Source organism: Amaranthus tricolor, chromosome 16 (assembly GCF_026212465.1).
Source record: "Amaranthus tricolor cultivar Red isolate AtriRed21 chromosome 16, ASM2621246v1, whole genome shotgun sequence".
NCBI classification, from domain to species: Eukaryota; Viridiplantae; Streptophyta; class Magnoliopsida; order Caryophyllales; family Amaranthaceae; genus Amaranthus; species Amaranthus tricolor.
Window position 1 is genome coordinate 22241828 of NC_080062.1, and position 72089 is coordinate 22313916.

The 72089-nt window shown below is 33.4% G+C and overlaps 2 protein-coding genes across 2 annotated transcripts; both read left to right on the plus strand.

The window, feature by feature from the left end:
* Positions 1-7093: 7093 nt before the first annotated feature.
* On the plus strand, positions 7094-7783 carry LOC130802642 (uncharacterized). Its single transcript, XM_057666651.1, has one exon. The coding sequence runs from the start codon at positions 7094-7096 to the stop codon at positions 7781-7783; it is 690 nt and encodes a 229-aa protein (XP_057522634.1).
* Positions 7784-9786: 2003 nt separating this feature from the next.
* LOC130802705 (agamous-like MADS-box protein AGL11) lies at positions 9787-23016 on the plus strand. The gene is made up of 8 exons (XM_057666741.1): positions 9787-9870; positions 10581-10783; positions 14468-14543; positions 16634-16695; positions 18710-18809; positions 18933-18974; positions 19418-19459; positions 22643-23016. Exons 2-8 carry the CDS (start codon positions 10599-10601, stop codon positions 22805-22807), a joined length of 672 nt encoding a protein of 223 aa, XP_057522724.1. The 5' UTR covers positions 9787-9870; positions 10581-10598; the 3' UTR covers positions 22808-23016.
* The last annotated feature ends 49073 nt before the right edge of the window (positions 23017-72089 follow it).

Below are 72089 nucleotides of genomic sequence, written 5' to 3' on the forward strand. Positions count from 1 at the left end.
AATCTACTTTGCACATCGATCCTAAAAGTATTTAAGTATGAGATGTGATCTTTACTTAACTTAAGGTCTTTCTCAATTTGGAGACACTTAGCTGTTTTTTCTTCCAACTTCTCTTGTGTTTCCAAAAATAATTTAATTAATTTATCTTTACTTAATCTGAATAGATGTTTAGGAGAAGAACTAAAAGACATTAGCTCTCTTTCCTTAGTCTCTTCATGAGATGCCATGAGACACAGATTTGCAATTTCTTCCTCTACTGGAACTTCAGTTTCAGCTTCGCTTTTGGTGTCGCCCCAAGCTGCGATCATTGCTTTACGAAAATTTGTTCTGAAGTTTCCCTTCTTTGGCATTCTTCCAGCTTCCCTTGTTTTCCCTTTGCCCTTCTCATTCTTCCATTGAGGGAAATCCTTGATGAAGTGATCAGTACTTCCACATTTGTGGCATTCAAAATTTGTCTTCAAGTTAGCAGTTCCTCTTTCCTTATTATTTCTTTGGTTTCTATATCTGCTGTTCCTGAAGAATTTTTTGAATTTACGTGCCAACATAGCAGCTTCCTCTTCACCAGCTTCTGATTCTTCACTATTATCCGCTGCTAGAGCCAGTCCTTTATTACGGGAACTGTCAGCTGTTCCCAAATGCAATTCATGAGTCATAAGGGAACCAGCCAACTCTTCCAAATTAAACTTGGTGAAATCTTTCGATTCCTGAATGGCTGTGACCTTAGCTCTCCAGCGTTCGTCTTGAGGAAGACTCTTAAGTACTTTCCTGACTTGTTCATCAACGGGAATGATCTTACCAAGAGAGACTAATTCGTTCGTGATATTTGTGAACCTGGTGAACATCTCTTGAATGTTCTCCCTAGGTTCCATAACAAACCTTTCATATTTGGACATTAGGAGGTCAATCTTGGAGCGCTTTACTTCACTTGTACCTTCATGGGTAACTTCCAGCAGGTCCCAAATCTGCTTTGCCGTTTTACACCCCATGATACGATTATGTTCATTTGGCCCGAGACCACAGTGAAGTAGCTTGATCGCAAGAGCGTTCATCTCCATCTTTTGAAAGTCTTATTTTTCATACTCCGTGATTGGTTTTGGAATTGATTCATTGTTGGAGTTGATGGTCGTCACTTCAAAATCTCCTATTTCAATTACTCTCCATACTTGGTAATTTTCGGCCTTTATAAAAATTTCCATCCTATTTTTCCAGTAGGTATAGAATTTCCCATCGAACATAGGTGGCCTTTGCGTAGAGTACCCTTCTTCCATGCGTTCGTTCATCTTCAACATCTTGCCAGGTAACATGATACTGCTCTCAGGGTTTCCTGATTAAATGAGGAATAGGGCTCTGATACCAATTGTTGAAATACACGAAGATGGTCAAATGCAACAAGAGGGGGGGGGGGGGGGGGGTGAATTGTTGTGTATCTAACTTTACTTGGTTTTTCTTCTAATTTGCGGAATTTTAACAAACAAAATAAAGCTTAAACGTAAAAAGCAAAAGATAAAAAGGAGACAAAGATTTTACGTAGAAACCTTCTTGGCCTAATAAGAAGGAAAACCACGACCCCCCGGGATTTCAAAATTCTCACTATGTTTTAGGCAATTAAATACAATTACATAAAACAGTTTGCTTCACTCGAAGCTTCTCTACTCTAGGCCTAATTCTCTTTCTCTATTCTCCCTTTCTCTTTCTCTATTCTCACGATTCTCTTTTCAATTCCCTTAGACTTTTTCGTAAGTCTAATTACAACAAAACACTCATTAACCCTTACAAGGCCAATTCTCAAGAGATTAAAAATCAAAATAATTACTTAAGAAAAATATAATAAATTAATTGGCATTTAAAAACAGAAAATATTTTTCTTAAATGATCTCCCTTTAATGGACACTCTTGGATGGATTTCGGTTTGAGCAAAGTTCCTCCTATTTATAGTGGGAACAGACAGCAGTTACCTCAGACACACCTCCCACTATCATCCACGTTCTCAAAACAAAGATAGTGGAATTGCCAAAAGAATAAATGACCGGCTGTCGTTTGCACAGAGAGAAAATCAGTTTCCTTAAGCTAAAAATAGCATAGGAGCTAAAAAGAACAAGATCCTAAAAAATAGGATAACTTGTTTTAGCCGTCCAAATTTAAAAGGAGACTTATTCAAAATGAAGAATAAGTCTTCTCCACATTTTAGGCGGTTTAAAAAACTTTTTGCCAATTAATAAATTAATTTAATTAAGAAACTAATTAAACTTTTAATCTTTTACATTAACTAAAAACAAAAAATATAATTTTCGTAACTTCTAGTCAATGTCTTCTCCAGACCTGTATCGTGGGGAACAGCGTACTGTCTCCATCTACAACTTTCGTCAGAATGTTTACTCTAGGAACAGTAAGCTGACTTCTAAAGCAATTGTCCAACTTCTTGGATATTCAAGACACGTACAGCTTTCACGAACCAAGTCATAGGCTTCATCAACGATTAACACAATCGGATATTCACCTACAAAACAATCTCTAAAATATGTTTGTTTATCTAAAAGTGAAGTTATCATCAAAACCTTAAGAGCCAACAGACTTAAATAGGCCAAGATTTGCAAAATTATTTATTATTTTAATTTCCTTCATGGGAAAGTAAATAAAGTTATAATTGCTCCAAGACTTTGTTTTTCTTCTTGGTTTTATCCTTAAGATAAAACTAAGTTAATATTTTGGCATCTAGCTTAGCTTGCCGCCAATTCCAGATTCTTTTTACATTTGTTTTTAATTTTATAAATTAATATAGGAAATAAAAAGATTAAGTTATTGTAGGTAACTTAGCTAGACTTAATAATTAGGTAATTTATTTTAAGAGCAATAAATTATATATAAAAGAAAATCGAGAACTTAAGAACAATTGGAATAAAATTCGAAACGACATTAAAAGAAAATAATATAACGAAACGATTATTGAATTTGTCAAAATAGTTAAGATTAAGAAAAAGGGTTTGTTACAGCACTGGGCTAACGACAGGACCTGTTGGTCGCCAGGTTTCGGAGAAAGAGGCGAGGGCTTGGCGATGGGATAAGTTGGTCGCCATTTTCTAAGACATCAACCGATGAACACGTGTTGTCGCCCTTTTTTTCGTGAAAATGGCAACGGACAAGCGTCTAATTTCATTTAGCATCCACCAATATGGCATCCGCACCTTAGGCGTCGCCAAAGCCAATTATTCCCCTTTAGCGATCAAATGGCGATGAAATGGGTCGTCGCCATATTCGTATTTATTTGTAGTGTTGGTCGTATCTTCCTTTATAGGAATGTGTTGTCGTTTTCCATCCATTTGAAAACTCTAATCATAATTTCTATGAGTGGGATACAATGAATACAATGATGGTAATGATGATCTAGTATCTTAAATCTTCATTGTACAATTTCTATATATTTAATTGAAGAATAATTTACAAATATAGATTTTAAGTTTAGGATGTTTGCGAATTACAATTTCTATGTATTATTTGACCAAAATTGGGAGAGGGGGCACCCTTGGAAAGGGCAAACAAGTAAACTGAATGTAGAGCTGTTCAAATGTGACTCGACCTGAATATCCGAATCGAAACCGAAATTAAACTGACCCAGAAATGTGTTCCTTTTTTTGGTTTATCGAACTGACATTACCCAAATCGAAGTTGTACCCGAACCGGTTGACAACCGAAAATGGAAAAAGTGAACCCGAGCTGCGGCTGATTTTTTAACTGGCATATAATCGTTAACCGAGACCAAACTCGATCCGGCTAAAACCGACTTTACCCGAACGAATTTTTAATCAAACTGTTGTAAACTTAAAGCAATTTTTAATATAGAAGTATGATCGACTCATATTCAATCATCTTATTAGATAACACAAATTCTTGTGAGAGACGATCTGTTTGAGAGATAATCTCTAATTGGGCTGACTCAAAAAGGAAAATAAAGTGTAAGTTTTTCGGTAGGCATTAAGTATATTATAAGTAGGCATTTTGAATATTGTAAGTACTAAAGTACTTAGTCTGTGGGCGTTAAGTATATTGTAAGTAGGCATTAAAGATATTGTAAGTAAGCATTTAAGATGTGGTAAGGATACGGTAAGTAGGCTAGTAGGCTAAGTTTCTCGGTAGGCATTAAAAATATGAAAAATTACCCTGAAAAATACGAACTTTCGCTGATTTCCCAATAATAATACGAACTTTCAATTAACCATGAATAATACGAACTTTGATACATATTTCCCGCTGGCATACCAATTTACCTGTTACCGGTAAACTTACTCATTCTTTTTAAAATCTTTTTTTTTGCTGATGAAACTAAGTAAGGAAACAGAAGCACTGATGAAACTAAGTAAGGAAACAGAAGCAGAGCAGTCATCTTCCTCACGCAGCGAAATGGTTCTTCAATCATCTTCCTCAAGCTCGTGATTTCCATTGATTCTTCTTCCTCTCGTTCTCACGCATCAACTACAAAGATATCATCTCATTCATGGTTAGTTAATTCTTCTCAATTGCAATATAAATCCCTATATTTTGTTTTAATCCCAAAAATTAGGGCTTGTATCCATTAGGCGAAAATGAATGAAATTATGTGTCCATTTACTCGAAAATGGATGGATGTTTGTTTCTATTTTGTTAATCCATACATGATTATTGTTTGATGTTGATTAAAAACGTTTATGCCTTTGAAAATGGATGTAATTTACTGTTTTTATCCATTTAGCCGAAAATGGATGAAATTCTCTATCCATTTACTCGAAAATGGATGTCCATACATGATTATTGTTTGATGTTGATTAAAAACGTTATGCCTTTGAAAATGGATGTAATTTTGTGTTTTTTGCTTGTTTCTAGGCTAATTTGAATGATTCAATTACTTTGAAGTTTTGGTATGATGGGGTATTAAAACAAGGAGTTGTGGGCTTGGAGTATGTGTATGGTATTTGTAAAACCATCTCTGTAGACCTAGATAAGATGTCATTTTTTGAGTTAGAAGGAATTGTAAAGGAGGATCTTGGGGTAAAACATGGGTTTTGTCTTTGGTATCAATTACCTAATGCTGTTAGCTTTTTGGAAGGGTTAAAAAGAGTTACCGATGATATTTGTGTTGGGAAAATGACTGAAATAGTTGTTGAAAATAGAGCGTTATCTGTGTATGTAGTTCATGATAAGGATAATGAGATGTTGGTTCTAGAAATATCAAAAAGTGGTACTAAAGGTAGTGAAGTTTTGTCGACTTTTGGGAATAGGAAAAAGTTGACCCCTAAGAGAGCATCTAAGGCAAAACAATCCCTTAGTGAAAGTTGCATACCTCTTGAATAAGATTTTTCTGAAGATGAGCCACATTTTGGTAATAGTGTTGAGGTAAGTGATGAAGATGCATCTGAGGAGGATGATTCTGATTATGAGCTATCGTATGAGGATGAAGATGAGGATGAAATTTCGGAGGAGCTTGTGCATAGTCAAGAATTCTCATTGTTATTCGAAGAAGTAGAGCAAGTGGGTGATTCTGTTTGAAATTGGGTGAGTGTAGTAACACACAGGGTTTATCAGAGTATGAAAATAGTAATGATGAAGATGAGGATGCTACTACCGATTTTAGGAAGTTCAAATGGATTCTTGGGCAAGTTTTTAGCACCCCAGTTGAATTAAGGAGGCGGTAAGGAAATATGTAATTCATCAGGGAAGGAATGTAAAATTTTATTTGAGTGACAAGTCTAAATTGAATAAGCTTGGTGTAAGGTGTGTTGATGGTTGTCCCTTTAAGCTTTACGCCAGTTGGGATTAAAAACGAGCTTCCTTTATTGTCAAGAAAGTTAATGGTGATCACATTTGTCAAAGAAACATGAATTTTAATCATCAATTCAAAGCTTCTTGGTGTGCAGATCAGTTACTTGATTTATTCAAGTCAAGGCCACACATTCCTTCTGCAGACTTAGTTGATATTGTTAGGAAACAATTTTGAATTATCATTAGTAGGGGCTTTGCGTACAAGCTGCACATAGGAGGTTACATGGATCCATGAAACAACATTATCAGAAGCTTATGAGCTATATTGGGGTTTTAGAACGAAGTAACTCTAATAGCCACTTCGTTGTTGTTACCAATCCAAGCACAAATCCACCCACATTTTAGAGGTTTTTTGTTTCCTTTGAAGGGGTTAAAGATAGTTGGGTTGGTGGGTGCAAGAAAATATTGTGCATTGATGGTTGTTTTCTAAAAACATTCTTGGGAGGAATGCTATTAAGTGTAGTTGGGAGAGACCCTAACAAGCAAATGTATCCATTGGCGTGGGCTGTTGTTGAGGGTGAAAACAATGAATCATGGCAATGGCTCATTTCTGAATTGAAGAAGTGTGTGCCTCATGATAATGGTAAAGACTGGATAGCAATATCAGATGAACACCAGGTATACACCCTTCCCTACTGATTTAGCTATTTTGTATTTAGTATACTGTGTTGGATTTAGCTGGATGTTTGATGTTGTGCATAGTCATAGATTGAAATTACCTACATTTGGCATTCTGAATTAACCTTCAAATTGATCAACCCACTGTATTCTGCGTTCTGCATTCTCAATACACACTGCATTCTCATGAAAATGATGTACATGTTGCATTCTCAATTGATTAGTACACACTGCAGAAATCAGAAACTCACTACATTCAACATTGAGGGCTGATTTTGTTCTTTTTTACACTACATTCTCAGATGTACATGCTGCATTCTCAATTGATAAGTACACACTGCATTCTCAGAAATCAGCACACACTGCACAACCCCAAACATTGTGATTCTGTTCGTTTTTATTTTCTGGTTGGGTTTTTTGTTTGGTAGGCTGATTTTACACATGATGAGGCCATTTCATATTCATGCTTGAACCTACATATGATATTAGCATAAGACACTTATCTTTTGTACTGAGCATTTTGAGGGCAGTCCAGCTTGAGCTTCCAAAAGCAGAACATAGGCATTGTGCTAAGCACATCTACGCAAATTAGAACAAGTCATTCAAAGGAGAAGAGTTGAAATTACTGTTTTAGAGATGTGTCAAAGCATACAACTTGGCTGATTTTGAGGAATCAATTACGGAGATGGAGGATGTTAATCCGGTTGCTGTTGATGCCTTTAGGAAATGTGGTACATACTTGTTTTGCAGATCTTTTGTCAAACTAGATGGAAAGTGTGATGTTATTTTGAGCAATATGGTAGAAACTTTTAACAATTACATCATGAATGCTAGATCCCATCATTTAATAGATATGCTTGAAGATATTAGAACAATGCTAATGAAGAGGATGGCTAGCAAAAAGGAAGAGGCATCGAAGAAGTGGAAGGGTTTGTTATATCCCAAAGTACAAAAAGCGTTAGATTCAAAGAAGCAAGAAGCGGCTAAGTGCACTGTCATTCCTTCAACATCAACTCGTTTCCAAGTAGCCTATTGTATGGATGTTTTAGAGGTTGAAATTGAAAATAGAACTTGTACTTGCAAGAAATGGGATTTAAGAGGGATTCCATGTTGTCATGCAGTGGCATCTATTTTTTACTTGCACAAAGAGGTTGAGTCATACGTTGATCAGTGCTACACTAGAGAGGCTTATTTGAGAGCCTATGAAGGATACATCAATCCTTGTATTGGCGAGAGGCATTGGCCTGAAATTGACAAACCGATCGATCCTCCTCCAATAAAGATTGGTCCTGGTAGACCACGAAAAAACAGAATCAAGGATCCGCATGAAGATCCTAAAAAACAGGAAAGCTCTCAAGACACGGGGTTCAAATGACATGTGGCGTTTGCAATACGGTTGGACATAACAAAAGGAAATGTCCGGAAAAGGGTAAAGCGGTTGAGCAACCACCTTTATTGAAAAGAAGTAGAGGACGACCGAAAAAGATTGTTGATGTCGCAACCAACAAACCAGAGTTATTCCATTACAACGTGTCTACACAACTGAGTTCTTTAGGTAAAGGCAACAGGACAATTAGAACAGGGGAAGGGAGAAGAGGGGGTAGGACTGGTAGTGCAAGCGGAAGGAGTGGTGTCAGTACTGCCAAAAGGAGAAAGCCTAAGAAGAACCCTAGTGAAAGAATATCAACCCAAGCATCGACAACAAAGAATTGGTGTTGTAATAATAAGTGTCATTTTGCTGCTCTTTTGGAAAACATTACTTTTTTGTATGTATTAAGTTAGCATTATGGTATAATCTATGGCTTAGAACATTGCTATAAGATGTATGGATTGACACTATAATTCTTGAATCGAAGAAACTTTGTTACACTTTTTCATTACATTGGATTTTCAATACATAAAATTCCATTACATGATCAAATTCTTATACTTAGCTTAACATAAATAAGAACAATACAAATAAAACCCATGATGCAACAAGTACAAAACTTAACGCTTTTTGTGCGTTTACATATTCAACAACTTTCAATTTCAACATAGCTTCACTTTCTTTCAACTTCGCATTCTTAGCCTTCAATTTCCTTATTTCGTCAATCAACATAGCTTTGTCTTCTTCCAAACAAGAAGAAATTTCACTTGTATACTCTACATCTTTTTCCCACTTAAAAAATTTGCAATCTTGTGCCAACATTTCAAACCAAATCATGAAACCCTAATTGATAAAGAAAAATTCAAAAATAACATAAAACAAAATAAAGCTATTGAAAAAAATAAACTTACTGGCCAAAATGCACATCCATAAAACCTCTCACCAACCCTTATTCCTATTTTGACTACTTGTAATTTAGCATGAACACCATGTTTACATAAAGGAATTCCTTTTGCAATTGATGTTCTAGATTGAGATGAGGACGAAGGAGAATACATGTTAAATATCAAATTATTTTAGAGATTAAAATGAAAATGGAAAAAAAAAATTTAGATGTTAGAAGAAGTAATTAAATTGGAAGACGAGAGTGAGCAAATGAGGAAGATGAGCAAATGGAAAAAAAGCTGTCTAAATACCCCTTAAGATGACGCTGCAAATGAGGAAGAAATGGAGAATTTATCGTTTCTCCAGGTACAGAACCTGTCAGGTATGCCAGCGGGAAATATGTATCAAAGTTTGTATTATTCATGGTTAATTGAAAGTTCGTATTATTGTTGGGAAATCAGTGAAAGTTCGTATTATTCAGGGTAATTTTTCCTTAAAAATATTATAAGTAGGTATTTTAAAAACTTTTTTGGTGGGCATTAAGTATATTATAAGTATAACTACTTCTAATCAAATTAAATGATAAATGATATAACTTTAATTTGAATTTACGGTCAAACAAATAAAAGTAACAAAATAATAATTAGTAATTGATTTGCAATTTCACTATTTTGCTTTAAATAAAGGAAATCTTATCATTAATTAAAAATGACGACCCAAACCCAATCTGTACCCGGTAAAACAGAACCGATGCTAACTCGACAGCTTGAATAACCGATTTTCAACTAAACCGTGACTAACCGACCCGAGCGTGACCCGACGCAACGTGTATCCGAAATACAACCTAATCGAATGACATCCGTCCGAAACCGACCCGATCACCCGAATGAACACTTTTGACTAAGTGAAAGATGGCAAAAGTTGGAAAACAATTCACCAAGAAAGCAATTTTGCACAGGTTCTTAATCTCTACGTCACCTTGCATGCATTTAGTAAAAGGAAAAAGAAATCCGACGTCGTTTTCGTTGGTCTCTCTCAGTCTCACTGCCCTACTTCCCTGTTGCCTGTTGGGTTCAACACATTTAAAGAAACTTTCTTCATCAATCTTTGGAATCCGCGTTTTCCTTTTCTTTCTCTTCCCCTTTATTTTTCACTTCTTTAACCTCAAACTTTCTTCATCTCTAGTCTGTCTCTACTCTCTACCTAAGGTTCGTATTTTTATTTAATTTTATTTTTTCAAATTTGTCTTTTTATTTTATTTGGGATACATCATATACTATATCACTATATATATGAATATCTGTAATTTCTATGTTAGATCTGATAATAATTAATTAGTATGTAATATGTATAATTGTTCATAAATATCCTATGTCAGTTTTGGTCATATACTTCTATCTAAGAGTTAACAAGAGTACTGTACTGATTATTACACAGATCATTGAATTATTTTGTTTACATATATATATATATATATATATATATATATATATATATATATATATATATATATATATATATATATATATATATATATATAATATTTATTTTCTGTAAACTTATCAAAAAAAGAGTTAATTTCTGTCATACGTTTAACGGTAATTTGGGTATCACAAAAGTAGATCTAGTGATCTATCTATCTCTTGCTGCCAAAAAAAAAAAAGAAAAAAAATTCATGCTTAACATCAATGAATAATTTAATAAGGTTAAAAATTTAGGTTTTTACATATCATTTTCATTTTGTTGTCATTATTTGCTACCAAAAATAGTAGGGTTTTTAAGACTCTTCCTGTAGAAATGAATTTTGTCAAAAAGGAAAAATGAAATTGAAAACCCTTTTGATGTTGAAATGTCTAATATCTGTTTAAAAATGGGATGTTGGTATTAATAGTAATTATTGTTAATATGATTTGTGCAGTGTGAGTGTGATTTATAAATGGGAAGGGGAAAGATAGAGATTAAGAGGATAGAAAACACAACAAACAGGCAGGTCACGTTTTGCAAGAGAAGGAATGGATTGTTGAAGAAAGCTTATGAATTATCTGTGCTTTGTGAAGCTGATATTGCTCTCATCGTCTTTTCCAGCCGCGGCCGTGTTTATGAATTCTCCAATAATAACAAGTACCACTACTTTTTTCTTCATTCTCTTTTTATTTCCCTCTTTTTTCTATTCATATTGCCCTTTAAAATTTTCTTATTTTTTGATTCTCTTTTTTATTTATTTAATTGGAGTATTACCATAAATTTATTTTGGTTAAACATGTCAAAATTATTGTTTGTTAAATATTTTGATTTTATTATATGATTTTACAAACCATAAAAAGAGAAGCGAACAAGATCGAAATGCTAGTATGATCATATAGTTCTAATCAAAAAAAAAAATTGTGAATGGTTAGATCATGATACAAGCTATTAAAGATCCTACCATCTTTCAATTCAATCCAAAAATTAAGTCCCATTTCTAATTAATTTTTAGTATTCATCATCTTTCACTAATTTATATCATTTACATAGGTATACTTGAAATATTGTATAATTTTAATTAAAGAACTTTTTTTTAGTTGATATGTAATCGTAGACTAGTTGAATGTGTTTCTCTTTATTCCTGAAAAATAAAGCTTAAAAAAATATATTTCAATTTTATCATATATAAATTAAATTTTGGATCACTATTTTCTGGATGATATACTGATAATCGAACTCAAGCAGGATCCTGATAGTGATATTCTAACATGTAAACCAAGTATTCTATCTCTTATCATCCTAGGTTCCCTTTTTAATTCAATTTTTTTTTTTTGTTTTTAATGCTTTTTTGTTTTTTTTTTTTTTTTTTTTTTTTTTTGTTTTTTAGTTTTGTAAGTGTATTCTCTATTATGAGATTTTTCCCATTATTGTCGTTTTTTGTTTTATATTGGGGTTGAATTACAAGGTTTTTTCCTTTTGGTTTTTAGGATCACAAGTATTTCCATCTAATATAACAGAATTGCGCCACGCCTTGAATCTTCACTCTACCTCCAAATTAGCTAGTGGTTAGTGTTTAACCCTCCATTCTTGACATTTTAACGGACTTAAGGAAAATTACAAGTTATGGGTCCTAATATAAAAATAAACTTCACACACTACAAGATAAGTCCAAAAAATAAATGTTAAAGGGGTTGGAAAACTATAATTCAGTCTTAGAAATATATAATTGAAAATTTTGTGGGGAGCGAACTAGTAAAATAGATTGTAAGAAAAGACCTTGAAAGAAGGCTGCGGGGGCCGAGTCGAGCTTCTGTCGGCCCCCGACGTGACTTGGTCTTTGATATCATTTACCTTATTTTCTATTCTGAGGAGCTCTACTTATTTATTGCATCATTTTCTTATTTGAAAATTTATTATTTTAAACTCATCAATGCATTTCAATTCTTCTTTAATATTATCTATACATTTAATTCTCATATTTATTTATGAACACTCCATTTGCAAATGATACATGATTCATGGGAGAGAATAGTATAATCTTACCAAGCATACATAAACTAATATTTAGCACAATTATAATATAAGTTCCATGTTACATATCTTCACTTACAAAAGTACTAATGACACTAGCTATAGGATATAAAATCATTTTTGGTCTTATTCTTATAAGCATCTTAATCATTGATACAACTTAATTCTAAAAAAGGTTTTTTTGATAATTAATAATTTTTTTAGATTTCATCTACATTGTAAATATTTAAGGAAAAAAATTCAAATTAATGAAATAAAGATAAGTATAGGTTCAAATGAAGTAATTGAAATAATTGTAAAAGAAGTAGAACGAAAGTAAAGTAATAAAGATGAATAAATTAGAGAAAGATTTCCCTCATTTGGACGGAAAGCATTCCCCCACCCTCGCCTAAGGTAAATTTATATCCAATATGAGGGAACTATTTGTTATTTCATCAATTTTTTATTACTTTCTAACCAAGTCTTCCATCTCTTAATAATCAACTTCCTTTAATATTCTATCTTACTAACTTTATTTTTTCCCACTTTTATTTTATTTACCCCTTAAATATTTACACTTAATCCAAGCAAGCCCTTAGTTTTCGTTGTTAGTGTAATAAAATTAGTATTATCTCTTTCTATTCTCATATTTCTTTTTATCATTGATTGATATAAACTTTTAATTAGTTGATCTCATTACAAAGATAAAACTTCCGTTTTTCATATGTATGGCTCACTACAACAAATTTAACTTTTTGCGACATTGGATTTTGTGGCATTAAAAAAATGCCACTAATTTATATTTTTAGTGTAATAATTATTGGCTTTTATTTTAAGTTCCACTATAAATTGATTTAGCGACACTTTATTTGGTCTTTATTAACATATGTAATTGTACTATGGTCTATAGTGACATTTTTGACAAATGTCACTAGATCCTATATTGCAAAAAGTTTTTGTGTGATTTTTTATAATGCTGCTAAAGGGTTTAAATGCCACTAAATCATCTATATATACTATTAGAAATTTAAAATAACGACATTAAAATTAAATTTTGCTAATTATATCCCACAAAAAGTAAATTATGTTGTAATGGCTATTATTATTTTTTTCCCACTTTTATTTTAATTACCTTGGCATTTCATCTCCTTAATAGTCTAAAAAAAGAAATGAGAAAATGTCTAGATGTTTGACAAAATATTGCTTGTTGGATTCAATAGTAATTATGAATAAGTAATTCACAACAAACATCAAAATCAATTGGTCAAATCGTTGATAAAATATGCTAGTCAAATTATTTACTTTAAGTAGTTATCAATCGTTTGTCAAAGATTCCTATATTCTATATTTAAATTTAATCAATTCTTTAGGTTGTGAGAAACCGCTTTCACAAGAAAATGTTACGACCCACTAGACAACCCGGTGATTATCTAAACTTAGCATTTTATCAATGGAACATTGTCAAAAATAAATAAACATTTGCTCGATTTTTGTATTGTTTATTTTCAAATAAACTTATCTATTTCGTATAATTGATAAAAATGAACCAAATTATTGTATATAGATAATGACTTATCAACCAAATTATTGTATATAGATAATGACTTGGCTTAAAAAGAAGGTTTGAAAAAGGCTATAAAAAATAGATGAATTTATTTTTAGCAAATCTACCTAAGAGGTTTGTTTAATTATAAATAAATAGTACGTGAATTTATTTTCAGTAGATGGTTGATTTATTTGAGACATTTTTTTAATTAATGTCCAATATACATGTATTTGATCTAAAGGAGTTATTTTGGTTTAAAATGATAATTTTGAGAAATAAAACCCCAAAACTAATAAACTATATTCTATTAAAAAAAAAAAAAAAGAGATAAAATAGAGGAAAAGGAATCATGACTCAAAAATCAAAATTGAGTAATAAGAATTAATAGAATGAGAATTGAAATGAAGTGAGAGTGTGAGACTGTGCACTGAAAATGGAAGAAAATGATTATCCAAATCTTGAAGCAAGGCAATGAGTGTGTTTGGAATTGTTAGGTTTAAAATTTTCCATTTATATGCAAGTATTGCTGCGTACTCCTACTGTTACTGTAATACTACTCATTTGTTTCTTCCATTTCTTTGGTTTTGCTGAATCATATTACATCTTATATTATCTATTTTCCTTTTCTAGCTTACATTTTTCTCTCACCAATCTCCATTACATTTTGTGATTTTACAGATAGAAATATTCACTTTTTGTCATGATGATTAATAATAATTGAGATGTTTAATTTATTAGTTATAAACCTGTTTTTCAACAAATTAAACTGTGTTGTGGTTGTGCAGCATACGATCGACTATTGAGAGGTACAAGAAAGCTTACACTGATGGTGAAAACTCTGCTACCGAAATCAACGCCCAAGTAAATTCTTTATTACTCAACTCATGATCTAATGTCATAAACTTTTTCAATAGTGAGAACAGTTTTAAAATAGTCATAATATTGAAAATTTAACAATTCAGACAAGTTCTAAAGAGAGCCAAATAAACAAGATTTAGTGTAATTTATAAGTAAATTAATCAAATTATCAAGAATTTATCTTATTTAATAACCATGAACTTTTGAAACTTATATTATGCCTAGGGATGGATAAAAACATTGGAATCAACACACATTTCAACAATTAATTTTGTTGTATAATGATCATAACAACTAGTTATTACAAATTGTGAAGTATAAGTAGCACACACTAAACCTTAGAAATAAAGGTATAGGGAAAAACTAGAAACCTCGTAGTGTGGTATATTGTTGTGGTATATGACGTCATCACCTATGTACAACAACTTCATAAAATGAATTCATGTACATGTTAACATTAGTCATTTCTAGACACTTGTAATACTTTTTAAAACATAGAGCATACATTTAGTTGTTAAGTTAAATTGATGTCAATTAGATTTTCTAGCAAATTTCATGAATTTCAGATAATTTAATTTAGGTACAAAAGCTAACTAATTGTTAATATTTTAGTATCTAGTTTTAAAAAACGAAGTCATTCTCTTTTCACTCTAAAAAAATATTACTTTTTACATCACAATTATTATAAATGAAATCCATAAATAAAAGAGAACAAAGTGTGTGCACTTGGAATTTATTTTAACACCATCGTTCACAAAGATATCATTTATAGTAGTATAGCAACCGTTGGATTGTGAAAATATTTGGTCTGCGTGTTGGTGCTAAGCCGTGACAATTAGTCACATAATTACCCTTGTGAGCCCACCCACGGGAATCGTTTCCACAAACCCATAGGTAATGAACGTTGGCTTGAATACACGTTTGATGAGGTTCATTCTTTTCCAAAGCCATATAGTATTAGTAGAATTGCGCTCTATACATTATATGCAACTCCACAACCCCTTCTTTCAAATGATGTGATATCTTTATCACATGTGAAGTATTTCCATCGCTCCCATTCATATGTGAGCCAAATCACATCCAAGAAGCAGTTTCGGCTCAGATACCATGTTAGACCGTGATCATTCGCACATAATCACTTTGTGGGTCCATTCATGTGGATACCCATGAGTCACCTTTGGGCTCGGGCAAACAAACCCACTTGTAACGAGCGTTGATTAGCATACATACTTGATGAGGTTTTCTCTTTCCCAAAACCACATGGTATTAAAAGGATACCCACCAACCATTAAATACAAATCCACAATCCACTATTTTAGTAATCAATGTGGATTCTTCCTCGCATGCAAAGTAATTCAATTAGTAGGGACACAAAAACACTAATTTTGAATAGTTAGAACTTTATTTGGAGATTTTGTTTGGCTATGGTCGTGGCAGATCAAAACTAGAATTTCAACTTGAATTGACACTAAACCTCTTACATACCAACACTAAACATCTTACATACTCACACTAACACTATATTTGGGTAGAAAAAAATAAAGGAAAAGAAAAGAAAGGAATTTAAACGGATGATGAATATTTTGTTTGGATAAAAAAAAAAGAAAAGAGAATTAGAGGGAAAATATTGATAAATTTTGTTAAGAATACAAATCTCCTAAGGTGGAAATATTTGGAGAGAAAACACTAATTTTCCTTCCTTTTATCTTCCTTTCCCTTGTAAACAAATAGTATGTACTCTCTCTTCTTATCCCACCCCTTCCTTTTGTTCCCTTCCCCTCTCCTTCCTTTCTTTTCTCTCTTAATTTACTTTTCAAACATAGTGTAGATATTTAACCTGAACTGGCAGATTAATAAAATTGAACTCATAACTTCTATACAACATGCCTGAAGAGATCATCAACTCAACAAAAATCTATGTTTTTTTTAAGGATAACATTACAGAACTTTTAAATCTCAGCTACTAGAAAAAATTGCGTTATCAAAACTTTATGTTGTAATTTTCCCTAAAGGTGATGGTTTAATTTGTAGTGATAATTTATCAAACAGTCTAATCCTGAACATTATGTCGTTTCCTTGTGTGGTGTATGAAGTTTTACCAGCACGAATCTGCAAAGTTAAAGCAGCAAATACAAATGATGCAGAACTCCAACAGGTAAAATAATTTTATCACTTAAAGAATTCTGATTTTGACTTCAACCAAAAATATGTATTGTCACCGTACATATTTTTATAAGTTATTATGTTGGAGAATAAAATAGAAATGAGTTGAATGATTTAGGTTGTATTTCTATGATTGATTTCGGTGATAAATTATCTTGTTTAGTGGATCATTTCTTGTTGAATACGACAAGTTTGAAAACCTTATTAATTGATTTGCTTACATATACTTTCTCGGTTTTCATAGGTTCTTCTCAAATAAAATTTATAAATTTTAGTGTCTAATTTTGGCTTTGATTTCTTATTGATCTATAAGAAAAAATATATTCATACGAAATCTTATTAGATTATTCTCAATATATACTTTCTAAATATCAACTTGTTAGAAATTTTAAAAACTTACTTAAAATTATTTGGTTTTAAAATCTGTATTAAGATTGTGAAAAAGTGAATAGAAAAAACATTTAAAAACAAATAGAGTATATACTTTTAATAATATAATAAATTAAACAGCATTGAAGCCAGGAAATCAAAGATAGGCCGCCTAAATAGTCGATACACTTACAATATAATAATAGTCAAATGATAAATATACTAGCGATATAGTTAAATGAAATAAGTTGAATTTCTAAGCTTTTTAAATGGAAAATTTTTATATACAAGACAAAGTCTATAGAATATAAGAGAATATTACTTTCTCCGTTTCCTGTAAAGAATTTTTTACGAAAATTAATAAAAAATAAAATCTTTTTATAGGAAGTAAAAATATTACTTTTTTTTTGAATAATAAAGATGTATAATACTCCTTTGATTCCTTAAAGATGTTTCTACACACAATGTACATGTGACTTAAAAAAATATATTTTAGATGGTCGATATATTAATTTATTAGATAATAAATTTAATGGAGGAAAAATAGGAATCATAAACATTAAACAAATATTAAAAGAAAGTCAAAGAAAAAATGGAGAACACAACTATTAGAAATAATTTTATAATACTATTAGGAAACATGTGGAGATCATAAGCAATATAAAATATTAAAATCAAGTTAGTGGAAGATATGTGATGATTATAAGCACTATTAGAATTTTAAAATGAGGAAGAATAAAATTACTTTTGTCCAAAATTTGTAATTAAAATAAAAATATTATTTAGGAAACAACTAATGGAACACATCAAAATAGTAAATATAAACAACATCAAGAAACTTGGGCAAAATCATTTTAAAAGCTTCAAATATTGAAATTTGTTTAAGCAGCAGGTAACTGATAAAGGTTTATATAAGCTATAAATAAGCTTTATTTTTCATCAATAAAACATCTTAACTAGGTGTGAACATAACCCATGCATATTGGTTGAACCACGTTAATTTATCTATGTTGCTTTATTGTTCATTTTTTTGCATAATTGTTAGTTCTTGAATTAGGGTTTTTATTTTTTGTTTTTTTACATACTAATTGAATTGAGGACTCTAATTATTGATAGTAGATTAAGTTAGCTATTCTCTACTACTGAGATTATCTTCTAATGAACAATAATTTTGAATATGCATTTTTTTTACAATAACACTCAAAAAAGTATTATCCGGCAAACACCCTTTTAATTTCTCATTTTCTTATCGTAAAATTGGTGTTGGTTGCAAAATTGATTATTTGATGAAATACACTAGGATCCCTTTTAGTTAGTGATACTAAATGGCGGTAATGAGAATAATTTATAGTGTAAAATTTCATCAAAAGTTCCATGTCATTCCAATGGTGACAGAACTTTGATCACAAAAATGTTTACAAATTTTCATTACCACCTCTCCCAATGGTAATGCATTAGAATGAATTTTATGAAGAAAATGTGATAATTGAAGTTGGACAAGCACGACCATCAAGGTAGTCAAGAGATTTTTCAACCAAATTACACTAATTTTCATTCCCGATACCATTGTTTATTACCATCTACCAAAGGAGACCCTTACCATAATAATAGAAATGAAAATTGTGATGATTGTACAGAAATCTAATGGGAGATTGCTTGAGTTCATTGACTATTAAAGAGTTGAAGCAGGTGGAGAATAGGCTTGAGAAAGGCATCTCTAGAATTAGATCCAAAAAGGTACGTACCATGAAATTAATTTGATTTATACTGATTGAATAAATAAATTAATTAAATAATTAATACTTAATTTCCATGTGTTATAAATATTTGACGTCTAAATTTGCATTATTTTTGGTCCAGCACGAATTGTTACTGGCTGATGTCGAGTTCATGCAGAAAAGGGTAATTATAGCCTATGCTATTTCTTCACCTCATTTATACTCTTTAATTTGTTTGGGTGGAAGAAAATTTCTTAGCATTCCCTCTTAAACAAAAGAATAAGAAAATTTTCCTTAACATTTCCTCCTCTTCCTTTTCTTCAATTCCCTTCCTTCCTTTTCACGCCTTTTCTTTTCCTCCTAAATTATTATTCAAACAAAGTGTTAATATTTTATTTTTTGGCGGATAAAAATTAGAGCTGTTCAAATTCAAGTTGTTCTACCAAAATTTAAAATCATTTCTAATTTATACAAATGTTTGAACGCCAATCAAAATGCATGTCTAATATTATGATTTGTTTAAGCAGGTAACTAGTTAATATTGGCTATATGCAATATAAAGATGGATGAATAAAGACCTAATGTTTTTTTTCAATGTTATTTTTATGTGACTATGATGATATATAGGCAGAAGAGCTGGAGCATGAAAACTCATTTCTGCGAGCTAAGGTATATACGTAACTTTATGTTGAATGGACATTTGCTATATTACTTTTTACACAATCTAATGTTTTTTTTGGATCATTTATATATTGAACTGCACACGTCTAAAAATTATGTTTAACATTATGAAAGTATGCAATTAGACAATTCAAACAAGAATCCACTTAACTATATTTTTTCTTACACATCAAAACAAGATGGTACAAGTACTTCTCTCAATTGTTGAATGAAACTAGGGGACTAGAGGAGGTAAGAGACCATACTCCCAACGTCCAAAGCCAACATGAATATGGGTTAAACAGGGGCATAACTACATATGAAGTTAGTAAAGCTCTCAAAGAGATGGGGCGAGCCAAGGCAACCGGCCTTGACAACATCCCGATTGACGTATGGAGATGTTTAGGAGAAGATGGAATTCAACGGTTGACTAATATTTTCAATGTTATTTGGAGGACACATAAAATGCCCCAAGAATGGAGGAGCAGAGTACACTTATCCCTCTATATAAAAACAAAGGCGACGCACAAGTCCGTGGGAATTATAGAGGGATTAAGCTCCTCAGCCACACAATGAAATTGTGGGAATGAGTGATAGAGAAGAGGATCAGACAAGAGGCGGTGGTTAGGGAACATCAATTTGGTTTTATGCCAGGGAGATCTATCACTGAGGCAATACATGTGTTAAGAAGACTAATTGAAAAATATAGGGAGAGAAAAAAGGATTTGCATATAGTATTTATAGATTTGGAGAAGGGTTATAATAACATACCACGATGCATCATCTGGGAGAGTCTGGAGGCTAAAGGAGTCTCGAGGAGTCATATTGAAGCTATACGAGACATGTGTGATGGAGCATCAACTAACATACAAACACCCATTAGGATTACAAAATCTTTCCCAGTTAGAGTAGGTTTACATTAGGAATCGACAATAAGCCCTTTCCTTTTTGCAGTAATTATAGATGAGCTTCCAAGTCTATCTGGGAGACCGTGCCATGGTGCATGCTATTTGCTGACAATATAGTGTTGGTCGCAGAAACTAGCGAATAGGCTAATACTAAATTAGAACAATGGAGGACGGTTTTAGAAAGCCAAGGGTTGCGTATAAGCCGTACAAAGACAGAATATTTGAGATATAATTTTAGTGGTGATGAACATCATGATGGCCTAGACATAACAATTGGAGAAGATGTAGTTGCACTTGCGACAAGTTCAAGTATCTAGGGTTTGTTTTCCAAAGTGATGGAGAGATAGATGGAGATGTTACACATCGTATACAAGTGGGTTGGCTTAAGTGGCGATCAGCTACTGGAGTGTTATGTGATAAGAAGTTTTCGATCAGACTGAAAGGTAAGTTCTACAGAGTTGCCATTAGGCCAACTTTATTATATGGGACAGAATGTTGGCCTGTTAAGAAGATCCATGAACAAAAGATGGAAGTGGAAGAGATGAAAATGCTGAGGTGGATGTGTGGTAACACCATAATGGATAAAATTAAGAATCAGGGGTTTAGAGAGAAGTTAGGCGTTGTCCAATTATCTGCTAAAATGCGTGAAAATATGTTTAAATGGTTTGGAAATGTGCCAAGAAAGACTGTCGACTGCCCCTTAGAAGAATAGAAAGTATCATAGTGGAGGGTAGAAGAAGTCGAGGAAGACCTAAGAGCACATGGGTTGAGCAAATAAAAAGCGACCTAAGTGAGATGTGCCTCTCCGTGGACCTAATTAGGGATAGAAATAGTTGGAGACGTCACATCCATATTTTAGACTACTGGTAGTTTCTTTAGTTGTCTTTTATTTTTATTGTTTTATTATTATTTTTTTATTTCAAGCAATTGTTTGTTCTGTGAAGATGGTGTCACCCATATCCTATTTATGCAGGGCATCTACATGTTTGGGGGGTAAAATCGATCGCTTTCCTCTAATCTCCCCTATGAAGGGAGTACGGGTATGGATTGTCCGTCACCTTTCCTCACCCAGACACTGCTTTCAGGCAGGACATTGGTTATGATAATGATGATGACATTAGCCGCAATATATAAAATTAGCTTGAACGATGAATAGTGTCAAAAATCCTTATGTAGCAAGTATTACGAAACAGAGGAAGTATGAAACAATATATTATTTTTTACAGTACCAATCAAGGTTTTTAGGATCGAGATTCTACCTAAGACCGTTGAGAAGGTAGGCTCAAAATCTGTAGAATTGGATCCTAGGATTGTTTGATCCTATAAATATGCATCAAATATGAAGTAGTGTGCTTTAGGTTACTAATTATCAATTATATTTGTTCGGTTTTTAAGTTTTAAGGTGTAACTAAAAAGTTATTTGACTTTATTTATTAAGTTTTGAAAGAAAATACTTTTGATAATCAATCTGAATGTGAAAATCAAGAAAAATGAATTTTATAATGGTATTGATATAATTATTTCAAATATATTTATTTATAATAAGTTAAATCTGAATTGTATCAAAATATTTTACGATTTAAATTGCCCTTGTAGGATCGGATCGTTGAATCCTAGGATTGTAGAATCGTGTTATGATCCTACCACCTAAATTCTTGAGCTAAAGCTAAGTAGGATCACAGGATTCCACCACATTAAGATTTTACCTACGATTTGGATTGATTGCCTATTTTTGGATCGTAGGATCGTAGAATTGTAGATCAGAATCGAGATTCTAATAACTATGGTACCAATGATTTATACTTTATTTTCTTTGATTTTCGATTATAATGGACTGAAGTAAACTGACTTATTATATTATATGACTGTTTATTTATGTGAAGTTGCACATGACGTTTGCTACAAGTGTCAATCGAAAACAACGTATTCGTTAGTTATATCATTAACAAGGGTAAAGTTGGATACATTTGACCCTTCAAAACTCTACCCTAGGTAGGAGTCACTCAATAGCATTGGGATTAAACTTTTAAGAAACCTCAATTTTTAAAAATAATTTCAGTGTCTTAATCCCAAATTATTGAGCTCGACTATATATAAATTAGTACATAAGTCCTAATAGTTTTGGTGTTGAATTATTTTTTTCATTTATTTTGATTTTATACCATCTCAATCTGTAAATCTGAATTTTTAAATAATATAATGGTTGTGGTAAGAAAACATACCGATCCTTTTTCTTTGAAATTGCGAAAATAGATTTGTAAATAAGTTTGATTGAATTGATCAGATTGCAGAAGTAGAAAGGGTGCAACAGGCAGAGCTAAATATGGTGGCAAGTACAAGCGGGATTATGGAAGTTTATGTTGGGCAACAAGACATCGTTGCAGAAAACATCCTAAACAATTGCTCTCATTTTGGTCAGCCGGAAAAGAAGTTTCTTCATCTTGGCTAATTATAGCTCAGTCATGGTTGCTAATTATATCCTACAAGTATTTATTTATTTTTCTTATGGTTTGACACTAATCGATAAGCTATCGCCCCAACAGAATGATACTCTTGGGTTATGCATGTTTGCTATATTTGTGTGCTAATAATTAAGTAGCAGTTGTAGCCAGCTGTACTTTATTTATTATACTTATATACTTCTATCATAGAGCTCACTATTATTTTGTAAGATACTCAATATCTATATTTAAATATTTTGTTTTCTTTTTTATATTTTTAGTGTTAATTTTTTTAAACTAATAAATGGTTACAACTTATGTAACATGAGGTTGTTCTATGAGTTCATGATTTTACTCTGATTTTATTGGATTTTTAATTTTTTGAAGTGTTATTAGACTTTTTTTTATTAGAGGGCTTTGAACATAGTTCTTATTAATTGCTTCTTCACATTGGGTTTCTTTCCAAATAATTATAGTATTAAATTTTTGACCTCATTAATTTTCCTTTAAATATTTATTCCTTCCTTTTTTCAAGTCTCCAATCTGTTGGTATTTAAGGTGCCTTGAATCTACAAAAAAAATTATATAAGTTTGGGATGCCACTAGAAATATATAGTAAGAATAGTGATATAAATATGAAATGTTATGAAGAAAGGAGAGGGAAACATCAACATATGTCTCATTCACATTTGTTTTATTCAATAATAGGTTTTACGTTTTCCTTAGTTTTCTTTAAATCCTAGTTTTCTAGTTTTATTGCTTTCAATCTTTCCGTTTCAAGTTTCTATCTCTATGCTTTGGACTTAAAGCTTTGTTTTGAATTCTTCATTTCATTTTTCTTGAAGCACTATCTTGTTTTTTAAGTATTATTTTCCCTTCCTGCTTTTCTAGATCAGTTATTGATTTTATTGTTTTCTTATTGCATCTATCTTTGCTTTTGATTTATATATCTATATTAATCATGCTTAATCTTATTGCATTCATCATTAATATTCTTTATTTGGTATAATCATGAGTGATTAGTTTTGTTTGGGGTTTAATTGATGAAACCCTAGTAAAGAACATGTTCTTTATTGCATATTTGATACGAATCTTACCCTGCCACTCCTATGGAGACATAGGACGATTATAGGTCATTTGTGTGGATTATGGAACCACCAACTTCCTGTCGTTATGTAGTTTGATTTTCTCTAACCTAGTTTATTTTTAATTTAAATCACTTTCCTAGGGTGGACCTAATCTATCCCTGTTTGTCCTATTTGATTTATATAACTTCAATCGCTTGCTTTATTATTCTGGTTAGTAGTTGTAGTCTGGTAGACTTTACATCCAATAGTATAACCTTGCTATATCAAGAGTTGGAATTAAACTCACACTTGTCATCGTGGCATGACTCCTTATTTTCCACTATACTCATGTAGTCCCTAAGGTGTATAAATATTGTTTGAAAGGGTGCTGACAACTCCTTATTTGCTATATCTCTCAACATTCACTTTTGGATAAATTTTTTATAATTGTTAAAGGCGTACATAATAATGATATATATTGTTCTTAATGGTGGGGATGTAGCTATTTCTTATTGTGTCTTTACCACCCTGATACAAGAATTTTAGAAGAGTTTGCTCTATGGTAAGGAGAATTTTAAGGATAATGATGTGAAAAAAGCTTTGATTCAAAAAAACCTAATAGAGAAGAAATTGACTCATGACTCTAGGGGATCAGATGTTAGATTGTTTGTAAAGTGTAGAGTAAATGATAATAGTTCTAGTGGTGTTGAAAAAATGGAAGTAATTCTATATCCTAGATTTCAAACAAGAGTAAAACATATATTTATTATTAGTTGAAATAGTGCATTAAGAATGATTTTTAAAAGTGGAATGAGATGTAAAAAGAGAATATGGTTAAAGATTCTACACCTCGTGAAGCAAGTAGTGTTAATGATAGTGATGATGGAGGTGTTTGGGTGGCAACACATGGGTACAAAATTAGAGATGAGCGAATTCTTGATTTCAGTGTTCTTTGCGCATGACTCTTAATACTAATTTCTTTTCTACTTGTGACAAGGTGAATGTTGAAAATGTAACATTGGGTAATGATGATACTTGCAAGAATGTTGGAATTAGTAATATTCTTATCGAGATGCATGATGGTGTTATTAGGACTATATGTGGTGTAAGGCATGTTTCATGATTTAAAAGAACCTCATATCCTTGGGTTCATCGGATGTTAGGTGAAAATGTAGTTGCGAAGTTGTTTTCATGAAGGTTGTAAAGGGCTCATTGATGTTGATGAAGGGAAACATGAACCTAAAACTATAAAAATGCATTTTTATGGGCTATTGTTTGGAAATTAAGGGGTATAGAGTGTGATGTAGTAAGCCTATAAAAGATAATTACTTCTAGAGTTGTTTTTGATGAGTCATTTATGCTTGCTTCTTCTTCTTTGCATGTTGTTGTTACTAACAATGTAGTTTGACACATGGTGCTTATGAGGAGGTAGAGCCCCCAAGAGCTTTGAAAGTTTCTAGGGTTGAGAATGACATGTATCAACTAATTGAATGATTATCGCTTAATGTTAAGCAGTCCAAGAGGTAATAAAATCCTACAAAAAGGTATATTCAGGAATATGATTATGTGGGCATGTCCACTTACGATTGCTAGTAAGGTAGAAGTTAATAATGATCCTGACTCATATAAGATAGCTACGACTTTGATAGATGCATGTAAGTGGCTTAGAGCCATGAATCAAGAAAAGAAATCTCTTGATAGGAATCTTACATAATTTATTGTGAAGGCACCCAAGAACACGTGGGTTGTAAGGTGCAAATGGTTCTTCAAAAAGAAGGAAGGATAATCAAGTGATGTTGGCTCTAACTACAAAGTTAGAGTAATTGTAAAGATTATTTTCAAACTAAAGGTATAGACTTCTATGAGATATGTTTTCCCGGTTGTGAAGTATACTTTAATTAGGGTTACATCAATTGGACGTAAAAACAATATTTTTACACCTTGAATTAGACAGGAGATCTACGTGAAACAATTCAAAGGCTTTAAGGAAGTGGGTAAGGAAGATTATGTGCGTCACTTGGAGAGATTGTTACACCACTTGAAGGAATCTCCAAGACAATGGTTTAGAATATTTGATTCCTTCTTGTTGTCACATGGTTTTGAATGAAGTTTTTATGAAAGTTGTGTCGATATGAAGAGCACTAATATGCAATCCTTGATTTATCTTTTGATATATGTATTTGACATGCGTATTGCTTATAGTTCCTTACTTGAGTTGGAGGCTTTATTTAATTTGACATGAAAGATCTAGGAGATGTAAAGAAGATTTTGAATATGGAGATAGTTAGGGATAGAAAACATTGGATCTTATATTGTTATCAAAAGAGGTACATTGAGATGGTGCTCAATAGGACAATGCAAAGATTGTTTCACTCCCCTTGGTTCTTACATTTTGCTCTCAAAAGATCATTGTCCAAAACCCAAGCTGGAAGAGCATGCTATGAGGGGCATTTCAAGCACAAATGATGTTTGTAGTGCTCAGTATGCTATGGTGTGTAATAAACTTGACAAAGCTCAAGCTGTGAGCATGGTTAGTACATACATGAAAAATCAGAGGAAATGACATGGGGATATGGCGAAATGGTTGTTGATATACTGAAAGGGTACATTAGATGTATGCCTTATGTTTGGATGAGACAAAAATCGGGCTCATTAAGTATTGTGATCCAAATTATGGAGGATGGTAGAAAGCCAACCTTGGGTTTTAAATTTACTATGGGTGGTAAGACGATTAGTTGGTTGTCTTTCTTGCAAGATGTGACAATTGGCTCATTGGTGAGTTGTCCCCAAGTTTGGTTTGGTGCGTGTTCATTGTGTTAGTAAAAGTGATACAATTGGCTAATAATCAGAATACTTATCATAGTCAAACCAAACACATCGATATAAAGTATAAATTCATTCGTGATAAAATTGAGTCGAAGAGGTTAACTTTAATGAAGATTACAATAGAGGACGATTATAAGATGACTAAAGTTCAACCATCTACCAAGTTTAATCTATGTGTAATTTGGGTTTGCTCCCTTTATTATGTGATTTACTGGTGTGTAGGATAGAAGGTGGAGTATTGAGTTGTTGTATGAGATTTGCATATAAAAAGATAATATGATTTCCTTACCAAGAATAATGTGTGAAATTTACACTCCTTTAAAGTTCTTGTGATTTGAATATTATGCTGGTGTTATAAACATTGGTGCTATGTGTTGATGGTATGATGTTGTATAGGGTTTTGACTTGCGGACTCAAGTCAAGTTCGATATTGTTGGTATTTGAGGGTGCCTTATGTCCACAAGAGACCTTAGATTTAACTTGAGATAACAATAGGAATATATAGTAATAGTAGTGGTATAATATGTAGTGTTTTGAAGAAAGGATGGAAACGCATATGGCTTTACAAAAGGTAAAGTAGAGTTTCCTGATGGCCAGAAATAAGTCGACTTGGCCATAAATACTACTAGCCAATCAGTTTGTGATTTTAAGTTATTCTTTTCCTGTTTTTTGTTAGGTTTTTTTGTATGTAATTGGGTTTATTCATGATAAATAAACTTAATGACATTAGTTTTATATGGTTCTTCACTCGCATTATTTCTCTCTAGCAAAAATGCTACCCTAATTTCTCTCCCTAATCTCTATTCTTCTTATTGTTCGAGAAACACCATTATAGTCATTGAAGCTTGTAATTTAATACATCTTGGATAGATAGTGGTGATTAAGAGAATAATCGAGTTTTAGGGTTTTCAATATGTGTTTTCTTTTTTTTCTTCTTATTTCGATATACATAGCCATCTATATATACAAGAGATGTTTCCTAAAAAGGAGAATATACAGAAATATTCTAATCCCTAAATATACACCAAAATATATGGAGAATAATATGTTGCCTAATATATGATATTCTAACACTCCCCCTCAAGTTGGGTCGTAGGGTCACCAACACCCAACTTGCGTAAAACACTTTCAAAGAACTGGGCTGCTACTGCTTTAGTAAGGATATCTGCCAACTGATCTTCTGAGCGAACATGGGGCAATCTGATAATCTCATCTTCCAACTTTTCCTTTATGAAATGTCTGTCAACCTCGACATGTTTCGTGCGATCATGTTGTACCGGATTCTCTGAAATGTTGATGGCAGCCTGATTATCACAATACAACACGCAGCTCTTCATTGGCATAAAACCAAGCTCAGTAAGAAGTTTCCTCAACCATAAGACTTCATTTCCTCCTTTGGCAACTCCCCGAAATTCAGCTTCAGCACTTGATAGGGCAACGACCTTTTGTTTCTTACTCCTCCATGTCACAAGATTTCCACCTACTAAAGTGAAATAGCCTGATGTCGATTTCCTATCATCTCTATCACCTGCCCAATCTGCATCAGTATAGGCAAATAAGTCAAGGTGACCATTCTTCTGATATAGAACCCCTCTTCCTGGAGTTCCTTTCAAATATCTCAAGATTCTGATAACCGCCTCCATATGCTGTATCTGAGGTCGATGCATAAATCGACTTACAACTCCAACTACGTAAGCAATGTCAGGCCTTGTATGAGCTAGGTATATCAACTTCCCTACTAGTTTCTGGTACTGCGCACAGTTTGTTGGTTCCCCATCTTCAAGAATTTGTAACCCATGGTTGATCATTATCGGTGTCTCAATGGGCTTACAATCTAACATACCGGCTTCCGCTAGTAGATCCAGCACATACTTTCTTTGAGATATAAAGATGCCCCTGTTAGACCTTAGGACTTCAATCCCCAAAAAATACTTGAGCCTTCCTAGATCTTTCATTTCGAATTCCTGGAACAACTTGTCTTTTAGGGCTTTGATCTCTTCTCTGTCGTCCCCTGTAATGATCATGTCATCTACATAGATGATGAGGCAAGTTATCTTACTTTCGTTCTTCTTCAGAAAGAGTGTATGATTGGAATTACTCTGTCGATACCCAAACTTCTTCATTGCTGAAGTGAATCTGCCAAACCAAGCTCGGGGCGATTGTTTTAACCCATATAAAGCTTTCCGTAATCTGCACCCTTCATTTCTCCCAAAATCTCCTGAGAAACCTGCAGGAGCCTGCATATAAACTTCTTCTTTTAGTTCTCCATGAAGGAAGGCATTTTTGACATCAAATTGATGAAGAGGCCAATCAAGATTTGCTGCTATGGAGAATAGAACCCTTATAGTATCCAACTTAGCAACTGGAGAGAATGTCTCTGAATAATCAACTCCATAGGTCTGTGTATACCCTTTCGCCACAAGTCTAGCTTTGTACCGTTCGATGGATCCATCTGCTGTGGTATGGGGTGCACAACTTGGGGAGACAGTTTGGTAGCATTGCCTAATTGCTCTTTTGGGTCTGGGTTTAGCATCCATGGACTGGCTAACCATCTGAGATCGTCACTTTGCATCTCCCCCTGACATCGAGGATGGATGTAATAGTACTCGGATTCAGAGAAATCACAATCCATCGTAGTGTACATGCGTTGATCAGTGGGATCATAACACCTATACCCCTTCTGGTTTCTTCCATAGCCCAAAAAAACACACTTAATAGCCCTTGGTTCCAGTTTACTTCGTACCCGTTTCGGACAATGAACATAGACAGTGCACCCAAAGATTCGGGGGGGTAAGGAATGTGAGGAAGGTATGGGTAGGTATGTTTGAAGGGTTTCTAAAGGTGTTTTGTAGTTTATGGCTTTTGTGGGAAGACGGTTAGTGAGGTAGGTAGCGGTGGAAATAGCGTCAGGCCAATGGGTGGAAGGAACATGAGATTCAAGCATTATGGCACGGGTTATCTCTAGTAAGGTTCTGTTTTTCCGTTCAGCGACACCATTTTGTTGGGGTGTATTTGGACACGAAGTTTGGTGAATAATGCCTTTACTAGCAAAGAATTGGTGCATCTCAGTGTTAACATATTCACGGCCATTATCAGTTCTCAAGATACGGAGTGGGGTTTGGAATTGGGTGCAAATCATGTGATAAAAATCGACAAACACTTTAAACACCTCAGCTTTGTGTTGAAGAAAATAAATCCAGCTCATTCGAGTACAATCATCAATAAACACAATATAATAAAGAAAACCATGCATTCCACAAACAGGTGCGGGTCCCCAAACATCAGAATGAACAATCATAAAAGGTAAACTGGATTTATTCAAACTACTAAGATACGAATGTTTATGACTTTTAGCTAGAATACATGTCTCACACTTAAAATCCAAATTTAATCTAGCTAAAGTAGGAAAAGTTTCTCAAGATACCCTAAAGATGGATGCCCAAGTCTACGATGCCAAGTCCACAGTTGTTTCTCCCGTGACCCGTGAGCAAGAACTGCGTTGCCTTGTTGAACCATCTCTTCCAAGTAGTACAAACCACCTCTTTCAATACCACGCCCAATAATTTTGCCCGTCTGAACATCCTGCACAACACAACAACCAGATTTTATAAGCACAGTGCAATTGAGTTCCCTCGTAAGATGACTAACGGACAGCAGTTTATGTGAGAGATTAGGAACAAACAAGCAATTATTCAAAGTTAAATTTCCTGACACAGTAATAGTTCCAGCACCCACGACTTTAATTTCTTCCCCATTAGCAGTTTTAATGAGGTTTTTTTCGGTCGGACACGGTTTAAAAAACCATTTTTATCATAAGACATCGTATCCGTAGCTCCGCAATCTAGAATCCACCTGTTAGTACAATTAGACAAGACATCCTCATTTTCACAGAAAAAAGAAAAAACATGTGAAGGGGAGGGAGCCACGTCGCCCCTCAATTTTCCATTTAAGACCGTGTACCCTTCATTTGAAGGGTCATCTTCACCCTTTCTCTCTCTAGGTGAGAGAAATTTAGCTTGATTTTCCTGATTTTGGTGTTCCTTTTCCTGACTTTGCTTTTTCTTATTACCTTCATCTTCCTTTGAGTGTTTAACCATGGCTGCCACGGAATTTCGTTCATCTGATTTTCCATTAGTGCTTGAGACTATTGCTGCTCTTCCAGGCTTCGGTTGATCGGAAAATTGGCCGGTCATTTTTGCCCCTTTCTTCCTCATGTCTGGCCACCAATCCGGGTATCCCACAAGTTTAAAGCACTCATTCTTCGTGTGCCTCATCCCACCACAGTGGGTACACTGAAGATGGTTTTTTTCGTCGTTTTTCCGGTAAGATCTGTCCGATCTCCCTTTGACAGCAAACACGCCCCCTGAGCCCGATGAATCTAACTCTGATGAGGGCTCCTTTTTCATGATTCCCCTTCTCATTATCTCCCTCCTTATGCATGCATATGCCTCCTCTGCAGTGGGTAATGGATCTTGAAGAAGAAGGTATCTCATTTCTTTGTCAAATGTTTCATTTACCCCTGCAAGGAATTGATGCAATCGATTTTTTTGGGTTAATTGATTGTAAATGATTTTGTTTTCTGGGTCCTTCATCGGGTTTGGTTGCCTCATATCGATTTCCTTCCACAAAGTTATTAAGTTGCTGTAGTACTTCTCCAAGGTGTCGGTCCTTTGCTCGATTTTGTTAGCCTTGACAGTGAGGTCGAAAATTTGGAGACCATCACTGCCACTGCTATATACTGTTTCGATCCCCTTCCAAAGTGCCTTTGCGGTTGGAAAATCGATGAACTGGTTGACTAGGTCCGGATGAATGCTTTCGATTATCCATGAGATAACCACTGAATCTTGCCTGGTCCATTGGTTATACTCTTGGTCCGTTTGTGGTGGTGGATCGGCGATGATATGGTTGAGCCAATCACGACCATTTAGGGCTAATTGCATCAACCTAGACCACATGGTGTAGTTTTGGTGAGTTAACTTTTCTGATATTGAGAATGTGGGAATCGAAATTGTGGTGGTGTTTGTGGTTGTTTCGGGTGGTGGTGGAGGTGGCTTGTTGGTGTTTAACTGTGAGAACAGTTGCAAAAGCTGCCCCATTGTGACAGGTTGGTCTGGCATGATTATGGTGTCTTTTGACTCCATTTTTTTCTGTTAAGGTAAGGTTTAATTTTCCCGGTAGATGATGAAGCCGCTTAGACGATTTCTCCTCAGAAACGTCTTGGCTCTGATACCATGATTAAGAGAATAATCGAGTTTTAGGGTTTTCAATATGTGTTTTCTTATTCTTCTTCTTATTTCAATATACATAGCCATCTATATATACAAGAGATGTTTCCTAAAAAGGTGAATATACAGAAATATTCTAATCCCTAAATATACACCAAAATATATGGAGAATAATATGTTGCCTAATATATGATATTCTAACAAGTGGATATAGTTCTATTTTGGTGAACCACTCTAATTGCTTAGTGTTGTTGATGACTGTTTTATTTTGCACATTTAGATTGATTAAGAATCAGGATTTCAATTCAAATTTTTTCGTAATTCGATTTCAAGGCTATAAGGATTGATCTTATCCATAACTAGGGGTTTACTTCAATATCATAGCTAGGGGTTTACTTCAATATCATAGCGGGAGTGGATCTAATGTGATGTCAACGTGGTCAGTTAGCATCACTTAAATTAAAAGCCAAAACAAAAAAGTGGAATTATATGATTTAGAACTAGTGGTTTTCTAAATGGAAGGAGCAATGAAGTCTTCCATCATTGAGAAGAAAGTTGTTAGTTTGATGAAATAATGAAGATGATAAATGGTTATGAGTTTACCCAAGCAATAGGGAATAATACAAAGCCTTTCATTTTATTTTGGGCCCCACTGAATGTTTTGGTAAAATATAACAAAGATTTATTTATTTTAAGAGAAAGCCTAAGCTAAAATTAAGAGTTCAGAACAAACTCGAATACATAGTACCAACATTAATCATACTTATAACATATTTGTGCTTGATAGTTACACTAAGGTTCTTTAGTTTAGAGTTCATGTTACATTTTATACTTCATATCATCTAATTGATCGCAATACACTTGTTCGAATTAGATTCTTATGGCGTTGGGTAAATAAAACATATAAAATATAAAATGATATTGGATATTTAATAAGTTTTTAATGAATTTATTTGATTATTATTATTATTATTATTATTATTATTATTATTATTATTATTATTATTATTATTATTATTATTATTATATAAGTATTTTTATTACTTATTACTGTACTCCACCATTACATTCAATTTAATTTAACTATTTTTTTTTTTACAATAACATTTTGAGAATCATTTAACAATAACATTTAGTAGTTTTTTTAAAAGACAAATATTTCTCTTTTATTTTAAATATTATGAGTTCTTTATGTGTTCTTATTGATATTCTTACAATTAGAATATAGTTTTTTTGTGGTGGGGTTCTAAATAAAGTTAAGTTGGAGTTATTTTAATAAAGTAATTGTGATAAACTTTACTTCATTCGTTCTTTTTAATCTTACACTTTGGATTTTTCACACATATTAAGGAAAATAGAATTTTTGGGTTGTAGTGGGTATTATTTTAATTAAATAGTAGTGTAAAATAATGATTGTATGTAAAGTATGAGGCTGTAGTGGGTATTATTTTAATTAAATAGTAGTGTGAAATAATAATTGTATTGAAAGTATGAGAGAGAAAATAATTATAAATAAAAGAAAAAGGGTACATTAAAAGAAAAGGGGGAGTTTTAAGGGGTAAAAGTGAGATAAAAACTTTCTAAAAATAAAAAGTATTCTAAAGTGGAAGAACTTTTGAAATTACTCGTTATAATAATATGGAAGATTAAAAAAGAACGAAAGGAGTACATTTTTGTTTTAAATTCAAGTCAAAGAGGGCAACAACACATTACTTTTAAATTTCGAAAACTCAGTTTAGACAATTTCCTTGATTAATTAAATTTTTTAGAATGTAATTTTTTAAATAAATTTTTTACCTCACTTGTTTTGTTTCTGGATCCCCCTGATCAAAGTCGTTAATATTAATACTTGATATAGTTATTAGTTCTTCTCCAAATTCCCACTCTTGTCATTTGGGTTTAACCAAGTTAAAAATCAATGAAATAATTATCTTTTGATAATCTTAATCAAATTATTGATTTGATTTTGGTTTATTAGTGAAGAGTTGATCTATTATATATTCTCTTTTGTCTTTTTATATGACTTTTCTAGTTATTTATTTTTTTTAACGTTTTGAAATTCTTATGTGATAGGAAAAAAAAAGAGAAAAGAAAAGAAAAGAGATATGTGAAAATTTGTATCTAAATACTTTGGTATACAAAACAACACATATGATAACCAAATAATATATTTTGAAAGTAATTATTTATGTCACTTAAGGGGAACAACGAGTATCTGGTCACTTAGCCCATTAGTTTTCAAAATCAACTAAAAAAATCTTTTTTATAAAGAAAAAAAAGTGAGAAAGACCTTTATTAAGGTCTATCCTGGGCTGAAAAGAAAAATCTTTTAGTTACAAGGTTTTATTTCAAGAAAACATAAACTATATAAAAATCTGTTGACAAATTAAAGGAGTACTACAAATTAAAAATTGATTTAAAATACAAAAAAAAATAACGAAGAAGTTATTATTATCATGATATGATCCATTTCAATTTTGGTTTTCAAATATTTTTGTAGTCATTTTTATTTAATTGAAATGGTTCAAAAAATAAAATATTATATTGAATTAATCTCGACAAATAAATAAAAATGGCTTATTATGATTTCAAACAAGCTGCTATGGTGAAATCGGTAGACATACTGCTCTTAGGAAGCAGTGCGAGAGCATCTCGGTAAGAGTACAAGTGGCGGCATGACATTGTTGAAATTCTTAAAAAATTTCAACAGTCTTATAAACTATAATAAATAATGAAAATGCAATTTTTTTTAATTTTATATTTTGATTTTTTTCTACTTAGGCTATGTTCCACGAATTTATCTTAGAATAAAATAAATAGCATGTATGAGAGGGTATATAATTGTGCATAATCATACTTGTTTAATGTCATAGGAGATGTCTAGTCTCGTAAAAGTTAACTAATGCAAGGCACCCGCAAGACTATAGTTGAGAATAGGATCTTCAAATGAAGAAATGCACGATGCAATAAGTTTACGTTTGGTGTCCACTGAAGTATGGCAAGATTAACAAGAAGACAACCATGCACAATGGTATATTTTTCCTGAAAGGGAAACAACCCTTTACAATGATGTGTGATGCTAATACCAATAATGCTGCTGGGAGTACACTAATCTTTTATTGCAAATTCTTAATTGAAAACATTTATGATACCTTTACAAAAAAGAGGATAGAGATATTTTTGAGATTAAAGTAATACCGTTAAATTATATTTAGGTGTTACAAGATCTGTGTGTTGGAGCCACAACTAGAATTAGTCACCAATAGTGGCAACTAAGCATTTTTTTGGGTAGGAGTGGGTTTGTACTAGGGACTGACTCTATGCAGTTTCTAATATTTCATAATGCTTGATGAGTTATCCAAGTATATTCATGAAAGTAATCCTCGGTGCATGATATTCGATAATGATAATTTGCTTGCAGTGGAAACTAGTGAAGGGAGACTCTTAAAAAGAAAAATGGCCATGAATAAGTATCTCAAAAATAGAATACTTACAGTGTAATTTTAGTAGCAGAAAGCAAGTGGGATAACAACCAAGCTTAAACATTTAGTATTTCTAATCCATAGGATTAGGGTGATTACTGAAGATGTAATGCATCGAATTTGAGTATGATGACTTAAATGGAAATCATACAGTAGGGTACTAAATGATAAGAGTTTATCGACCAAACTAAAAGATAAATTCTACAAATTGTTGTTCAACCCACTTTGTTGATGGGAAAAGTGTTGGCTTTTTAAGAAGATATATTAGCATCGGATGTATGTAATAGAGATGTGAATGTTAAGGTTGTTATGTGCACGCACAAGGAAGGACAAAAATTAGAAATCAGGTTTAGAAAGAGAGGCTAAGGGTTGCACTCATTGTTGCACAGATGTATGAAAGTTTATTAAGATTGTTTGGACATATACAAATAAATCCCTTTAATGTGCCTGTGAGAAGTGCGGATAGCATCACATTATGAAAATAGAAGTCGCGTTAGGCCTAAGAAAACAAAAGAAGAGCAAATTAGTAATAGCTCTAGCTAGTCGGGATAACTGCTAGAGGCAGGGACAGATCGCATTTGATAAAGTCTTACAGATGCGACCTCCTTCATATAATGGCACTACTGATCCGGTGATATTAGAAGAATGGATCCGGACTATGGAAAAAGTATTCCGGGCAGCCAGATGCCTAGAAGAGGAGAAACTTGATATTGGCACCTATTATCTGGAGAGGAAGTTATGAGTGGTAGAGAGTATAAAAATGTGCCCATAAAAATAGCTGAGTCTATTTTTCTTGCCGATCTTAAATATTCCCCATGACCGACTTTGATGTCATACTAGGGATGTATTGGTTGTATAGATATCAAGCCATCATTCATTGTCATGACCAAAACATAGTGATGAAAGATCATGAGGGAAAAGAAATTTCTTATTCAGGAGTAAGTGGTAAAAAGGGAGTGAGAATAGTGTCAGCCCTAAAAATGATGAAAATGCAGAGGAAGGGAGAGATGGTATTCCAGTGTAGTGTTAAGGATGTGTTAGAGGAACGAAAATTAGAAGACATTCCAGTAGTGAGAGAGTACCCCGAAGTTTTCCCTGATGAATTACCAGGTTTACCCCCAGAAAGGGATGTAGAATTCAGCATCGATGTAATACCAGGCACAGCTCCCATTTCTAAAGCACCTTACAGAATGGCACCTCAAGAATTGTAAGAATTGAAGACGCAATTACAGAAGTTAATTGGCAAGGGATTCATTAGACCTAGTGTGTCTCCATGGGGTGCTCCAGTACTCTTTGTAAAGAAAAAGGACGGTATTATGCGGCTATGCATTGACTACCGAGAATTGAATCGGGTAACTATCAAGAACAAATATCCATTGCCCCGAATAGATGATCTATTTGATCAGTTGAAAGGCGCAAGAATCTTTTCGAAGATTGATCTGAGATCCGGGTATCATCATATTCCAGTCAAGAAGGAAGATATTCCAAAGACGGCTTTCAGAACCAGGTATGGAGTTATGAATTTGAAGTCATGCCATTTGGTTTAACAAATGCACCTGCAGTTTTCATGGATCAGATGAATAGAACGTTCCATGAACTTCTTAATGTATGTGTAGTGGTGTTTATTGATGATATTCTGGTGTACTCGAAGAGTGAAGAAGAGCATGAAAAACACTTAAGGCTAGTCTTAGACATCTTGAGGAAGCAGAAATTGTTTGCAAAGTTATCCAAATGTGACTTTTGGCTGAAAGAAGTAACATTCCTCGGACATGTCATCAGTAAAGAAGGAATTATGGTGGATCCAGCGAAGGTTCATGTGATCGTTGAATGGGAAAGCCCTAAGAATGTATCTGAAGTACGTAGTTTCTTGGGCCTCGCCGGTTACTGTAGAAGGTTTGTGAAAGATTTCTCGAAGATCGCCCAACCTATGACGAAATTGATGAGGAAAGAAGTTAGATTCCAGTGGTCTATGGAGTGTGAAGCAGCTTTTCAAAAATTGAAAGAGAGGTTGACCACTGCACCTATTCTTGCTTTACCTGTAGAAGGTGTGGAATATGAAATATACAGCGATGCGTCGTATAGTGGACTTGGATGTGTTCTGATGCAGCAAGGGAAAGTCATTGCATACGCATCCAGGCAACTGAAAACCCATGAAAGAAACTATCCCACACATGATCTAGAACTGGCCGCCCTTGTATTCACACTCAAAATATGGCGCCACTACCTTTACGGAGTTTCGCGCAAACTATATACCGATCATAAAGGCCTCAAATATATTTTCACTCAAAAAGAATTAAACATGAGCTAGAGAAGATGGCTAGAGCTGATCAAGGATTATGATTTTACTTTGGAGTACAAGGAAGGAAAGGCTAACAGGGTGGCTGATGCCCTGAGCAGGAAAAATAAACATTCCCTGAATTTTATCATGGTGCTACTTGAAAAGTTATATGAAGAATTCCAAAAGCTCGAAATCGAGGTGGTATCGCAAGGGTATGTTCATTCTTATTTATCTAATGTAAGTGCAGAACCTGAGTTATACCAGGAACTCAAAGAAAAATAGAAAGTTTATACAAAGATAGAGAAGATTCGAGCCACAATAACAGAAGGTAAAGCTAGAGATTTCAGCGTAGCAGATGACGGAAGTGTGAGATTTAGAAGAAGGTAGTGTGTATCGAGTGATGAAACAATATAGAAGAAGATCTAAGAAGAAGCTCATAACACACCCTACTCTGTACACCCGGGAGGTGATAAATTGTACAAAGATCTAAAGATGCATTTTTGGTTGTTCGGAATGAAAAAGGAGATTGCAGAATTTGTGGCAAAGTGTTTCACCTGTCAGAAGATCAAAATTGAACATCAAAGACCTGGTGGACTGTTGCAATCCTTGCCGATACCCACTTGCATTGGAAGTTCGACTCTATATCGATGGACTTTGTTACAGGGCTTCCGATGACAATAAGAGGCTTGAACGCAGTTTGGGTAATAGTCGATCGGTTGACCAAAGTAGCAAGATTCATTCCAATGAAGAATACATGGTCTATGGATAAGCTAGCCGAAGCATACATAGAAGAAATCATTCGACTTCACGGAGTTCCAAAAGATATTGTGTCCAATCGTGATCCAAGATTTTTGTCACAGTTTTGGACTGCTTTGCAGGAAGCTCTTGGTACGAAATTGAAATTTAGCATGGCTTTCCATGCAGCGACAGATGGTCAGACAGAAAGGACCATTCAGATATTGGAGGACATGCTCAGAGCTTGTGCATTGGAGTTCTAACAGACTTGGGTAAAATCACTGCATCTGATAGAATTCTCATACAACAACAGCTACCAAGCCAGTATCAAAATGGCTCCATATGAAGCCTTGTATGGTAGGAAATGTCGCAGTCCTACATATTGGAATGATATTAGCGATACACCGGTCTTGGGGCCAGAATTAATTCAGGACAGTGTTGATAAGGTGCAGATAATACAGGCCAAAATGAAGGCCGCACAGGACAGACAGAAATCGTATGCTGATCTTCGCAGGAAACCTTTAGCATTCGAAGTTGGGGATAAAGTTCTACTGAAAGTGTCACCGATGAAAGGGGTAATGAGGTTCTGTAAGAAAGGAAAACTAAGCCCTAAATATAATGGGCCATACGAGATTCTGGAGCGAATAGGTGCAGTTGCTTACAGATTGGCACTACCGCCAGAGTTATCTAAAGTGCATGACGTGTTTCACGTATCTCAGCTGCGAAGGTATATCAGTGATCCATCACACGTCATTCCTATAGAGTCAGTAGAAGTAGAACCAAACCTGACTTTTGAAGAAAGACCGATCCAGATAATCGATCGACAGGAATAGATTCTCCAGAGAAAGGTGGTTCCAATTGTGTAAGTAGTATGGAGAAGTCAAAAATATGAAGAAGCCACCTGGGAGACAGAAGAGTCGATGAGACAAAAATACCCAGAGCTTTTCGACAGGTATGAAACTCTACCTAATCTAAATATACATGTATGTATATTTACGTACATAATGATCTTGTGGTCAAAATAAATTCCTTTATGCAAATTTCGAGGACGAAATTTCTTTAAGGAAGGGTGATTGTAACACCCAAGAAACTAGTACCCCAAAATTAAAGTTAATAACCTTGGAAATTAAGGCATTAACGTTCTAATTTTAATTAGAACAAGAAGCTTAGAAACGATTAAGTTTATAAGGAAATTTTTCCCCAAGTAAATTTGATTCGATTCCTAAAGACGAGCTTTCTTAACTCCACTCATGTCCAAAATTATGCAATGTAGGCATAATTACATTGTTTTCTTTTCAAGTTAGCTAAGGTAAGCAAGCACCTCAATGTACAACAATGTACACGACTATGACCCTTTAATTTCTAATTCTTCATGTCTCGAGTTTTAAGCCTACGAAACGACCTTCTTATGTTCTAATTAGCCTTCCCTACTAGCAAGCATGTCAATAAGTGACACCAATACACCTAAACTAGGGTATGTGGCATGAACATAGGAGAGAACTTAAAGCCTAAGCAAAGACACCTTCTTGCTTCTTCCTTTTGAGCTGGCGGCACATATCTCTTTGTCCCCTTAAATTAGTTCTCCTCCTCCTTAACTAAGGAAGCTAAAGGCTGCCCACTACTCTGAAAGATTTCCTCTACATACTCAAGCAAGAAATCCCTTCAAACCTTGCACAAAAGATCACCAAAGAACACAAGCATAAAGGCGGCAGCACACGCCTGGCTGGACGTGTGTGTGGAGAGGGGTTTCTTCAACCTTTTGGTGATTTTAACTCACGAATTAAGGTAACTAGCACCCATTCTATGGTATTGAAACGTTTAACGAGCACCCTGATAGGGGTGATATGTTCAAACAAATCTTTGTTAATTCTACAATCTTAGCTCCATTGCCAGAACATAAGATTAGATATAATTTATTGCCTACAATGGAGGATCCTCATTCCATTTCAGCTTTTGATTGGTGTCACTATAAACTTTTCATCCTTGGTTCTTCAATATCAAAAATTTTAAAACCGAGATCAATGCACAACACGGTCAATGGTTGATCATGCACATATGTGAAAGGCTCATTAATAGGGATGGTCATGGATCCAGGACCCTGTTGGACCCGCCCCTTTTTTAAGGGTCTGGGTCTTATTTTTTGAGACCTATCGGATCCGGGTCATTTTTGGATCTTAAAAATATTTGATGGGTCTGGGTCCGCATCTTAGGGTGTAGACTCGGACCCGAACCCAAACCCAACCTTTTGACCCGGACCATAGACCCGCCCCTTAGACCCTGACCTTGAACCTGTAAAATTTTATATTCTAATATTTAGAATTAAATATTTTTTAAAAAAGCCCATATACTGCGTGAAAAATGTTGCCGTTCATTACAGATGCAGCATAAAATGGAAAAAAAACGAGTAAAGAAAAATAATAAAGTATATGTTGCGGCTCTCCATAAAACCGTAGTATATAGTCTAACTTGTATTTAAAAAAAAATTATAAATGGTTATGTGCAGCGGTTCTCAAATAACCACAGCATTTAAGGAATCATATGCTACGGTTTTTTGAGAACCGCAACACATAATTAATTTTTATTTTATTTTAAAAAAACGCGCCCTACTGTCTTATTAATTCTTATTGTACAAGCTTCTTCCGCCGACGAAATTTCAGCTTCTTCCTCCCACGACATAACCCACGAAATTGTGGTCTTCATTTGCTCTCGATCTTTATCACTTCATTTTAGCTTCTTCCTCCCAAGACATAACCCACGAATTTGCTTTCTTTATTTGCTCTCTTCTTCATTTCTCTCTTATTCTTGCTCTCTCTTCAAGGCCACGAATTTGCTTCCATACTTTGTTCTTCATAAACCCACGAATTTTCTTCTTTAAGCTTTGAAACCCACGAATTTCTTCATAAACCCACGAATCTGCTCTCTTTTCAAGGTACATTTCACGATTAATGGTGTTTTTTTTAAGTTTATTTTTACTTTGGTTTAGAAAAAATGGTTATGTGTTGTAATTTTGTTTTTCCTATTTCAATTGTAGGTCACATTATAATTATTCTTCATCTAGATACACAATGTAATTTATTTTGATACTAATTTTTATTGTTTTCCATATTTTTACGGTTTAGGGAGTGTTACATTATTATTTATATTTTGTATATGATTTTATTTTACAATGCAGTGCTTATATATTGAACAATTTAAAAATATGAAGTGCTTACATATTTTACAATGTAGTGCTTATATTGAAGAATGTAGTGCTTATATTAATATTTTATTTAAAAATATGTTAGGTTATTAGAATATAGATAATTTGAACAAAGAATATGAAGTATATATTCAGGGTTATGACAGAGCTATTTTTACAGTTGTTATGCTTGCCAAAATAATTTACAACTACTCCTAATTATAATAAAACTAAGTAATATAATAATAAGCAGAGGTTCGATCCACAGGGAAAATAGGACCTTCAATTAATTTAGGTGTATCTTCTTCGATACAAACTCTAATATAAGGGGGATTAAGTGTTGTGATGAGGATTTTTTTAAAATTGACTAAAAACATGTAATAAATATTATGTGGTTGTAAACAGATTAAAATGATTCTTGAGCACTTGTTAGTATTCCAATTTCACACATTAATTTTCAATCTTCCCAAATCATCACAATCAACTAGTCTATTGAAAGGAAAAGCATCCTTATCTTGATTATAAATGCATAAATGACTTATGGAATTGTAAGCTAAAGCAAGATTACAATTAACCAAAATGATAATCCTTCTTAAACAACTTATAAACCAAAGCAAGTTTTATAAATTATTCAAGTTGCTACCACACTCAAATTAGACAAAGTAATCCAATTCAATAGCATGTGAATAAGCAATTAGAAACCTATTTGCAACTAAGCATTCCAATTAAACCAATTCAATTCATATTCAAGAGTTGAGAGATTATCAAAGATGATTGTATTAATAAAAGGGAAAGACTTACAATTAATGGCAAAGGAGGATACTAACTTTCCTCAAGATGAAAACCTTAGCCAACAATGGCTATTTTTATCAAAAGCATGAGGAAGAATGAGTTTAAAGATTTTCCCAAATTACAACCCTAATAAAATTTCAGCAAAAGTTTTATTTTAATTCTCAACTCCCCCTAAACTATTACAATCCATCCCCTTTTATACTAATTTACAAAAAGTTTACTTACTTAAGAGGAGAAGAGAAACATCATTATTTTGATTGGAGCCATCTTCTCCGTCAACCTTGCTGCCTTTTGCATACAATCATATTCAAAAGTGAAATGTGAAGGCAGCAAGTTTTAAAAAGCTAGGGCGCTCAGGTCGCAGGTCGCGAGTTGCTACTGATGTGTTTTCCGCTTCAAATCTATCCCTCTTTCTTGATTTTAATGCTAATAATAATTATAATAAAGCTAATAATTGCAATAATAATAATAATAATAATAATAATAATAATAATAATAATAATAATATTTAGTAGTAGTAGTAGTAGTAATAATAATAATAATAATAATAATAATAATAATAATAATAATAATAATAATAATAATAATAATAATATTTAATTATACCAATAATAATAGAGATATTATCAATGGTACCCCTGTACTATAGCAAAATAACAATGGTACCCCAACTGATTTCAATGGTACCCCCCAAGTATATGCTAATTACAACCGTGACACTATGAATGATTTTTCCGTTAAATGTCCGTTAAATTTTGAATTTAACCTAACCGTGGTTAGTTTCTTCTTCTTCTTCCCGTTTCCCTTTCCTTTTCCTGCTCTCCTTCCATGGCTGCTTAGTATGGAATCTAAGAGACAGATCCTCCATTCTCCAAACCTTTCAGACGAGCTCCAGTATTAAACCCTAAATTATCTTACCCAAAAACTTCATAATTCAAGAAAAAATTAAGAAAAAGCTTCCAAATTACAAGCCATGAATTACAAATTGCAGAAGCAATAAAATCTTTTTCATCCCAAAAAACAGCATTTTAAACTGCCAGAGACAAAATTTAAATTAAATAAAGAAATATAAGAGAAAACAATACCATAACAAATCAAATCAAAACTCTGATCCAAAATTAAACAAAAACCCAGAAATAATGAAAGCCATTAAAGAAAAAATAATAATTCCAAAACCCAAAACCCACAAAAAATTAAGTGGCAATTAAAGATCCAAAACTCAGAAATTCAAACCTGCAAAAAGACTAAAAGTTTAAAAGAAAGAGATCAAAAGAAAGATATAAGCTTTGAATACCTGTTTATAAGCAGGAGCAATAAAATCTTTTTCAATTATATCTCTCCAGCGGTAAAATGGCAGACTGATTTCACGATGAGCAGACAAATTCATATTGCCTACTAATACTACTATTGGATTATGCTCAACAAAGTTTGTGAGTGTATAAGAATTGAAATTACCCGTCTCTTTATTAATTCATTGCTTCAAATTTTTGATTGAGTTCGAGTTTTTGGTTTTAAATTGTTGAATTATGTCGATAATTTCATTGCTTGAACTGGGTTGTGAGAAAAATATGATGTCTTATCAAGAAAATTGGCATTCTTTGGTGGTATTTGATGAACATTCTAATCATAGATCTTTATCTTTGGATGATTCCAGTAGTGCTGATGATTCACCTAAAGAAAATAGACTTTCTTTAGAACATACAAATGATTATGTTCCTTATATTGGTCGAGTTGTTCGAGAGCTTGAAATAGTAAACAATATGGTATTGAGGTGAAGTAGCCATGGAAGGAGAAAAGGAAGAGGAGAGGGAAACTAACCATGGTTAGACCATTCGAGATTTAACGGCAACTTAATGGAAAATTGATTAATATAAAAAGGAAATAAAAATAATAGAATAATATAAAAGTAAAGCTCTATCAAATTACCCCACACCTACTCCTTACTCGTCCTCGAGTAAGTTTTAAATATGGAAAGTAAGAAGATGAAGAATCAAGAGCTCAAAAATACTTAGTCTAATTATAAACTCTTATGAAAAATTGAGTTTATAAGTTGTGCTAAGTCAAAAATTTGGTCAAAAATTATTTGACAAAATTTTTGGAATTTATAAAGATAGATTTGTCTCTCATTTTCTCATTTTGCCTAGATCGCCCTTTCGGGTTTTCGATCTAGCCACTCGTTTTTTTATTTTCCAAATCTCACGTTCTCACCTCTCTTTGGCCTTTTACTTTTGCCTAAGCTGCCCTTTTGGGTTTTTAGCTTAGCAAGGCCCCCCCTAATTTTTGCATAGATCGCCCTTTCGGGTTTGCAGTCTAGTGGGGATTAATTTTCTTTTTTCTTTTTTTTTTTGTGTATACATGTACATTATCATGGATGCCCCTATAGGTTTTTCTTATGGGCGGAAATCATCAACATTCATCAACAAACTATTACCATCAAACAACCATTCTTAATATTATGAAAAACCAATCCATTAAACTATCAACAAAACTTCTTCAAACCTAAACATCTCAACCTTCAAAATAATCATCAAAGAATCAAATTAAGAACCTTAATCAACATTCATTAACAATTCTCTCTTCACACATGCTCCTTACTCAAGCCCCTCCCCCACACCTAGATTTTTACAATGTCCTCATTGTTGACCACCACCATCTCTTGGTGGTCTCCTTGTCCTTCTTCTTGCAATTTCTTCAATAATGTGTTGGGTTGGGTCTTGGTACTCTGGGTAATGAGTCACATAGAAATTTTTCAAATTGGCCATCATAGAAGTCAGATAGTATATGTTATCAGACAATTTGTACTGATTGTGCTATATGTTTGTGACTCTACGTTCCAAATCTACATAATAATCAGGTCTAGGTGGAGGTGGTGGTACTCCGGGTAGGTGGGCTTGCTCCTGAGCTTGGACATCTTGAATACCCATTCTATAAATTTTATCTGCTTCTAAGTATAGCTCAGAATTAGGTGTCTTAAGGGTAATCAAAGTCGTTCTATGTTGGGGTAACCTCATGTAAGGGACTCCATTCCATTGCCATACAAAATAATTCGAATTTCTGATTTCATCCTTCATGAGCATATCCATAGCAATCATTCCCTCTTTATCAAATAAAAAACTTTTCTTAACTGGTTTTAGAATAGGTTGCCCATGTTCATCGGTGGGCATTTCTATGTCTAAGTAAGAAGCTATTATTGAAACCCTGCCTCCAATACTAATTTTGCCCTTGCTCAGGCATCCCAACTCAGTACACTTACAAAGCCAAGTATCTAGCCAATCAGGGCATCCTCTTCCTTCAGGTGTAAGACTCCATAATATCTTTATCTGATTGTTCCCCAGGTTGGTTGCCTCCCCTTGTGCTAGAAATGTGCTAGCAAGCAATCGAATTGCATATCTCAAAGCTGGGTGAGGAATGACACTTAATTTTAACGTAGCTTCCCAAGTAGAATTTGAGATAAGTTTCAAAAAAGCGACTTTCTCAAAAGCCCCATAGTTTTCATCCTGTAAATCAATTGTCCCCAATGTATCCCTTAGTTGAGTAAATGTCATAAGATGTGATTGATTGTGAATGTTGAAAAGTATAGCCTCTTCTCTTGTTCTATTGTCTCTTCCTCTAAGAATCCTTCTAATCCTACTTTTCGCATTAGGGTTCTCACTGATTCTTCTAAACCAATGTTTCTCAATGTTTGAAGGTCACAGAATCTAGTGCTTTGAATTAACCTACCCGGTTGGACAAGGTTTCTCCATCTTTCTTGTGCACTCTCATCTAGGTTTTGTAATCCCATATATCCCAAATGAAATACTAGTTCTTCCTCATGTTCTAACTCAAGTATGGGTTCTGGTTGTCTAACAACTCGTTTTCTTCTTCGTGGTCTACTTGACCCCTCACCACTTGAACTCGCTCTTGATGTTTTTGATCTTTTGGTCATCTTTCTTTTTCATTTCTTTTCGCTCAAGTGTTGAACAATTTTACAACCCACAATAAACTAATCTAAACTGCTAAACCACAATTGACCAACAATTTTCAAGAACATACAAGCAACTTTAAACACAAAATGTAAAGGAAGTGGCTCAAAAGCATCAAGTTGAACAATTTTATAACCAACAATAAACTAATCCAAATAGCTAAACCACAATTAACCAACCATTTTCAAGAAGATGCAAGCAACTTTAAAACAAAATGTAAAGAAAATGGCTTAAAAGCATCAAATTGAAAAGACAAATTTCGAAATTTTACCCATTGTTCAGATTTAATCAATGAAAATGATGCTTAAGAATTCAAAATGTTTCCTTTATCCTTGCTTGTAACTCCTTACTTTTCAAATTGAAAGTTTTCTAAAATCCCCAAATTTTAGGTTTATTAAATTAAAAATTTTTACTTTTAAAAGACAAGATTTGTGATTTAGAGAAGGAATGTGAAAGATTTAAGTGAGATTTAGTAAGAAATTTGACTATATAAGGGTTAGGAATTAGAGAGAAAAGAGTGAAAATGAGAGCAAATGTCGAATGGGATTTTATAAAAATAGAAAACTGCTACTCAAGCAAAAACTCGTGGGCCGCAAGCAGAGTAGCGAGGCGCGACATTTTTTTTTCAAAAATCCAGAGACTTTCTAGTGCCAAGTCGCGAGTCGCGAGTAATTGTATGGGCTGCGACATGTTTTTTCAAATTCCAGAGACTTTCTGGTCCCAAGTCGCGAGTTATTATACGGATCGCGACCGATTTTTTCAAAATTCCAGAGACTTTTTGGTCCCAAGTCGCGAGCCGCGACCTATTTTTTTAAAATTCCAGAGACACTCTGGTCCCAAGTCGCTAGCCGCAAGTTATTGTACGGGCCGCCACCTGTTTTCTCAAAATTCCAGAGACTTTCTGGTCTAAATATCTTTTATTTTTATTTTGTTAATTTATGTGTTTTAATTTTTAATCATTTAAAAATACAAGTACCAATGAGATAGTGCCACATAGACATCTTAACCTCTCAAATTGGTCAAATTCTCAAACTGAACGGTCAATTAACGTTTTTCGTTAATTGGTAGTCATTTGCAGAAAAATATATCACATTAGGTAGTTTTTTGCAAATAAACCTATAGATTAACTAGTTTCTTATAATTTTTACTAAAAATATATAAAATTGCATTATTGCATTCGATAGTATAACATGCGGTCCTACAACTAGTAAATTATTATATTATTATTGATATCAACGCAAAGACAATGGAAAGCAAAACAATCACAATAAATTTCTGTACAAAAATACTCCCATGTTCTTGAATTTTATATCTTCTTCCGCACCCAAAAACTGGACATATGGTTTCCAATAATGAATTATCCCCGCTTGCAATTCAGAAACTCTTGGTTTGTTTTCATGTCTTGTAAAATTCCTATATACAGGACAAACAAATTAATAAACATGTTTTGTCTTCTCTTTTAACAAAAACTAACTCAAAGAATCATCATCCAATAATCTAATAGCTTTCTTATCTCTTTCTATATCATCAATCCAAAAATTAACATATTAAACGTTTTCTTACGTACTCTTACAACAAAGATGGCAAATACAAATGATATGTCATACTTCCACCTAAATAGAGAAATGCAATATCTAAAACCTGTGTTTGAGAAAATTAAACATAGGCCATTAATGGATTCACAAGGATGCAGCTGGATTGTATTAGAGGAGTACACATGTTATAATTTGTATGTTGAGTATATCGATCGAGAAAAAGAAGCCATAGGTAATTAAACATTATTAACTTGAATTTAGAATTAACTTGAATTTAGTGTTTGGCAAATTAAAAAAAGTCAAGTTTTGATTTGTATCAATTCCACCATTGTATTAAAGTTATTTAAAATTGATGAAAATAACTTTCCACAGCTTGTCATTCTCAATTTCTTCATTGATGATTTGATAATTAAAATCTACAATTTAAAATAAAATACTTTTTCCCAAACATAATCTAAGTGGCCTTTTCACTGGATTAGTACCCCAGTGTGTTAGTTTTTCCGGAAGGTAGGACCCGAAAGGGTCGGTTGGAGTATGAGCTCATACTTTGCCATGGGCGCCGGGTGGCCAATAACGCCCTTTCTAGGTTGTCATATTGTTCTTCTTCTTATTGAATATGTTAAGGTCTATTAATCTAATCGGTTGACGTTTGTTTATTTTGTAGGTTCTTGTTATGGGAGGTGGAGATGGAGGTGTCCTGCGTGAAGTAGCTCGCCATCCATTAAATTTTCACCATATTTTTCACATCAAACAATCAGTATAGCAATGTATATGTGTTGTAAAATTATCTTGTCACTTCATATTTTACTGAGATTTCTGAGTAATGCTAGCTTTTAATTTATCTTCCAATCCTGTGATACCATTTGTAAGGTTAATGAGAAAGCTACTACAATGAATGTAACAGAATTTCAATGTAAGTGAACTCTCTTTGAGAACTTGGAGTAATGGTGTGGATAAGTTTACATGTAAGCATGCAATCAATTAAAATCTTATTGGAGGGAAAAAAATTTTATTCGGAGGTAAATATTCTGATCTGGGGGTATCTTAGCTTTTAAGTTAGATACAAATGCAGGGAAATCTATGTCACATACTCAAATCATGAATTTAAAGCCTCAACAATCAAACAAACTTGAAAAGTCATAAATTTGGTTATGCTAAACGTGATAAAATTAAATCTAACAGATTTAGTACTTACACAATCAATGTGTATCAAATATGTGCAGCACAGCAGGTCTAGGGGGTTGGTCTGTGTTCAACAAACAGCTACAGATAATAGATCAGTAGCATATTAGTGTGTGAAGCTATTGCAGTAGGCTGCAGATCAGTTTAGTGTGTAGATCAGATCAGTTTGTGTGTGTCTTCAGTGTTCAGATCAGTAACGTGTCAGGAAGCAGCAGCACAACGATCAGCAGCAATAGCTTATCAATACGTGTGTCTGTGCAATAATGAGAGCAACACTAGCAAATCAGAACAACAACTCAGAGCACGGAATGCAGATGACATTACACCATCAATGTGTATCATTCCTTAGTACATCAAATATGTGCAGCACAGCAGTTCTAGGGGGGTGGTCTGTGTTCAACAAACAGCTACAGATAACTGATCATTGCGCATGTTAGTGTGTGCAGCTATTGACAAAGTGTGCAGTTCAACAGCAGAAGTTGAGGGAGTCATACATTGATGCATATGCGTGATCAGAGATGAAGTGATAATGTGAATCATACATCAATAATAGTTGGATTGTAATTCACCTTGGTTGGAGTGTGTTATATTTGGTTATTTTTTGTTATTTTTGGGTTAATTGTGTATCATGGAATAAGAATTAGTCTCACTGCTTTTCAGATATCTGTAATTTTTATTGAGGGCTCATTATTCAAAACCACCTCTTTATCTATAAAGCAGGTTTTCAAGCATGTCAAAATATCAAATTGGGATTGTTATCAAAGGCACTTTCAAGATTGGTTGCTGTGATAAAGCATCCCAATGCTCTTCACTCAGAGAATGTGATGGCATATGATAATGCTGTTTCAGCTCTTGGAAATATATGTCTGTTTCATCCTGTTACGCTTCTCAGGTTTTTGCTATCTGGACAGATAAATCAACAAACACAGTTGGTTCATCCCCAGAACCTGACGTTACATCATGAACAACAGTTTGAGAGAATGCACAGGAGGCAAGCGCCTTCTCCTCGTCCTGTTATGAACATTGAAGGATCGTCCCTTGGTAGAGGTGAAGCTGGAGAACCCACCTTAATTACCTTTGGAGAATAATGCCTTCAGTACAATGAATAACAGACCAACCAATCAATTCCAATGACAACAGCACCAAGCTCTTCAGAGGTTCATGGGAGGGACTGCAAATCAAATGAGGCAGCCAGCTTCCATGCAGAGAGGAGCTTCTTGATCACGAAGAGGAAGAAGAGAAGGTTCCATATTCCAGAGCTGCTAAAACCAACGGTGAAGCCGGGAAGATGTTCTTGTCTTAATTCGTTTAGTGTTGCGTTTTTTGTTGCTGTTTCTAATTTGTTCATCAGGGGTTCATCAGGCTGTCAAAACAGCATATCTTTTTATGCTACAAATGACACGATCCAAGATGTGGTTGAAGCTTGGGTGTGCCCTTTTTTCTGTGAGTATTATATACGAACCATTAGTGATCTTAAGTCCAAAACTTAGGTTATGTTGTTTAATTTTGCTTGATTAATTAAAATTAGGAATCGCGCAATTATTAGGATTAGATTACAACTAAGCTTGGAAGCCAGAAAGTACTCGTACACAAATCTGCCAAGCTATATCGTGTGCAACATATCAGATTATTTGTGGATTAAAATTGTGTACATCAGCTTCATGCTTATCCTCACCTTGCATGGCCAACTTTAAGCATGTACAAATACTATTTCTCTCATTTAAAAGTGTATGATATAAATGGAGGTTTAAAGAGAATTAGTTACTGATCGTATTAAATTCATGGTTTCAAATACCATATACGTAGTGAACTATGCTTAATTTCTTACGGGCAATTTTTGATTTCGAACTTAAAGGTCAGGTTACATTCAATTGCTGCCTAACGTTCAACTGCTTATTAAAGGTTAGTTTTTTCATTCCTGCATTTAATTGAGCTTGCTTTCTAGCCATTTCAATTCATTTTCCCTTACAGTGTTTGCATTTCATTGAGATGCTTTATGCTGATATTGTTTTTCTTCACAGAGAAAACAAGAGAAACACAAGGATGTCTTCTTCAAGTCCTTGACCATTTCTCAGGTTAAGGTTGAAATTTATTTTCACTTGTTTGATTGAAGTTTAAGAGATCTATACTTGTATCGTATTTTATTCAGAATTGCCAATAGTTTCTTTTCACCAAGTTCTTGTTTATTTATGTATTTGTTTTACTTTTATAGTGCATTTGGGTGCACAGAATTCATAACCAACCGAATGCACAACAGAATCAGCCTGATCTGAGTACCCTACACAGCACAGAATGCGCACAAATCATCCGATCAGTGTGCTAAATGACCTGTACGTAATGCCTAGATAGTGCAGCTGTATTTATTTTGTATTATGTATCTGCAGAATACAGAACCCCATCAATTTGGATCTGCACTAGCTTTGCAGTTTGTAGACCTTCATATCACATCTCAGATTTCCCCATGAGCATGTATACATTCCATTCTGTTCTTCTACTACAGGCCTTCCTTTGATATTGCGTGCTGTCACCGAAAACAGTAACCACCTCTTTCATTATTGATGCAGCATGCAGGAAACCTATTTGTATTGCTGCAGAAACAAAACACAGTCAATTCCATTTGTCCATAGACAGTATCGTAATCTTGAAAACCTGTGGGCACTAAGATTTACACTAAAACGTTAGGTTTATTCCCACCCTTATGTTCTGCATAGATCTTTTTTTTTTTTTTTTTTTTTTTTTTTTTTTGTTTGTTGCACTTTCCGTTCTAAGGTTGATTTCTCCTTTTCGCCAATTCCTTTTGTTCTGTTTTATTTCTCCTTTTCACTATTTCCTATTGTTCTCCCTTAATTTCTTTCTCAATCTCGCCATTCCTCATGTTCTCTGTCATTTTCTTTTGAGTTGCTAAAGAGGATGCTGACTCATGAACCAACACAGGTATGTGGGATGTTTTAGTTAATTGATAGTTTAATTGAACATATGGAGCTTAGTATCATCATGCTTTTATTTCATAAGCTATCATCTACTTCAATTTAATGAATTTTAGATTTCCGTTAGATTGGAAGTTTAGCCTATGTTTAGGAAGTTTTTTTAAGGAAAAGATGATTATACTTTTAAGTTCATTTTGTTTATTTCATAGCCTATGATTAGTTAATATGCTGTTGTTTGCTAATTTTGAGTGTTGTTTTGTTACATATTTTAATATATGATGTCTCAATGTAATTCTAATCACTTTTGGCTGCTTCAAGGTCTAATTTCGCTATCAGCAAACATAGATGGTAAGCTTGATTGCCACACACACATAGGGTGCGTTCGGCCTAGCATTCTATGTAGCGTTTAGCTTTTGGCATTGAATTTTTGTCGGTTGTCTTTTTCAATATATTAGCAATCTTGTTCATTGCCTTTTTGTGCTGAAGTAGAATCCGCGCTGAAGACTTTGTTAACTTAATTGCTGGCCTTTCGTCAATGGGGGAAATCACCAGGAAAGTGGATAAAGATTGTACTTTTTAGGAAGAAAGCATCTAAATCCAACTTTTCCAAAGGCAAAGAGGTAATTTCTAAAGACTAATTTCTTGGTGATATTAGTGTATTACTCTAGACTAACTATGGTAGATTGTGTGTTACTTTCTTATCTTTCAATCACCCCATGCACAAACTATACAAGATTCAAACGATCTACCGTGTTGATTTTTGTTGGTTCATTTAGCTGACACATTATATTAGGATTAAGGCTTTGAAATCATTTTTTTATATTGTTGTTTCATTTGCTGCCAATTTCTGAGTAAGGTTAATGTTGTCTTTGTTTTTCGTAGTGTTCAAAGGTTTTGTGGCTAAGTGGGATTAGTTATTCTTTTGGTACAAAACGATATACAATGTTACTTTTATGAATCTTATTATGGGTAGTAGTTAAAGGTGTTGTCTTCGTACATGGATTGGTTAGGATTTGATGTAGAGATAAAATTATTAATGGTATGTGCTCTTATACTACATTTTGTGGTGTGGTGATTATTTGAATAACCTTACAAGTTGTTTTAAGAGTTAGTTGGTTGATTATTGTTGTGATAATTATTCATGATTATGATTGTAGTTGACTATGAAAGTGGTTTTTGGTTGATAATTAGGAAAAATAGTTGTTAATTGTTGTTATTTGATTATTGTTAATTACAAATACTTTTTTTAGGTTATTGAAGTTATAAATGCATAATTTTAGTTAGGTCATGATTATGATTTCAACTTATTGTTGATGGTCGCTAAAGCTACCTGTTGTGATGTTTTGATTGTAGCTTTCTAGCTTTGGAGAATGTAGCGATTGATATCGCAATTCGATAACTTTGAAAAAAAATGTCATTGTCACTATGTTAGTATTATATTAACATCGCAAAGACTTAGGTGTAACTTGTTATTGTAAAGGTTGTGTAAACCGACGTAACTCAAATTGAGTATGTGAAAAGGGAACGCTTCACATAATAGTTTATTCTTAAATTTATGTAAAGACCTATATTGTTGTTGAATTAATGATTATGATTTGTGTTGAATGAGATGTGCGCGTGTTAGAGTAATTGGAAACTTACCTTAATCAGGTAATAGTGATTTCTTTGGCATTTAGTTGGCATGACAAAGTAGATAAGTGAACTTATTAATTCTACTCCTAACTTATATATGTGCCCATTTCATAAGAGAAAGGTAAAACTTTAGTTGGGTGATTTTTGTGACTTTTTAGTCGTGTAGTAACGCTTACAGGTATGTACACATAATAACTAACCCTTATATGCAATTTGCTTTAAGACATTATTGTTTGTCGTGATAATATGCATTTTATTGAAACTATGAGGTACTAGCGAGTACACTTTATATGAAGAGCTATCGATTATTAAATTCTTGCACTTAGAATAGTTTATAGAATGAGAGTGTTAGTAGAAGGCAGAGACCATCTCCTTATTTATTTAAGAATTGGATTATGCTTTACTTGGAGTTAGAATGACTCATTTAAAGGTGAATTTCATTTTTTTTTTTTTGAGTTGCTCAGTGGGTTTGCTATCTTAGGGCACTTATTAATAGTAGAAAGCGGGAGTTATTCTCATTCGATAAAGCATTAAATTATGATTAGCTGGCGTGACTCAACTGGACTATGTCCGGTTAATGTAATAGTCCCCTAGGTGAGATCCGACAAGATCACCGTATGGGGGGTATGAGCATACTTTTGTCATTGGGCGCCGGGTGGCCGATATTGCCCCTTGATCGAGGTGTTATCATGCGGGCCTTACAAACCCCAATATGGTGGCCTCTTTAGTGAATTAGCACCCCAGTGTGTTAGGTTTTTCGGAAGGTAGGACCCAAAAGGGTTAGCTGGAGGGGGTATGAGCTCATACTTTGCTATGGGCGCCAAAGTTAAGTTACCTCAAGGGAGTTACCAATCCCAAAAGATAGACTATGATCACAATTACTTTAGGATAGACAAGTTCTATAAGGTCATGTGTTAGGTAGTTTCTTAATGCCTTGGTTGAGTCTACGCGCGTTTTACAAGAGTTTATCTTTTGAGAAGAGGAGTGTGAAGACTTGCGTTCTACCCGGAATACATGGTTCAGGTTGGAAAGGGACGTAATGAGATTAAGAAGTATAGGTGAATGATAAAGGGTTACCATTTGTGCTTGTGTCTTATGTAATCATCTTATGTTGTTGTATAAAATAATGTTTTCTAGTAGGTTCACCTTATTATATTTGATTTTAGATACTGACGTGTGTGTGTTTGTGTTTCTATTTGATTGTTGATGTTTTGCTATGATTGTCCTGCTATGACACATTGGCCTTTGGTCTGATGTTGAGCAGTAGGAGGATCATAGATAGGCGTAACAGGTATTAGATCTTCTTTTGCATTGCATTGCATTAGGAGAGCGTAATGAGGGCGAAGCATAGCTTGTGTCGTACCATTATTTTCTGAGTTTATAGCTCTTAGTTATCTTTTGTAAACTCTGGTTTGTGTACGTTTTGTTATGAGGCCTTGTGTCCTTCTTTGTTTATTTATGTTTTCCACTGCGTAGTTTATAACTTTGTACGGTTTTAAGGAGTTATGTCTTTTAAAACGCAAGCGTTGACACTGGAACCATGATCCATGCTTGGCATGTTGATTTGAAAAGTCGACGATGAATCATTTCGCCGTGGTGTGAGATTTTTAAAGGCAATGATGTCTTAGATTAGGTTAATGTTTTTATTGCGTTAATTGTTCTACCACATCTTTAATTTTTAGTAGAGATGCTGCCGAAATTTCCACTCATAATTCTTAAAGTTTAATATTATTTTATTTATTTTATTTTAATGTAACACCCCAATTTCCTCCCATCCTTTGCGGTCTTAGTTTCGTATAACGGGTCGGATTACAGGTGGTTACCAGAGCTAGTGGTTCTTATTTTCGACGCTTTATGTTTTCAAATTCGTTGAGAAATTGCTTGAAGTTAGAAGTTAGTCGTGAGAGTTTTGGTAGATATGGGATAGGTGCATATTATATATTCATGCATAATGATTATCATTGCACGTGCATAGATAAATATATAGTTTGTTTAGCTTGTTATAAGTCTCATTCTCATGTGTGTTATTATTATAATTAAAAGTTATGATTGTGGTTTGAACGATGATATGAGTTTACAAATTAGTAGAGTTGATTTATGTATTATCAAGTATTAATGACAATTATTACGTATTCGGGCAACTAATGAGTTGCGTAATAGGTATTAATTACGAAAGCAAAGTATGAATAATAGAATTATAGAGAAGTTGGTTGCAGCTGGTATTTCCCTCTTGATGGTGAGGATAGTATAAACTTTGGTCTGATGTGCATGGATATTCGTTCATGTGAATAGGTTTCCATAAAGCTTTATGAGTTTTGATATGGTAATATACAGAGATTTTCACCCTATAATTATATAATTGAACATTCGCATGAGTCCAGTGCATTCATTCATTATAGTATATGATGTGATGATCAAATTCCTTTTGAATATGATTAATAAGTGTGCAAAGAAAAAAAAACAAGGCCACATCACTCTCGTTACCTCATTTTTTTTATCATGATGGTGAGTGATTTAAACAAGAATAAGTACGTGGAACTAATATGATTTGAGTTTAACATGACTGTAAATGAAGTTGATTGGTTAGATAATCGATATAACAACCTGTAAATAAAGTCTTGATCATTAATAAAGGACAATATTATGGTTTTGAAGTCAAGTTGGTGTTTTGTGCAAATCAAATGGTAATAATTTTATTCATGTTGTTGAAATTGGTAATAAGATATTTACACCTTGGAGTAGTGTATATAGGAGACTATTGGTTATTGTCTTAGATCATTGATGATATATGGATAACTATGGATCTAAATGTTATTATGTACGATTACTAATGTTGATGGAGTATGTTAAATATGAACACTCGAAAGTTGTTGACGCAGGAATGACACTAGAAAATCAGACATGTAATTCTAGTGGTTCGAACTTGTCCTTTTATTTTGTTTTGTTTGTGATGATTCTTAATATGTCTTGTTCTAAGTTTTTTTCATCCTACGTACTAAGTTATTATGCATTCAAGCTATGAAAGATCAATTAGAAGTGCACCTTCCATTAAGTTATCAAAGAGTTTGAACTAATTCCTAGATGATTTGAATAATTTCGCATCAAATTAAAATATCACATGCTTAAAAGCGTTTATAACATATTGAATTAGTTCACTAATAATTCAAGGTCATTTGTTATCTAAGAAGTTTTAAACATATATTTCAAGTGTATTGCTACCAAATTTGTCCAATTTGGTTTTGATCAATTTATCCAGCTAATAAAATATATTGTAACCTCTCAAATAAGTCTAAGGTAGTGTACAAAGAATGTCCATTGATTAATGAAAACTAGTGATTAATGAAAACCAGTTCTACAGGTATTTTGTTATCATGGCTCAATGATGTAAACTTGTAAGTGTTAACTACACGAACTTGCTAAAACATGATGTATGTAATTGCATTATATATTGAATTTAGTCACTATGTTTTATGTTATTAGTTGCATTAGTTAATTTACTAATCGAGTCACGATGTATAATTTAGTATGTTATAGTACAATTTGATCATACATCATTAATTAAAAGAGCATGTTTATTTAAGTAAAATGTTAGAATCATGTTATGATAAGTAAAGTAATTAATTTGAGTATGTGAAGCTCAGAGCATGTAATGATATATCATCAATTATGTACAACAACGTTGGTTATTACCAAAATGTACTTAATTAAGTAATTGAAGTATTACATGAAGCATGTTGTATGAATTATAACGTTGTAGCATGAGTGTGAGTTTTGGTTTAATCATGTATTGAGTCATGGATTATAATCAAGAAGTTATGTAAAAGCTTAGAATATGTTTTTATGTAAAGAGATTATATACCTAATAATGTGAAAGATTAATTATTGATGTGTAATGCATACAAGAGCACGAAAGTGTCAAAGTAACGTTTAACTAACCCTGATATGTTAAGTAAAAGATCTTCAGTTAGATTTTGAAAATCTATTGCAAGTGCAAGTGTTAAGTATAGTAAATTGGATAGGCTCGTGTCTTGTTCCTTGGATTAAGTGCAAGGACTTAGAGAATTATCTGTTTATCGTAGTATGGATTATTTAGGGAATATTGGTTAAGTTTGATGATCCAAATATAGTATTAATGGGTTTTTATGATGGGATAGCTATGAATGTAGTTTTTGAATCACTATGAATACTCTATTGTTGTTGTTCAAAAGTTTATCGTAAAATGCCTTCCTAAATGTATAACTTAACTAATGATTTAGTTGCATAACAAAAGTTCTCATCTATATATATAAAACTCATTAACGTTTTAATGTAAAGCATTGAGTACTCAATTTTTTTTAAACTTTTCAAGTAAATAAAAATATTTTAAACGTAAATTGGGTTGTTAAGATATTAAAATGAGGTTATTATCTTTAAATTGGAGTTTTAGTAGTATACAATTATATCCTAAAACTTTTCTATGTTAAAATGTCCTGAAATTGACTTATATCATGTTATTAATTTTTAGTAAAAGTTTATAATGTTTGTCCAACTACTAGTTGACAGTGGTTGTTAAATTCCACTTTATAAATGATTTTGCTATCAAGCTCCATCAACTTTATCCATACCTTTGTAAACATTAGAGTGGTTCTCTTGAAACTTGTTTAGAAGTAAATTTGTTATTTTTTTTGGGGGATTATTGTAATTAGACTCAACTTCTTTACAAGTCCTAATATTACACTATTTCATGTAGTAACTAGGCTATCTTACGTTATCCAATCATCCAAATTCAACATACTGCATTGTAGCCATACAAACGTACCAGCTTTTACGAATAAGGTCACTCGATAAGCCTAGTGCCACCCTAGTGAACTTCTTTATTTAATCATATTTAATTTAATTGTTCTAGTATGACCGTAGGTGGTCACATAGAAGTGGAAAGCTTGTTTGAAGAATTACATTAGATAACAGGACATTTCGTGTTGTTACGAGCTCAAGTGATACACTTTTTATAAGCCACATATGCTAGATCCTTTACTTTTGTAAAAATTTAAGAGAGTTGTCTTACTAAGAGAACATATTAAGACCTAGATACTAAAGTGTGTAGTACTGAGATCAAAGATATTAAATAATTAGAGTTCTATGGCCTAACCACACTATCCTTGCCTATGTTTCGAGGTTAGTTGAGTTAAGGGGTCATAACTAAGTTTTAAGGGGGGTAGAATGCGATAGAATTTTGCACATTTTCACGCATTTCCTCCTCTATGATATCAACTTATTACAAATTTACATGCTTCTGATTGGTTGTTTGAGTTAATTTGTGCGATACTTACATGGTTTTGATCGGTTGTTAGAGTCAATTTGTGGGATTGTAAATACTCGAAATGAAATTTATGTGACTATTTTGATAGATTGAACATCGTTTCATTAATAGTGCCAATAAAGTCACAATCTTTGAGTCAATTTGTTATGCTCAATATGATTAGATTACCTTCTTGGAATAGTAGAAATACAAATTTTCATGATTAGTATATTTGTTGTTTTAGTTTCGGGGACGAAACTTCTTCTAAGCGGGGTAGTCTATAACATCCTGTAATTTTTTTGATACAAAGCGTCATTATTTAGTATTTTAAAAATTCTCGGTGATTTTATATTTATATTAAATATTAAATTTTATATCATTGATGAGCTACGGTTCTTAAGTGGAGATCATTCCTTAACTCACAAAAAACACTCACACGGTTTTCCCTCCTCTTTTCTCTCCCCTTCACTGTTTTGAGCTTCATGACCAGCACCGGCCACCACGAGCAGCCGACAGCATCAACCACCTCTTGCTGCACAAGCAGCGGCATTCGCATCCTCGACCCTCCACGAACAGCAGGCCGGTTTCCTCTTCCTTCCCTCACCGCAAAAACCCGCAGCAGCAGGCTGTAGTTTCCCTCCACGAGCAGTAGCAACTGCTGCGTTTTCCACCACCAACAGCAGCGGCAGCGTTGCACGGTTGCACTGCCACCAATTTTGGTCCTCCACCACCCTAACCACTTGTCTCCTGACCTCTTTTCTCTTGTTTAACCTTTGTAAGTCATCTCATCTTTCCCATTGATTTTTTCTTGATTCTAATTGGAATTTTATCAAGTTATGCGTTCATTTTGTATTACTTTTATTGAATCTTATTATGAGTAGTAGTTAAAAGGTGTTGTCTTCGTACATGGATTGGTTAGGGTTTAATGTAGAGATAAAATTATTAATGGTGTGTGCTCTTATACTACATTTTGTGATGTGGTGATTATTTGAATAACCTTACAAGTTGTTTTTAAGACGTAGTTGGCTGATTATTGTTGTGATAATTAGTAATGATTATGATTGTAGTTGACTATGAAAGTGGTTTTTTGTTGATAATTGGGAAAAATAGTTGTTAATTGTTGTTATTTGATTATTGTTAATTACAAATACTTTTGTTAGATTATTGAGGTTATAAATGCATAATTTTAGTTAGGTCATGATTATGATTTCAACTTATTGTTGATGGTTGCTAAATTTACCTGTTGTGGTGTTTTGATTGTAGTTTTCTAGCTTTGGAGAATGTAGCAATTGATATCACGATTCAATAACTTTAAAAAAAATGTCATTGTTGCTATGTTAGTATTATATTATCATTGCAAAGACTTAGGTGTAACTTGTTATTGTAAAGGTAATGTGAACCGATGTAACTCAAATCGAGTTTATAAAAAGGAAACGCTTCACGTAATTGTTTATTCTTAAATTGATGGAAAAACCTATATTGTTGTTGAATTAATGATTATGATTTGTGTTGAATGAGATGTGCGCGTGCTAGAGTAATTGGAAACTTACCTTGATCGGGTAATAGTGATTTCTTTGGCATTTAATTGGCATGACAAAGTAGATAAGTGGACTTATTAGTTCTACTCCTAACTTATATAGGTGCCAATTTCATAAGAGGAAGGTACAACTTTAGTTGGGTCATTCGCTAAACACTAAATTTAAGTCAATTCTAAATTTTCAAATGAAATCATTATTTTCAAACATAGCATTAGGCCTTTTCTTTTCTTGTGCACGAATTATTTTTAGGACTTGTGCAGATTAGTAAAAGTATATAAAATAACTTAAATAACAACAAATAATTAAACAAAACATGAAATGCATCAAAGCGATAAAAATTAACAACAAATAACTTATATGTGCATCAATTAATCTAATTTAAGTAATGAGACCGTCTTTCTCAATTATTTGTGTTTGAAAATTTAATTTAATTTTTTTAAAAAAGAATTTGGGCCGGACCATTGCAAGTTTGTGTAAAAAAATAAGGTTGGATCAAGGTCCATGATTTTACGATTCTAGCTAGGATAACTAAGGGTGAAACTTATTCGGATTAAAACTGCAAATCGAACCAGACCAAACCGATAACAAATATGGTTTGGATTAAGTTTGAAAATTCAAAAACCGAAATAATTAGGTTTGGATTAGGTTTGAAAAATACCAAAACCGAAAACCGAATAATAAGACCGAAAACGGAAATAATTATACTTTTCATAGTGTAGCCAAGGCCCAAAATAACATTTCACATGCTAACCCTAATTCAATTAATACCCACGCGCCATCGAAAATTTGAAAAAAATAAGATTATTTAACAACTTAATTCTAAAAATGAGCTTCGTAAAAACTTATTTCCCAAAATAAGCATCCGTACAACCGAGCCTAGCCTCGGGTTAATTTGCTGTTATCAACAGCGAAAAATCCAAAAAAAAAAGAAATTAAAGGTTAAAGTCGCTGTTACTAACAGCGACTGAATGAGTTGACTGGTCAACTCCTTTAGTCGCTGTTACTAATAGCGACTTAAGGAGTTGACCAGTCAACTCATTCAGTCGCTGTTAGTAACAGCGACTTTAACCTTTAATTTTTTTTTTTGGAGAACTAAAGTAGTTGTTGGTAATTTAGAAAAATAGCCGTTAGGAACGTGAAAATAGTCGTTGTAATGATGTTCTATAAATAGCTCCATCATTTTCCATACTTCATTATACCCATTTTGCATCATTCTTCTTTTCAATCAATTTTTAAAGGTAACATAAGGTATTATGTTAGTTTTAATGTCAATTTATAAATATTAATATTATTTTTAAAAGTTTACTTACGTTTGTATATTATATGTGTTATGTAGATGTCAAAGGAGCATTGTGTTGAGGAGCTCTGTGATTATGGTTATGAAGTTGAGATTAATACAGATTGGAGCGACTTCGTTCCAGGGCGTGAATTTGTTGCTTGCCCTTTCATAATAAACGTGTGATACTACTTTTAAAATATATACATCTACATATATGTTACAATTTACACACAAAAGACCAACTGTTACAAATATTGAGTATGTACAAATGATCAATAATTACAAACAGTATTCAAATGCTAATCCTCCTCCTGTACCCTGTCTAACTGTGACGGTTTACGACGCCTCCTACGATAGTAAGAGGCCGTCGTATGACGCTCGGGTAGGGGAGGTGATTGATAATGTGATGATGTGGCACCCTACGAGGACCGGCACCGTAGTCCGGGCACGTTAAGTCAACCTCCTCAAGATGAACGTCGGGGTCTTGAGGAGATGACTCGTACGTAGTGATGTGGGGCGCAGTCACTTCCGGAATTAAGTGTTGAAACTACGTGCCTAGGAGTATGCCTTGGGCAATCTCCCGTACGGGCTCCTCTTGGGAGGAGCTGATGACTGATGCAATGCCCTGTGCCTGCAGTAAGACTTAATTATTAATGAAATGTATAACGTGTAAGTTCTATATATATGATAATAATCAATGTTGAAGAATACTTACAAAGTGTGTCATCGTCGGTGCAGCGGGAGCGTACTGGGCTGCCGCCATGATACCTCGTGGTGTCATCCATCGACGAGTGATGGACAAGAACCACGGCATGTAATCCGCCGAAGTGGGTGCGCCTACTGCCTCGATCGGCGCACCTTGAGCCAGCAGCTCTTGCCTGTGCTCCCAACGAGCGACATGGCGCACGTTGATCTTCAGCCAGTTCTTGGGTTCCCGACCCTTGCGAGAGTTATGGAGCTCCGTCTCTGTGTCACATGGCGGCGGGATGCCCTGTACCATCCCAAATTGGCGCAGTACGCGCTCAGGGAGATGCACTTCGACTATGTCGAAGCAGATCAGAGGTACAGATGCTCTCCACGCCCCTGACAATATGCCCGAGTGCTGAGGCAATGCAGCGTACGCCTCAGCGGGGTAAGGGTCTCATCGAAACTAAACGTGAAAATTCGATTAATAAATTATGCAATGCGATAGTTACAAAACAAGTTGTAGTGAAGTTGTTACCTGGTCAGCTCGTAGTAGATCGAGTTGATCGCGGTAGAACCCCACACCCGATCCAATGTGGGTCCTGGTTCGTCTTTCAAAGCATACAACGGTCACACGAAATGAATCCATTTCTACAACAGCACATACAAAATCAACATCACCTTCATGTTCATAAATATATGACCACTATACATTTTAAATTCAACAACAAATTCTTGAACAAACTTTTAATTATGAAGATCAAGGTAAATAACAACTATATTCGACATTTTCGTATGGTTTATGTGTAAATGACCACTAAACATGAGATACATTTTGAAATCAGCACCAAATAACAAAATTTAAAATAAAAACGTACCTCAATAAGCTGTAGATCAACAAGAATCAGTTAATTGCAAACTTTTGAACCTACATTAATGTGAAAGTTGATTAAAATTCAATAAACCCTATATTTTCGAAACTTTAAGAAAAACACAAAAAAAATACCTTACGTCTATCTTGGAAGATTACAGAAATAATTAGTGGTACAAATTTGGAATTTGATGAGTTTAGTTGAAGGATTGAATGTGATTTTAATGGAGGATAAACGAGGGAGATGTCGAATGAAGAAAAAAACGCGAACTGAAATGAGGAAGAAGAAGAAACTGGAAAAATAAAAGGACCTAAGTCGCTGTTAGTAACAGCGACTTTGGGCTTTTAATTTTTTTTTTTGCTCTTTCGCTGTTACTAACAGCGACTCTTCTCCAACCTAAATTTGGATGTACGAACGCTTATTTTAGGAAATAAATTTTCACGGAGCTTATTTTAGGAATAAAGTTGTTCAATTGTCTTACTTTTTTTCAAATTTTCCGCGCCGTCCCAATTGATTTTCATTTTGTTTTCTTTCTTTCTTTCTACCCTACTCTAATCATAGTACTTTCTCTCTCATTTCATTTTCCTGTCCGAGTTCCCCACCTCCATTCTCTCCCTAACACTAAACCTTTCTTCTTCAAATACAAATTCTTAGCCGACTTCCAGTTATTCTTGATTCATCTTTCAATCTCTTCATCTTCACCTTTGATCTTTAGTCCTTCTACTCTTTTAAGGTTAGTCTATTTATTTATAATTGTTGTTTTGTTTTTTTCGATTAAAATTAGTTTTTTCATTGATTTTTCTTTGTTTTGTTCTTATTTTTGTTCTAATCTAGTAATTTTCTTTGTTTCGTCATTTTTTTCGATTGAAATACAAATTGTTATTGCATTTTTGTTCTTATTCTCGAATCTTGTTTTGGTGTTTACTATTTTTCATTACTTTGTTCTTGTTTTTTTAGTGAAACACTTCCTAAACACTTACTTTGTGAGATAACTTATTCTACAATATTTTTTATTAAATTTTAATTACTGCAATTTATAAGTATTAGTTATAGATTTTAATTACTGCAACCTTAATGTGCAATAGAATAATTTATTTATTACTTCTATTAAAAAATCGTTCTTTTTTTTTTTTTATGATTCGATCATTAAAAGATTATAGATTTCCATCAATATATTATTGTCATGGTACTGTTTATTCAATTAATTTATTTATTTAATAATTAGCATCATATTACTAAAATACCCTTTGACCTTTTCAGTTGACTTTGACTTTTGGTCAACGAGCTTTTTTTTGGAAGTCCCATCTTCCTTGAATGGCCCATGGGCCAGTTACCTCTAAAAAACCCTAACTCCCCACTCTCCCACAATGCATGGCTCTCCTTGTTTCAAGATGAATAACTGCCCACTCTTCCCATGATCAGTCCACCTCCCATTACTCCCACTACTCCCATGATAGTCCATTTCTTCTCAGAAACAACTTCCCTTCCTCACCATTATAAATAGGGGCTACCATCAAGAAGGGAGGATGATCTGAAATAGCTTTCCTAGAATTCTTGCTTACATTACTTCCTTAGCCTTCCCAAACACTAGCACTAGCACTAGCAATCCCAATCCCGACCTTATTACATTCATTCTACAATTTGTCATTCATTAATTTCCGATCTACGTTCTAACTTGAGCGTCGGAGGGGTTTTCCGGGAGATCACCCCCCGGACAAGGCTAACGTGTTGTGTTGCAGGAATTCAGGTCACTTCCTCTCACGAGTCGCTTCTCTTGATCACACTTCTACTTATCTCCAGGTATTTTGAGTGTCTTTTGCACTTCCTCGTTTCATCACCGAAACAATTATATTTTATTTAAATTGTATATTTTATTACTTCAAGCATTCTCTGTAAGTCCAAGCGTTCTCTGTAAGTTCAAGCATTCTCTGTAAATTCATTCAAGGTAAGTGGTTTTTCTTGAAAGTTTCAATCCTTCTCTGGAATTTCAGAAGGGCGTTCTTGCAGATTCATATTCGTCTGTTCGTGATTTTTTTTTCCTGAGTTCGAAGGGTTTTCAAATAGACATCCAGTAGTTAAAATCAAACGTTTTTCTTCTCACCTTCTACCTGCGTTTTCGCTGTTATTGGACCAAATCAAGGCGCATACATATTAAATCAGGATCTGAAGTTTTTGAACTGGGTTTTTTTTGGTGCATCTTAGAGAAAAATCGACAGTACACTCACGTTTTCTTTTTGATTTTTGTTCCGTTCTGCTCTGTACTTAAAAATCTCCGGTAAGATCTTCGGTTTATTGTTGCCTTTGAATCCAGTTTTCCGAGGTGAAATTTAATTTCTCTAGGGTTTGCCCTCTTTTTTTTCGTGCTTTGTTTTTTCTCAGATCTTTTTTTCCTGGAATTTTATCTATTGTTCAGCTTTTATTTCTGCATGTTTTACCTAATGTTTTTTTTTGCTTTGCGTGTGTTTTGTTTCAAGGATCTGTTGTTTTGTCGGAATTGAAAAATCTAAGGGTTAGGGTTTCTAATAGGAGTTACCATCCCACCAACCAACCTTCCATATAACTTTTCCACACCAAGTCTTTAGTCTAGCAATCCTTCTCCTTGTGATTCGACCCCCGACTTACCATTACACTCGTTGTAATAGTATCAGTGTAATTATAAATATTGTTTGTATAACTTGGTTCTTAGTATTAACGTCGTGCTAGAAACCCCGATTATCATAAGCCCTTTCATTTTTACTGTCATTATGGAAGATATTTCTGAATCTATTTGGGAGACGGTACCGTGGTGCATGCTATTCGCTGATGACATAGTGCTGGTAGTAGAAACTAGAAAGGAGGTTAGTAATAAATTGGATGAGTGGAGGGAGGCTTTTGAAGGAAAAGGGTTGCACATTAGTTGTACGATGACCGAGTATTTGCGCTGTGACTTTAGTGGGACAGCACCGGTAGGTGAACCAGAGGTGTCCATTGGTGAAGCAGTTGTTAAAGGTATGACCAAGTACAAGTATTTGGGATCGATCATTTAAAGGGATGGAAAGATTGACGGAGATGTAAATCATCGTATTCAAGTGGGTTGGCTCAAGTGGCGAGCAGTCACCGCGGTACTATGTAATAGGAAATTCCCAAGCAAGTTAAAAAAAAGTTATACCAGACGACAATCGTACCTGCTCTGTTATATGGGACCGAATGTTGGCCTGAAAAAAAGATTTTTGAACATAAGATGGAAGTTATAGTAATGCATTTGCTGAGGTGGATGTGTGGGCACACATTGATGGATCGAATTAGGAATCAAGAGTTTAGGAAGAACAAACTAGGGGTAGCCCCTATTTCTAAGAAATTGCGCGAAAACAGATTGAGATGGTTTGGACATGTGTAGAGAAAGACTTTCGCCGTCCCTGTGAGGAGGGTAAAAAGCATTATAGTAGAGGGTAAGAGGAGTCGAGGAAGACCCAGGAGAATTTGGGATGAACAAATAAAAGTTGACTAGGGATAGAGGTAGTTGGAGGTGCCATATCCATGTTTTAGAATAATGATGTCCTCGTAGGTTACCTCTTTATGTTCTTTAGTATTAGGCCTTTATTTATCTTTCTCATGTAGTTACGTCTCCGTATCTTGCTCGAGCCGGGGGACTCATTTGGTTGCGCTCTCCTTTATAGGTAAGAGTTACCGCCGTCTTTCCCTCCCCAGACCCTGTCCATAAGTTTTTTTATGAGCGGGATACACACTAGGTAGGATGATGATGATGATTCTATATGGTAGCAATATACTTTTAGCAAATCTTAAAGAAAATTCGACAGAATAACATTGTAATGTTGTACTTAAAGCTATAGTAACATTAATGGCAAAAAACTTTTAATTGGCAATTAAATTGTGAAATATTTTAGGAATATTCTATATGGTAGCAACATACTTTTATGACATGTTAGTGATAGCAAATGTTAACTATAAAGTCTACTGTAGCTTTAAGGAAAGAAGACAAGAGCAAATAAGATATTTTATAACGTAATGCCTATTAAACGTTTTTAGCCCATTAATGTTACTTAGCTTTAAGTACAACATTAAAATGATATTCTGTTGAATGTTTTTAAGATTTAATTGAATTACAGAAATTAAGGAATTTTTTAAAATTCTACCATCTATTGATGTTATATTTCACTAAATTATCAAAATATAGAATTGGATATGATCAAGAAAGCAATAATTGAGGACAAATTTTCTCGTTTATTTTAATTTTGAATATTTAAGGGATATCTTTAAAATTTTAACTTTATTCCTCCCATATTTTCAGAATTAATATTTTAATTCTTCGATTGAAGGAAAAATTATGATTTAACTGTATATTTAAGGTAGAGTAGAGATTATACCTTAAAATTGATACTCTATGTTCTTTTAAGTTCTTCCATCTTACTATAACGATTAGTTTCATAAGTTTTTTCCACTTTAGAATACTTTCAATTTTTGGAAGATTTTTATTCCACTTTTACCCCTTAAAACCCTCCTTTTTCTTTTAATTTACCCCTTTTTTTTATAATTATTTTCACTCTCATACTTTCAATATAATCATTACTTCACACTACTATTTAATTAAAATAATACTGACTACAACCTCATACTTACAATACAATCATTACTTCACACTACTATTTAATTAAAATAATACCCATTACAACTCAAAAATTCTATCTTTCTTAGTATGTGTGAAAAACCCAAAGTGGAAGATCAAAAAAGAACGGAGAGAGTATTATTCTTCTTTATTTTCAAAATTTTAAAATTTAGAATACGTAATAAAGTATCTCGTTTATTTTAATTTTTAGTATTTAAGATATATGTTTAAAATTATTACTTTATTAGCGTAGAAATCTGTGGAATTCATAGGTTTTTTAGAACTGACATATATAAATATATGATATTATGTAGTAAAAATGCTCAACTTTGATAGTTATATGTAGAAAATAACTTTGTTATTTTGGAAGTTGTTAGTAATATATCATGAAGTATATTATATACTCTAAATTACTCAATTTAATTATAAATAAATAATAGTTAAAGAAACTTTAATGATAGAAAGATTGGTCAAGATTTAATGCCATGTCATTTTTTCTTTAACCAATAAATAAGTTTTTTTTAGCACAACCGATAAATAAATTACATTTGACTGAAAAACATTGAAGAATTAAAGTATTATATGTTTGAATAATGAAAATGAGTAATAAATATGGGGTGAGCTAAGGTTGTTTAATAATAATTTAATTAAAACTAAAAATCAGCATTGAAGACTCTAGAGTTAATGATACCGAGCAATTGTAGTTACTGAAATAAAGACCCTTTCACATAGAAATAGAAACAAAAAAGAAAACAATATTTATACTCTAGAGTAAATGATGATTAAGCAATTAAAATTGCTGAAAATAAAGGTCATTTCACATAAAAATAGAAGCAAAAAAAGAAATGAAATTTAAAGTATATAATTTAAATTTGACATGCGTAAGGTAAATAGAGTTCCTCAAGTCCATTCTACATCCACCATATGTCAAAGTGGCTTTTCATTTATCAATTACTATGAATATGATGATGATGATTGAAAAAAGAATAGTGAAAAAACATCTCACATTAAAGAGGCATGATACAATGTACGTAATAGTGAAATAAAATATAACTATAATATAAAACTAATTTATTTTTTAAAATTTAATTTTCTTAGTTTATACAAATATGTTGGAAATATTAGAAATTTGCGCATTGTACAGGCACTTTCTAGTTGCTTAAATAATACCAAAACTACAATTTTGCAATTGGTGAAAAAGACGTAAACAAAACAAAACAATTTTAAATAAAAGATAAAATAGAAAATTTAAAATTACAAAACAGTTATTAATAGGCATGGTTAAGTTGCCATTGACAATTCAAACAATTCAAACATAAAAGCCAATACAGATAAATCTAAAAACAAAACACTTGAAAATAGAAAATTAGAAGGAAAAAAAACACTTCATACAAATCCTCAAGTTGCAGTTCATCGAATGTAGATGAAGATCGAAAAGAAGAGTAACGAAGATGATGATTAAAGATTAAGAAACGATAAAATTAAGAGTGCAAATGAGAATTGTGAAATGGCAGTAAGATTGAAGAAATGCGAGGGTGCGGTGGATTATGGGAAAATGAGACTTGTAGACTCACTATCTTTAATTTTAATTTTACCAGAATGGTTTTTTCATCAGTCACCAAGTGCTTACGAATAATAATCTGTGCCCCATGATTCGATCCCGGAAAAATATTTGTGTGAGAAAATTAGCCGCCAATTTGGCCTTGGGTCATTTTATTGTTTATTGTTTTCATCTCTCCAATGCTTTTGCTTTTCCATAAAAAGGGCTCATTTACCTACAAATAAATTGCGATACAAAAACTCCAACTCAAATGTAAAATCCAATAGATGTAGAATAATGGCTGAGAAGCACATAAGTTAAAATAAAAAATTAGGGCGAAAATCATGTAACATATGAACTTAATAAGAAAAGGCAAACATTTCTGTGAAAATATAATAAAATCACCAAAAAATCTTCAAGACATTAAAACCCATGAAATTGGAAGATGAATGACTTATGAAACTCCTAAAACCACACTAATCTCCTCTCTAAATGACTAGAAAGAGGAAGATATGGTTAATATTGTTGACTTGACCTATTGATTAATCCACCTTATCATATGTTATGATGCAAGAAAAAATTATACCTTCAATTATTAATCATGTAAATGCTGTTATTTGTTGTGGTTTACATGTTTACATACAATGAAACGTAAGTTAGTAAGAACTTGTAATGTAGTCGTTTGCTATATTTTCGCGAACATATTTCGCCTTGTTCATCCTTATCCCAACAGCTACAATAAAAAATCTTAAGGTATGCATTATTTTTATGTTTATTTAGGAAAGATCTCGTAATATAGGTCAAGATATTAAAATTGATTTATTTATCAAAGTTACCATATATGAAGCGATACTTAATTAATCCTTGCCTAAAACAAAATTGTATATTCTAAGCAAGTGATTGTTTTATTCTAAGGTAATATTCCGAATATTCCTACCCTGCTATAAATGTTATTATACTAACAAGTTTGTTTAGGATAATCTTTTTGGATACAAAGATACGATGGCTAATTTCAAGTCCTCGATTTATCCAGTTTAGGCACGTTACCCTTAAGGATTCAAAGCCTCAAATGTTTGTTTATTTGAAGAGTGAACAAGATGAAAGACACAAGATATGAACTAACAATTACACATTTAGCAAACACATTGTTAAAGTCTTTCAAGTCTTAAAAGCATCCTATATCTAGAATTACTCTCCAGCTCTACATTCAAGTTAACCTTCACTTGGTTGCCTTATATTTTATTAAAGTAATTTTTGTTCTTAAGTTGTAATAATTAGATTCAATGTATGAAAGAAAAAGTGGGAAAAAAAAAATTTCTTTACTTCACTAGCATTAAAGATTCTACTTTGGTAGTATTGTGGCTACGGGGATTTGTTAGAAGATAAGTGCAACCTTCTTCAAAAAGCTCGTATCTAGAAATCAAGGTGAAAGTGAATAAAGAGTATTTGCAAAAATCTTTAGAGCTAGCGAAAAACTCGAAGTAGTGATTAAGTCCTTTAAAGGACTAAATACTACACATCTTTGTGTTCTTTTTTTTTTTTTTCGCATCTTTACATTATGTTTTTATGTTTTGCTCAAAACAAATCTCAAACTTATTTCACAAAGCAACTTTTGTTTTTAATTTAAAGGTCTTAACTTTTCTTGTCAAGGCCCTGACTTGTTACACGGAAAAGAGAAATCCCAACCATATATTTCCTTCCCATAAACGTTCAATCATCCCATTAACCAACTTCTTACTCTTGCCCAACCTATCAAATCACCTTACAATTACCCCCTCCTAAATCGTCAACCTCAAACCTTTACTAACCACCAACCTCATGTACTTTTACCATTCACACTAATAACACTCAAACATAAAATTTACCCTTGTAACCATTTTCTTTGTTATGAATGGTATGACTTGAGTGCACATTTGGTGTGTGCATTCATGTAGTGATTCTTGGGATGAAATCCCATAAGTTTGTCATGAATGGGTGTATTAAGTTGAGTCTTGATGATGGTGATTAAAAGTATGGATTAATGAGGTAATGAAGTATGAGTTATTCATTGGAGTTATGGGAGTTAATGAAGAAGTGCAAAGGTTTAACTCTTGATGCTCCTAGGATGCTGTTTTTGACTCTTCATATACTTGGGGATGTTTCATTATCATTTATTCATAGTTTTAATGTACTTAATGTTACTTAGTGAGATCTCTCCTATAAATAGAGAGCTATCATTCACACATTGTAATCATCCACAAATACATCCCAAGCCAAACACTAGCCTATATCTCTTCTCTATTGTAATTCTCCATATTTGAGAGTTCTTTGAACTCCTTTTGATAATATAAGAGATACTACACACCGGAGGACGTAGCCATAGTTTGGTGAACCTCGTTAAATCTTTGTGTCATTTTATTGCATTATTTTCTCCTACAAACATCGATATCGTTGATAGCGTAATTTGTTTGTCACTAAAACTTCATACACTCGATCTTGGCAATATTGGAGTTTGAAACTCATTGTTCGAACTCTAAGACATCGTCGTTCTCATTCTTCATTACCAAACATCAATTGTTATCAATCATGGCCCCTCTCAAACGAAAAACTCCTGCATCTAAAGGTAAAAGCCAAGTTCATGTTCAGTCTAATCCAAGAACTTCAAACGGAGAAAAATCATAGCATACAACGTTAAT

Bases quoted from the DNA above. Each gene is read 5' to 3' on its own strand.
- LOC130802705 (XM_057666741.1), top strand. From the start codon at position 10,599: ATGGGAAGGGGAAAGATAGAGATTAAGAGGATAGAAAACACAACAAAC. The intron at 16,696-18,709 runs GTAAAATAATTT...ATGATTGTACAG, and splicing joins ATGATGCAGAACTCCAACAG to AAATCTAATGGGAGATTGCT. The intron at 18,975-19,417 runs GTAATTATAGCC...GATGATATATAG, and splicing joins TCGAGTTCATGCAGAAAAGG to GCAGAAGAGCTGGAGCATGA.
- LOC130802642 (XM_057666651.1), top strand. From the start codon at position 7,094: ATGGAGGATGTTAATCCGGTTGCTGTTGATGCCTTTAGGAAATGTGGT.